Raw genomic sequence first — 72,089 nt, forward strand, 5'->3', positions numbered from 1 at the left:
AAAATGCCTTGGTATTCTCCTGATTTCATGATGCCATACACATGTTGGAGGAACCCAGAACATCACTAGACCTCCTCCATGTTTGACTGTAGGGAAGGTGTTCTTTTCTTTGAAAGCTTCATTTTGTTTTGTGTAAATATAGAGATGGTGTGCTTTACAATATAGCTCTAATTTGGTCTCATCTGTCCACATCAAGGTCTCTGGAGATGAACTTGTAGCCTTGAGATTGTCCATGCTTGTCTACAATCTTGTGTCTGACTTCCTCAGATAATTCTCTGGTTTTATTTATTTTCTCTGTGCTCATTGTGGTACATACAGTGACACAAAACAGGAGAATGAGTCCTTTTCTCTATTCAAAACGGGTTGAATTAGTCATTTTATATTGCAGGCACCTGCAACTCACCACAGCTGATAATAATATTGTCCTGGCCATTTTAGGATTTCTTTGTGGAATTAGCTAACATTTTAGTAAATTCAGATTTTGTTTTGTTAAACTGCAAACCAAAGATATACATACTGTATGTGGATACCACAATATTGTTTTATTTCAACAGTTTTCTGGAAGAAATGGTGCATTGTTTGAAAAAAGTGCAAGCGTACCAATACTTTTGGCCATGACTGTACATTATTTATTTTTTAACCTTTAATGAACTATATGTAACCATTGATTCTTGGATAATATAATTTATAAATAATGGCTTATTAGTTTAGTTCAACTGTATACACCATCAGAACCCAAAATATAATCTTGTTTTACCCCATTATTTGTAAACAATGAAATTGTAAACAAACACTGTATAGCTTCAAACATAGTTTAAACTATCATTTTGATCTCATGGATGGTCAGTCCTTGCATCCATAGCTTTATCTATGAATTTGGGGGGTTACATTGGATTTCTCCAGCTTCATCCCTAAGCTATTTACGCAAAAGGTGGCGCAGAATATGTTTTGTTTGAACTGCAGAATGCACCTTTAAGTCCTTGTCATGCAGGTTGTTGATAGCCTACGAATGGAGATGCAGCATTACTTCTTCCCATCGTTTCTACATTGCATGGAAGACTGGCCTGCGCTGTTTCTACTCCCTATGATACATTGGCCTGGCTGTTTCTAATCCCTATGGAACATTGGCCTGGCTGTTTCTACTCCCTATGGAACATTGGCCCGCGCTGTTTCTAATCCCTATGGAACATTGGCCTGGCTGTTTCTAATCCCTATGGAACATTGGCCTGGCTGTTTCTACTCCCAATGGAACATTGGCCTGGCTGTTTCTAATCCCTATGGAACATTGGCCTGGCTGTTTCTACTCCCTATGGAACATTGGCCCGCGCTGTTTCTAATCCCTATGGAACATTGGCCCGCGCTGTTTCTAATCCCTATGGAACATTGGCCTCTACTGTTTCCACTCCCCATTTAACATTGGCCTGCGCTGTTTCTAATCCCCATGGAACATTGGCCTGGCTGTTTCTACTCCCTATGGAACATTGGCCTACACTGTTTCTAATCCCTATGGAACATTGGCCTCTACTGTTTCCACTCCCCATTTAACATTGGCCTGCGCTGTTTCTAATCCCCATGGAACATTGGCCTGGCTGTTTCTACTCCCTATGGAACATTGGCCTGGCTGTTTCTACTCCCTATGGAACATTGGCCTGGCTGTTTCTACTCCCTATGGAACATTGGCCTACGCTGTTTCTAATCCCTATGGAACATTGGCCCGCGCTGTTTCTAATCCCTATGGAACATTGGCCTCTACTGTTTCTACTCCCCATTTAACATTGGCCTGCGCTGTTTCTAATCCCCATGGAACATTGGCCTGGCTGTTTCTACTCCCTATGGAACATTGGCCTGGCTGTTTCTACTCCCTATGGAACATTGGCCTGGCTGTTTCTACTCCCTATGGAACATTGGCCTACACTGTTTCTAATCCCCATGGAACATTGGCCTGGCTGTTTCTACTCCCTATGGAACATTGGCCTACACTGTTTCTAATCCCCATGGAACATTGGCCTGGCTGTTTCTAATCCCTATGGAACATTGGCCTGGCTGTTTCTACTCCCTATGGAACATTGGCCTACACTGTTTCTAATCCCCATGGAACATTGGCCTGGCTGTTTCTACTCCCTATGGAACATTGGCCTACACTGTTTCTAATCCCTATGGAACATTGGCCTCTACTGTTTCCACTCCCCATTTAACATTGGCCTGCGCTGTTTCTAATCCCCATGGAACATTGGCCTGGCTGTTTCTACTCCCTATGGAACATTGGCCTACACTGTTTCTAATCCCTATGGAACATTGGCCTCCACTGTTTCCACTCCCCATTTAACATTGGCCTGCGCTGTTTCTAATCCCCATGGAACATTGACCTGGCTGTTTCTACTCCCTATGGAACATTGGCCTACACTGTTTCTAATCCCTATGGAACATTGGCCTCTACTGTTTCCACTCACCATTTAACTTTGGCCTACACTGTTTCTAATCCCTATGGAACATTGGCCTCTACTGTTTCTACTCCCCATTTAACTTTGGCCTAGGCTGTTTCTAATCCCTAAGGAACATTGGCCTCTACTGTTTCCACTCCCCATTTAACTTTGGCCTACACTGTTTCTAATCCCTATGGAACATTGGCCTCTACTGTTTCCACTCCCCATTTAACTTTGGCCTACACTGTTTCTAATCCCTAAGGAACATTGGCCTCTACTGTTTCCACTCCCCATTTAACTTTGGCCTACACTGTTTCTAATCCCTATGGAACATTGGCCTCGACTGTTTCCACTCCCCATTTAACATTGGCCTACACTGTTTCTAATCCCCATGGAACATTGGCCTCGACTGTTTCCACTCCCCATTGAACATTGGCCTACACTGTTTCTAATCCCTATGGAACATTGGCCTCTACTGTTTCCACTCCCCATTTAACATTGGCCTACGCTGTTTCTAATCCCCATGGAACATTGGCCTCGACTGTTTCTACTCCCCATTTAACTTTGGCCTACACTGTTTCTAATCCCTATGGAACATTGGCCTCTACTGTTTCCACTCACCATTTAACTTTGGCCTACACTGTTTCTAATCCCTATGGAACATTGGCCTCTACTGTTTCCACTCCCCATTTAACTTTGGCCTACACTGTTTCTAATCCCTAAGGAACATTGGCCTTGCTGTTTCCACTCCCAGCTGTTTCCACTCCCCAGGTAGACAATTGTCAAGAATGAGAACGTAAAAACAACACAAATTTATGTGAAAATATACTTCTGGGTAACCAAGATTAGGCTACTGCGTGACTGTACCATAGATAGGTCAGTGTACGCCCTAAACGGGTGTCAGAACCATGGAGAGCCAGCCACTCACGATCGCCGTCGTAGGCCTACATCAGATAGGCTTGTTGTAGTTGCACCAGAGTTATCACTCATGTACAACAAGACTGAACATAAACTGTAGCCTATCGATTCCTGGATTTATCATTACTGATCTTGAGTACAACTCAGACAACAAATTGATCTTTCCGTCTGCCGGCGCCAACTGTTTACCTGTAACAGTTACTGTATCTAATGACAACCCTCCAACAATTGGCCATTGGGTGCTCGCTAATGATTTAATAGCAGGCAGATAATTGCTCATTTGGATTTAATGCCCTGAAAGTGGACACTGAAGTGCACTCCAAAGGCACTTAGTCTTTGGATGATGCAATGAGTTGACTATTTCAACAAAGCACATTTTTAAAAGGCCCGTAGCCTAGATATGTATTCCAGTCAATACTATCTACAATGGTCTGCCGATGGTTGTTTTGAACCTAAAGAGAAAATGTACCAAAATAAACGCTCTATATGCATAAAAGGCCTAATTTGATTAACCACAACCAATTTTGTACCCTAGTGATGGAGGTCATCCGTTTATAATCAGACACAGAAATTACATTACAAGCATTTGGCTCAATGAGCTTGCTATGTAAACACGTTCGGAGAGACAATATGGATGACAATTCCAGATTCATTTTTCAACACCGCATGTTCAGATGCTACGGCTCACCCAGCGCCATCGATCTATGGTTTTGGCTCATTGCACATTGTCTCTCGTAAACTATAGCGTACGTCGTTCCAACCAACGTGATATATTTACAATCAAAACAGAAGACTTCTAGCATTTTCTTTAAGAATAATGTGTCTTTATCTCAAAGGTCACACGCCGAGCTTTACATTTTTCTCCTTATTTGTTATAACTATTGGACATGCGCTCCGAAACTGTGGAGAGATCCTTTGCAGAGACGACCAAATATGCTGCGCGCACGGTAACGACAGTGTCGTCGTCGGCTGTTGCAGGCACACGGTTCACAGCACCTTCTACAACATCGCAATGGTTACGCGGAAACTCTCCGGGGTCCTCCTTTTGCTCCTTCTGTTTGCCCTGGGATACTTCATCCAGCGGATTGCCTGCTCGAGACCCAGGCGACAGCTTGACAGCCATGATCCGCACCCGCTCCTCAACGGACGGATAACGGTATCTCAGGACCCGCTCCTGGAGAGCTACACATCGCATAGCCTTGCTACTGACCTAGCTACCCCTGTCTCTCTACCCGCCTACGATGAGGTGAAGTACTTGCCAACATATGAGGAGACCGTGCGGGAGGGGGACAGAGATCGGTTGGAGACCACGGAGCAAGCGGGACAAGAACAGGAACCGGACACGTCCACCTGCGCCTCTCCAACAGTATGTCATCGCTGAGAGAACCAGGCTAACTGACCTTCACTGTCAGCATAATGACGTTTGATAACTCTCACAAGTGTTGTTTATAAAGAGCCTATTATGTTAAACTAACACAAATTAATCAAATCGGTCACTCCTGAGTTTTAGTACACAAGAAGTGGCATGAAAAAAATATAGCATGTAGGGAAGACATTTTATTAGATACAAGACGTGTATATATATTAGGTTATAGGTCTACATAAAATATGAAAAGTGAATTTGACCATTTGGGGTGCGTTTTTACGCATTGCTCCCCAAAGTCCACAATGACATGTTAATTATTAGGCCTATAGGCGATTTAACATTATTTATGACCATATTTATCAGAGGAAATAATCTGATACAAACGTATTAAACTTAGTTGGAAAAAATGTCATAGGCTGATTTAAAGTCAATTGAATAGCTTCGTGGATTGATTTCGTTTCCATGTAGTCTATTGTACTGTGACAACCTTTTAAAGAAACAAATTGATCATAGTGAAATGTGATCTTCATCCGTAAACAATAAAAACAAATTATCATTTGGCAATAACTTTTGACATATCCTATCATTGCAAACATTACAAACCCATTGACGTGACTGATTTTGATCGTAGATACTGCACTGTCTCTTTAATATTGTCTTGAACGTCCTCTGATGGTAGTTTGAGCAGGTTTGCCACCTTTTGGAAGCCCTCTATAAGCCCAGCACCGGTCACAGCAGAGCAGGGCTGAACGAACCAGTCCCGCTCAGCGCTCATCGTCCTCAGGTGAAAGCGCTCCGTTATCTCCGTGACGGACACGGCCTCGGGAAGGTCCTGCTTGTTGGCGAGGATGACCACAGGCAGACCCTGTAAGAATTCACTCCTCAGGGCGTGATCTAGTTCCCGCCGGGCCTCGTCCAACCGGCGCCTGTTGGAGCTGTCCACCACGAACACCAGTCCAGCAGTGTCCTGATAGAAGCTCTTCCAGTAGTGCCTCATTGTATTCTGGCCGCCCACGTCCCACACGGTCAGAGCAACTGTCTCCCTCTTCTTCTTGGCTTCTATCATCTCCACATTGAAACCGATGGTGGGAACGGTATTGACCGATTCGTTATATTTCAGTTTGTAAAGAAGGGTTGATTTCCCCGCTGAGTCGAGACCCAATAGGAGAACTCGGGCCTCGGGTTGGGGTCTCGATCCCCGCTGTCCCATGTGTGGTAAAGCGTAACCCGACTACTTGGCAAAGACGCAAATCAGGGAGAGGCAGTGATATCACCTTATGTCACTGTTCTCTGCCTCGAGCTGCGGTGTTTACCCAGTGCGTTGCCTTTCTGTTACCAGGTAAACGATTACATGCTACCTATAAACCTTTCGTTCACCGATAAGCAAGGGTCAAAGTAGGTCCTATATGAAGCAAGATATGACTGTTGTTTGGTTAACAACTTATCCACCAAATGAGCCAGTTTAGCGTGACTCAAATCAGTGCGCTGTTGACACAAACAATACAACAATGTAGCACATGCGCAGGTTTGATAGCCTCATGTTTTTATCACACTTCACATGTTAATTCAAATCCTCCATGTGCATGGTATTTAACCTGCTCTAAAGACACATTGAAGCCTCATCTCGAATGGTCTGACCTTTACGTAAAGTTGAACAAAGTGTACGCATGGAGATGAACGCACGCACCCTCTATATCATCAGATAACAGTATAGCATATATATCATTATGTCATTCAGATGTACTTAAGGCCAAGGCAACAATTAGTTATGTCATGTGTAGCCTAGCCTATAGCTAAAATAATATATGGGCCATTTGGACACAATATAGAATATATTGCATTTTCCACTTCAATCTGACAGATACAGATACCTTAAATCACATTAAAACCACCAGGCAGGCAATATAACTTACATTATAGTTACATATCAAAGAATGGAAAACAATTCCAAAGATGTTTAGATGAAAGAAAGAGAGAGAATTAAAGAAAGCACATCTTTTTGCTTGGTTCTCAGTTGCTGCCTGAAGCCTTCAGGCCTAGTATTACATTTAAACTAACTGGTCATATTCAGTTGCAACACAATCTCACACTCAATTAGTGCAAATATGTACAAAAAGTATTTCAGCAGATTTTGTGTGTTTTTGTGGCTTAATTAGTGTGAAAACACAAACTTTGTGTGACTTAATTCGTAGGAAAAGACACACCTTTTTTCGACTTCATTCATAGGAAAATTCATTTTTGGCGGGCAAACTTAGGAAAAATCTTTTGAAAGTTATTGAGCAGTGCATTTGGGGCAGTTGTGTTCGACACTGCTTTTTTTGTCCCATATATATATATATATTGACATAAATACCAGTGATGTTTTCTATGCTTGTTTTGGCTTAATACTTTGTGCTACTGGTGCTATGTCAGATTTTATGAGGGTTGCCAGATTGGAGTAAAAAGCTGTATTTGTCTGTTTTTTTGTGGTGTCGATAAAGGTATTTGATTGGAGAATGGGGATACATTTTCATGATGGGAAATTAATTCATCAATAAATGTGGGGAAACAGAATACCTGCAAAGAAAAATCTGTTTGGTTTAAATTTCCCTGGTGCAGCTGCATGGTATTTGCAACTATAACACGTCTGGACTATGATCTATGACTAAGCCATATCATTGCAGTTGAACAGGTTCATGTAAAATAATTAATTATTTTGGTTTACACTTATGGCACTTCCAAGGCCGTTTCATGATGATTATTACCATCGTGTCAATCATGTTATGGACTTAGGCTATTGTAACGAGGCATTATAGGCCTACTGCTTCCGCCCAGAGAATACTAGGCTTTCATGGTAATGGCCGTTAGAGTTCACTTTGCTACGTACGAGCCCTGTCTAGAGTCCCTGTTGAAACGTTCACTTTTTTCTGCTACATTGGTGGCAGCGGTGGGATCACGTCCAGCTCACGCCTATTTATTGGATCTAGTGTTGGGAAGCATTCTGTTTTTCAACATTGTGTTGGGTGTAATTACATTGATATACTTAGTGAACAATGTTAAGAAACAATGGGTATGACGGATAGAAGTAGTAATTACAGGTGTGATCAAGCCTTACATCAAAGTTGCCCAAAGCTGAATGGAAAGTGCTATGCCCTGAGGAGTTATTCAGAAGAAAGTCCTCTGTGACTGTCTCATTTAAATCAGTTAACTCACCAGTGTGGACCCAAAACAAACATATTCTACACATTTACAAACTACCTGTTTAAAGTCTTATTACAACCATGGTGTTCTGTTGTTACTGAAGCTTCTACAGCTAATAACCTGACAATGATCCACATCATATTTATTTTTTTATTTCACCTTTTATTTAACCAGGTAGGCAAGTTGAGATCAAGTTCTCATATGGGTAGACAAATAATGTAAGTTTGTTATGCAGCAAAACACAACTCTCCTTTTAATTGGATGCAAACCAGTAATATGAATCACTGTTGATCCATCCTGTTCTGATCTAATGAGATGGCTGTAGGATTTTCTACGGCCTAGAATGGAGGCCTTTCCCAGTCATAAAGGACGAAGCTAGGCCCCTCTTGGTTCTCATTGGCGAAGACTGAACTCAAGTTATGGGTTATATGTCAGACTCTCCTATACCACTTTTTCCAACATCTTATACCCCTGAGGTTGTAAATAAACAATTTTTTACGGTGATATAACTTGTATCATTATAGGGCTGTGAAACCCATAGCCGAATTGCTTCAGACTGAGAATTTGTCACTGGAAATTGCTGCTGACATTGAACATAGCTTTGGGTTAGGGTATTTAATTCATTTCATACTCTCCTATGCCACTATTCCCAACATCTTATAACCCATAGGTTGTAAATAAACCCTTTTTAAAGTGATAGAACTTGTATCATTATTATACTGTAGGGCTGTGAACCCCATAGCTGAATGGCTTCAGACTGAGCATTTATTTATGGAGAGCAATTTCCGTTTTATAACAGGCAGTGTCCATTTATTTACAGTAGTGTGTTGGTTAATTATTGCTTTCTTCAGTGGAAATACAGAATGTGTATAAAAATGCCAAATATACCAAAAAGCTAAATCAAGCAGAGATTTACGACTATTTAACCACGTTAATCATTACTGAAAAATGCAAACTACAAACATTTAAAACCAGTAAAAGATAATGAATACATGACAACTAGATACAGATATTTGATAAATTATTCATACAAAATTCTAGAGTTGGCTATAACATGAGTACAAACAATGTGAGTGTGTGTATATGTGTAAATGTTCGTGTGTGTGTTTTATCATTTCCCATCATAAAAAATGTATCCCCATTCCCCAATCAAGTAGCTTCATCGATACCACAAAAAAACAATGAGAAAGTGGAGCCTTGTAACATAGAAAACAGTATTGGCATTAAAAAAGAACATAAGGTTACTGTTATATTACAATTATTTTGGTGACAACCTGGTTGATTAGCAATATTGGGTTGTTACTTTTTTAACGTTACTTTTTAAAATATAAATAAATGTGGGACACAAAAAAAGGCAGTGTAGAACACCATTGTCCATCATCTCTCTAACAACTTTCAAAAGATTGTTCCGAAGTTTGCCCTCCGAAAATGTATTTTCCTATAAATGAAGTCGTACAAAAATGTATTTTCCTAATAATTAATTTGCACAAAAAATGTGTTTTCACACGAATTAATACACACAAAACCCCACAAAATCTGCTGAAATAGTTTTTGTACATATTTGCAAGAATTGAGAGTGAGATTGTGTTGCCAGACTACTTGGGCTTGGTTTAAATATACACGTGATCTTTCCATACCCACTGGGCGCAGTTGTCAACTAATGTGAAATGTCAATGTGAAATAAACAAGAAATGTTCCCATGTCATTGGATTTAGGTTAAAAGCTGGGTGAAAAAATAGGAAATTCCCTTAAATCCAATCCGTTCTCCACGTTGATTCAATGTCATCACATTTCATTATTTGGTTGAAATGTCATGGAAACAGCGTTAATTCAACCAGTTTTTGCACGGTGGAATTTCTATCTTCAAATGACTGTAAATGCCAAAGGGTCCCATCAAGTTGCTGACTACAAATACAGCCCACCACAAAACAGAAGCAGATGAGTGTATTTCCAAACTCAGGCGGGAAAGAGAAAAAGACTACATGACAATCAAACCCTGGTTGTGTTGATTGATTTCGATGCAGTAGTAGGCTGGTAGCCAGACATGTCAACAACATCTAATGAAAAGGTCAAGTCGAAGTTCATGGGTGTGGCTCCTGCCCTTGGCATATCTCTTCAGTTTAACTGATACCATTGTTTCCCTTACAAAAAAAATATTGTAGTCAGAGTGCAGTATAACTGCAGTATGCTGAAAATACTGCATCCAAATAATAGTTTTTTTTACTGCGTCCAAAATACCACAGTCGACCGCAGTTACTGCACTTTTACAGTTTCAAAACGGCAATCTTTTTTTGTAAGGGTTGCCATGAGAACACTAGTAACATAAATAGATAAATAAATAAATAAATAAATAATATGTATCTTTGCTGTAGTCAATGTAGACATAAATGTTCTCATCCACATGACGGCGGCATTGTATCTTTTCTGCCAGCAGGTGGCCTAGGACTGCACGTGTGCCAAGATAATCCACTTTATCGAGCCTATTATGAAGTCCATTCCACAGGTTTTTTTAAATAGTTGACACCTGAATTGTGCTTAAATATGTTTTCACTGAATAGGCAGGCCTATGAACATACTGGTTCAAATGAAACTTGCTCATGCTGGATAACACGTCAAAGAAAATGTAGGATAAATGTGCGCAAAGAACAATGGCACAATGAATGGACTAAAGCGACTCCAGAGTGGAGGTACCTGATTAGGCTGTGCTTCCAAGCATGCATTTTCATCCACAAATATTAGATTAATTCATGATAATACAACGTTTGCTGTATTAACCTTAGGACAGTGGATGATAACAATCTGCTGGATAACATGCACCCAGAGAGTAATCAATCCAATGTAATCCCTTTTCTCACTGGTCAGTGCAAGGTGGTGCGGTCAAGCACATCCCCCTGAAACGTATCTCAATCACTGATCTTCTGTCCCCTTGAGAGACACACCGCACAAATACGCCGCGGCGATTACGCACGATTGCGCAGAAGCCCGAGATGCACCCTACTTGAGAATGCTAAACTTTCTCATGAATAGAGACCATTTTAAAACCATAGATGTCCCTATTTTTCAGGATCTTGTCCATTTCTCTCTCGGCTTCATCCAAACTCCACCCGTCGGGTCATCCATTACATACACTAGTCCCGTGTCCAGGCGGCTGTGGTGCCATGAGTGGGGTCGCGTGCTGCTCTCATGAACCCCGGCGTCATGCGAGAGGTCCGGCCTCTTCACCGTCTCTTGGAACCGGATAGTAAGGGCACGCGTGGAGCTTTCGTTCATTTTCTGATACACTGAATTGCGTTTCACGGGCGCCGGAGCACCAAAGCACTGGAACAGCTCCCACACCTCTACTACAGTGGGCTTGGAACCGCGTTGACCCATTCTTCCAAACTATGACCAAATTCACCTCAAAAGCAGATATGAGTCAGCTCCGGAAGAACCAAAGCTCAGATAGAGACCCTAATTGCAAACACCCTCAAAGGTCCTGTCTTTCCTCACTTGTGCTGCTGTTTGCTACACACTTGTCTCGCTTGGCCCAATGACCGAATACTTCTTATAGAGGCTCAGTATCCCAAATAATGAGCTTAGCTTTCCTGTAAGGCGGCGTTAAGTACAGTGACTTTGGTTTACGGAAAACCTGTTGAATGTTACCACACGGCTCTGGCATTTTGCACATTCGATAAGACTATTTAACAAATGTAGACCTACATGCTATTCTAAGGCCGGTTCCACCTGGCACCGGCCGTCAGTTTTGACTTGGACCCTAGCTTGCGCGCTGTCTATGCGACGCACGCCAGCAACTGCCAAGCCTCTGTAGCTAGTGGTAGGGTGTTTGGTTACTAGAGTTATAGCGCAGACAGAACTATTTGTGCCTGCGTCTAGCGGTCCCAGAAGTGTATCAACGACGTCATATGTTTTCTTTCTGGCTGTGATCTCACCAGCCCAAACATTCTTATGCTTGTTGTCATCATTGAGGATTTTCAAATAAAACCCAATCAATTGTTTAGTGTCATGACGTGACTGATGGGAGACATATCATCAGAGTGACAATCCAGCACACTGGTGAAGCAAGATACATGAAAACAGAGATATGATTGTTCGGCTTGGTATGTGAGTGCGTCATTGTGGTTTCTCACGGCCCCAGAGAATACTGCACTGTTTCTTGGCGGCCATACGTGGTTTGTAGTCTACAGAAAGGCCACATGCACATTGCCATACATGAATAAGCAACAGAGGTCAGACAAATCTGTGACCCGTTTATTAATCCCTTTGCTGTATTACACTGCTCAAAAAAATAAAGGGAACACAAAAATAACACATCCTAGATCTGAATGAATGAAATAATCTTATGAAATACTTTTTTCTTTACATAGTTGAATGTGCTGACAACAAAATCACACAAAAATAATCAATGGAAATCCAATTTATCAACCCATGGAGGTCTGGATTTGGAGTCACACTCAAAATTAAAGTGGAAAACCACACTACAGGCTGATCCAACTTTGATGTAATGTCCTTAAAACAAGTCAAAATGAGGCTCAGTAGTGTGTGTGGCCTCCAACGTGCCTGTATGACCTCCCTACAATGCCTGGGCATGCTCCTGATGAGGTGGCGGATGGTCTCCTGAGGGATCTCCTCCCAGACCTGGACTAAAGCATCCGCCAACTCCTGGACAGTCTGTGGTGCAACGTGGCGTTGGTGGATGGAGCGAGACATGATGTCCCAGATGTGCTCAATTGGATTCAGGTCTGGGGAACGAGCGGGCCAGTCCATAGCATCAATGCCTTCCTCTTGCAGGAACTGCTGACACACTCCAGCCACATGAGGTCTAGCATTGTCTTGCATTAGGAGGAACCCAGGGCCAACCGCACCAGCATATGGTCTCACAAGGGGTCTGAGGATCTCATCTCGGTACCTAATGGCAGTCAGGCTACCTCTGGCGAGCACATGGAGGGCTGTGCGGCCCCCCAAAGAAATGCCTCCCCACACCATGACTGACCCACCGCCAAACCGGTCATGCTGGAGGATGTTGCAGGCAGCAGGAACGTTCTCCACGTCGTCTCCAGACTCTGTCACGTCTGTCACATGTGCTCAGTGCGAACCTGCTTTCATCTGTGAAGAGCACAGGGCGCCAGTGGCGAATTTGCCAATCTTGGTGTTCTCTGGCAAATGCCAAACGTCCTGCACGGTGTTGGGCTGTAAGCACAACCCCCACCTGTGGACGTCGGGCCCTCATACCACCCTCATGGAGTCGGTTTCTGACCGTTTGAGCAGACACATGCACATTTGTGGCCTGCTGGAGGTCATTTTGCAGGGCTCTGGCAGTGCTCCTCCTGCTCCTCCTTGCACAAAGGTGGAGGTAGCGGTCCTGCTGCTGGGTTGTTGCCCTCCTACGGCCTCCTCCACGTCTCCTGATGTACTGGCCTGTCTCCTGGTAGCGCCTCCATGCTCTGGACACTACGCTGACAGACACAGCAAACCTTCTTGCCACAGCTCGCATTGATGTGCCATCCTGGATGAGCTGCACTACCTGAGCCACTTGTGTGGGTTGTAGACTCCGTCTCATGCTACCACTAGAGTGAAAGCACCGCCAGCATTCAAAAGTGACCAAAACATCAGCCAGGAAGTATAGGTACTGAGAAGTGGTCTGTGGTCACCACCTGCAGAACCACTCCTTTATTGTGGGTGTCTTGCTAATTGCCTATAATTTCCACCTGTTGTCTATTCCATTTGCACAACAGCATGTGAAATGTATTGTCAATCAGTGTTGCTTCCTAAGTGGACAGTTTGATTTCACAGAAGTGTGATTGACTTGGAGTTAAATTGTGTTGTTTAAGTGTTCCCTTAATTTTTTTGAGCAGTGTATATATATTTTCAATAAATTATTGGACCTATAATGTTAAAAAGTAATTTACTGTGTTAAATCACAGGGTGCAGTAGCAGCTAAACAGACTGTCTGCACAGTCTTTCAAATTGTCAGGAATAACAAACAAAAACAGCAAGATTTGACATGGTAGCATTGGATTTTAATACTGACAGACTGCATTCAGCAAATTCATACATTTTGTGTTTGGCAGATTAAATGACTGACTTGTTGGTGAACTGTCTACAAGTGATGCTTGTTGCATTATCAACTTATGCATACTGTATGCACAGGTGAACAATAAACATCTGTGTATGTTTTGTTTTGACAATAAGATTAAAACTGAAAAAATAAATAAGGCAATTAAGGTACATTGTTAAATGATACATTTGCCACCTCATAGGGCAGCAGGTAACCTACCTGTTAAGAGCGTTGTGCTAGTAACTGAAAGGTTGCTGGTTTGAATACCCGACCAGACAAAATAAAAAAAATCTGGCGATATACCCTTGCGCAAGGCACTTAACCTTAATTTGCTCCAGGGGCACCGTACTATGGTTAACCCTGTACACAACACCTATCTGGTGTATATGATAATATAACATATATATTAAAAAAAAATCGAATTATGTATCTATGAAATAAATACCAAGCAGGTCACCCCTTATAGAAGTCAGTATTCAATGTCCATCCATGTCTGAGGACTCCGGGAGATAAAGAGGAAACCGGCCACTAGGGACAACAGTCTGTTCTCTTCCAGTAGGTTTGGGTTTTGCTAGGACATTGTGGATGGGGATGGCGGGTGGGCGTAAACATCTGCATTTTGTTCCAAAAGTTGCATATTCGAATCCAGCGATAGAAAGCTGTTTTTATATTTTGGTTTTAAGCCTATCCCAAACCTTAACTCTGAAAGGTTAATGTATAACCGTAATAATTCTGAGTTAATGCCTAAACATTACCCTAGCCTTAAAAATGTGGAGTTAATGCCTAAACCTTAAACATTTTGAAATTTGATGTTTGGAACAACTTTGAAATTTGACGTTTGAGAAACATGAATGAACGTCAAATTCTGAGGTGAGCCTGTGAGAGATTGTTGGAAATACAGTCGTAATAGTAGTATTCAATACAGTAGTACACTGGTAAAACTAACACACGGGTGGCCAACTATGGTCCTGAATAACCATCTATTACGGGCTGGAACAAAACCCTGCACACCCTGCTACTCTCAGAGAAAAGTTGGCCATCCTTGGTCTCTAACATGATCCTGACCTTATTAACACATCAGTAGTCTCTCCAATCATATTGCGTCATACGCATATTACTGGAAATTAGCCTTCCTGTTTCAGCTGTGTGGCCTTTAACTCAGTCGCCATGGGTAACGGTGCTTTAATAAGCAGTCTGAGATGCACCTCCCAGTCCGTACGATTCCCATGGACGAAGGCATCAACACCTGCGTGCTAAAATTCACAGATCTTTCCTAAACAAGGATAGGCTAAACAAATGTCCTATACAGGTCCAGTACCATAATTCAGTAACTTAACATCAGCTCTGTTAAGACTATGTTGACAAAAAAGGCAATGGCTGGAGCTAGATCAGGGTATAACTGATCCCGTATATGACCAAGGACATTTTTATGGACTGATACGTAAGGGCTTATCATTCCACCAAAATGAAGCCTCAACAGGTGCTTTTTCTTTTACAATTTTCTTCAGGACAGTATCAGTCCTGTGACAGTACAATACACTGCAGCAGGGTGTGCAGAGAACACTAGATCAGTGTACTGTTTGAGTCAGAGAGTCATCTTCTCAATGATGAAGAGGTGATCCCCAGTTGTGTGTTCGTGCTGAATGCCAATGTGTGAGACGGCAGATGGACGTGTGTATGTGTGAGCGTATGTGTGTGTGTGTCAAGATGATCAAGCACTCCAGCTTCTGAGTTAAGGCCATAATTCAAGCAAAAATAATCTCTCTCCAAAAGTCATAGTCAGAAATGAAAAACAAACTACATAGTGTAGGATGTTGGTGTGGGTGTACATGCGTTTCAAAGATAATGCCAGGTATGCATGTTGCAACAGTTTCCAATCCTCCCCATTGATTGCTTGCTGCACTATCCATAAGGGAGGAGAGTCTATCTATAACATAACAATAACAATGACCTCATCACCGCCTCTACTCCTCAGCCTTGCTCCCCACGGGGCCGCTCTTGAACTTGACCACCATGACGGTGATGTTGTCGGGGCAGCCGCGGTAGAAAGACTGCAGCACGATGCTCTTCGCACCGTAGTGTGGCTCGTCCAGGCGCTCGCGCACGAAACGCACCGCCTCCTCGTTGCTGAAGGCGTCCCACAGCCCGTCCGACGCCAGGATCATGAACTCGGGCTGCAGCTTGTCCAGGTCAAAGGTCAACACGTCGGGGTCGGGGATGACCACGTTGAGGTTCTTCAGGGGGTAGTCGCCCAGCGAGCGAGACATGGCCAGGATGCCCTGGACGCGCCACGAGCCATTGAAGCTGATGAAGCCCCCTGGTGGTGAAGGAATGGAAGTGCAATGCCCTTTGATTAAACTCTTAGTAATTTTATTATCTCACACTGGGACATTGGTCCTTGATTGTGTACACGGAAAAAACGTGCAGACGGAGCAAGGGAATTTCTGTATCACAGTCAAATTACATTATATCTATATTTCTATAGATATTCTATTTACCAAATCCACCTCAGCATATCAGTGCTTCCTATCATTTGTCAGAGCAAGTAACGTATTCATCTTCTCTTGCACTTCCAAAGAGGGCCAATAGGTGGTGAGTCAAGGCTGCAATTGTACAGTCTCTCCATTTGACACTAATTCATTCTAGTGATTCATCCTAGCGTGCCATTGTGATCTGCTCAAGTATGGGAAACATTTTATGTCGTCATGACATTATGCACTACCTTCCACAGCCAAGAAAATGGTATGTGTGTTTTGTTTCTGTGCTGAACACTAAGGGCCGGTTTCCTGGACACAGATTAAACCTGGTTCTGGACTAAGAAACAGTTCTCCAATTAAAGTGGTCCTTAGTTCAGGACTAGGGTTAATCTGATCCAGGAAACCCACCCCAATGTGTGAATTGACTGTGTTGAGTTTAGCTAGGTTTGACACAAACACATCTTTTTAATGTCCCCATAGTGTTGTGGTGCTGTTCACCCATGCTGGTGGTCCGCTCACCTGCCCTCTTGATCCTCTTGCGCTCCTTCAGCTGGTATGGCTTGTGGTCATGTGACAATGCCACAGCGTTTCCGTCCTTGTCACACAACACGCCTCGTGAGTCCCCAACGTTGGCCACCGTCAGCTCCCTGTCCGATAGCAGGGCCACCAGACATGTAGTACCTGAGAGAGGGAGACAGAGGTGATATTTCAATTTAAAGGGACATTACATTCCAAAACCATACATGATCTAGACAAACGATGGCCTGGGACGTGGCTCATCTTGACATAAGACTACTGTTAAGGTCTGAAAATATCTGAGTGTAATGAACCTTTAAGTTCATGTTTCTCACCTGTGATTCTCATTCTCAGAATACCACAAGCGTACCAAAGTCCGCTAACCAACCACAATACTGAGAGCCATACTGTATTTCCATCACAGCTATGAAAGTCCAGGTAACAGGAGTGAAGGCCCTAATAACGTATCTGACAAAGGTCTACCTTTTCATGTCTTCCTCCTCCATTGAAAAATCCAGTGATTTATAAGGTACTGTTTCCAGTACAGTCATCTAATCCATTTCTCAGGGCTGACAAATCTCTCAGGGCAACAAAGCAGCTTCGTGTACTCCGTGACACTGACTTTGTGTCTTGACCTTCCAAAGGTTGTCTCCATGGAGACATTTCACCCCCGCCATAATAAATAATACTACATTTGATGTATACGGCTTTACTTTTTACAGACCAAACTATAAATTACTTTACATTTGCAAAAATATTTCTCTCTCTCCCTTTAGGCATAAAGTGATTAGGATTTTTTAAAGAGAGGGTCAACTCTGACCTGCTTTAACCCTTGTGTTGTCTTAAGGGTAAAAAATGACCCGCCACTATGTTTAACAGCAATTTGATGACTTTTCCTAGTGACCCCAACATTAGAAAAAGTGAAACATCGCCTTTGTTCATATTTCCATGAAAGCTATAGACCACCAGGGTACAAAGATTGTCTTAGGGTCATTTACACACCACCAAAACCACAAAGACACACACACACATACAATGAGAAATTGAGATTGTGTGTGCTACTGATTGAATTCAGACAAAACGAAACTTTATTGTGCATGTGCAGCATCTCCCCTCCACGACCCCACACATGACTCAACTTCACAGACAAAATAAAAACAATTTCAGACAAAATAAACATTTCTTGAAAGCATTGTTTACTAATGGGGAATGCGGTCAGAGGCTATAAAGGTGCTGCAGATGACAGTCCCCCCAGTTCTCTCTTTGCTGAAGCCATGAGGGCACGTTTCAGTGCCCAACAGGTCGTAGATCAGATTTTTTCAGATGTCCAGGAGGAACAAGAGAACAATGATTTAGAAGAGGAGGAGGTATCTGAAGAAGATGGGGAAGAATACAATTCAGAGCACGATGCATCATCTTCAGATGAAGAAGAAATCCCCCAAGCTGAAAGAGAAACATTTTTGTCAAAGAACAGCAAAATAACATGGTCCTTGTCACCATATGACAACCAGGGCAGGATGGCAGCACAGCATGTCATAAGGATGAACCCAGGGCCTACAAGACATGCAGTTGCCCATGCCCAGGACATCGCCTCAACATTCTACATGTTCATCACACCAGCCATCGAAAAAATCATCCTGGAGATGACAAATTCATGGCATCAAGATATGGATGGCCTGTGACGCACAATCCAGCTAAGCTTGGAAGATGCAAGTCTACACAGGGAAGCTGACCAGTAGAGGACCGGAGAAGAACCAGGGGACGCGGGTTGTGCTTGATGTGACAGATGGACAGAAGGGGGCACAATGTCACGTGTGACAATTTCTTCACCTCTTGTGAACTCAGCCAGCAGCTCCTGAAGAGGAAGATCACCATAGTTGGCACAGTTAGAAAGAACAAGCCTGAGCTCCCCCCTGCACTCCTCGCAACAAGGGGGAGAAAGGCCTTCTCATCAAAGTTTGCCTTCACCCCACCACCACTCTAGTTTCTTACCTCCCAAAGAGGAACAAGAATGTGGTCCTCCTGAGCAGACTGCACAAAACGGCTGAGGTCAGTGATCGTGAGGACAGGAAGACAGCCATCATCCTGGACTACAACCACAACAAAGGATGCGTGGACAACCTGGACAAGGTGATTGGAACTTACAGATGCAGGAGGATGACTGTCCGCTGGCCCCTAGTCATCTTCCATAACATCATTGATGTGTCCTCATACAATGCCTTGGTGATATGGAACAAGATCAACCCTACCTGGATGCCTGATAAGCGGAACAAGAGGAGAGTGCTCCTGGAACAGCTGGGAAAGGCACTTGTAACTCTACGCATTCAAAGAAGGGAGCACCTCCCCCTCACAGCAGCCTCTGCAGCGCTTGTGGAAGCTGTTCAGGGGGCTGAATCTTGTCCTGATCCACCTGAGGCTGCAGCTGGGGCAGGCAAGAGGAGGAGATGCCAGTTCTGCCCCCCAAAGAAGGACTGTAAAACAAATACTATGTGCTGCACATGTGAGAAATACATCTGCCAAGTCCATGCACACACACTTGCATACTGTCCTACATGTGCTAATTAGAGTTGATTGATTTATGTTCTTCATGTTTTTGTATCTATTATCTTACTTTATTCATATTTATTGTTGTTGTTTGAACACCTTGTGGGTGGGGGCAATGTTTAAACAAATGGGAGAAGACTAGTATTTTGTAGTTTAATTCCTCATTGTACAGTATATAAGAATATATCACTATGTTGCCAAAACATTTCAAGACTGTTATTGTTTCCCTTCAGTAAAATGCATTCAAAACTACTTTCTGCAAATTTCTGCTACTTTTTTAGGCTATACAAGTGCAATCTCTTGCTAAGAAATGTATGTTTACACCTATGCAGTACCCTTAGCAATAATAATAATAATAATAATAATAAACCTCTACTTTAGTAAAGAAAACAATTATGACAGGTGTGTTGTAATAAAAACGAGTGGTGTCCACTGATTAAATGCAGTCTTTCTGCATTGTAAAGAGGCAAAACCCAGATATTCACAAAGTTTGTGATGAATGACAGGTTGTTTCTTCATGCAAAATAGATTTGTGGTTTAAAATTCGCCTCTCCCCCTCTGACCCATCTCTGTCCGAGTGTATCGGACTTAATGTCTTAACCAATCCGCAGTATTGCCACATTTTTAACCCGTCAGACCTCATACTCATAAATATCTCAGAGAAGGAGTGCTGATCCAGGACCTAAAAGGATAAACTGATCTTAGATCAGCACTCCTACAGTCCCTCACCTGCTTCGTCGTGATTGGCGGAGAGCTTGTCCACCATGTCTCGGTCCACAGCCAGGATGCGCTGCTCCAGGATGCTGGGGTAGGAGGGAACGCTCTCCCTCTTCTCCCTCTCATAGGACAGCAGCTGCTGCCTCAGAGACTCCGGAAGGTGGGCCTTTACATAGTCCGCTGCAGCCTGTGACAGATGGAGAGAGAGCGATGGGAAAAGGGGGGGGGAGAGAGAGAGAGAGAGCAATATAAGTATTTAGAAAGTTGTTCATCACGGTTTTGGTTGAATTTCAGTTATTTCACCGGTCAACTTTCTGATGATTGGTTGATACAATTCTGTGTTTTTACCTGTACAGCGGTACAGAATAAATCCAGATTAAATGTTTGAACGAGGCACATTTATTTTTTCTGTATTCAGCAGTGTTGTGAGCCTCCGATGCTGTAAATGACTGACAACCTGTGTCCTTGAGAAATAGTCTGTCTTAGTGCCCATATTTTACAAGAACACAGCCAGGAGATAGCTGCCAATGTAAACAGAGATTATCAGATGATTAGTTTAAAAATGTCTGTTTATATAAAGGAAATTGTTCAATCTGAATTCAAAGTCCAAACAAGTTCTTCATCTTATAATACATTGACCACAAACTACAAGTTTAAAACACAAAAAAGTATTATTGAAATACTCACCAAAAGGCATGACACCAATGTTTTCTAGGACCTACCAGAGACCTCCAAACAAAAGCTATACATAGTGCAAGACCAGAGAAATGATATTTGACGAGCACATTTTATACCGTATGAAGAAAGGGTTTCAATGTGGTAGGCTGTCTACAGATAATTCATGTGTCTATATACAGCACTGGGTGAATGGAGGCAATATGTAAGAGATTTTAATATGCATGCTCAAATGCACACTTGGTGGCTTTGCTAATTTCCAAGAAAAATGAATGAATTAATAATGACTAATCAATTACCATGGGCCAAACCCGGTGGGCATGAAGGTTAACACTGGTTTCCAGTGATGTTAAAGACACTGTCTGTTTCTCTTTGTATATTCAGATTACTGTTATCTGAGTAAGAACTGTAAATATCCTTGGTTTTACTACACGTAGAAATGTGATTTCAGTTGGATTTAAAGAGGTGTATTTTCAGTATTTGACTGATTATTTCTAGGTCTTCGCCAGGTGTTCTGTGCTGAATTATTCAACAACCTCTCTTCCTCTCCATTCCTCCCTCTTTCCTGCTCTCTTTTTTAGCCTCTTTCATTATGTTCACTGCCTCCTTTCTCCTCAGATCATGTTCATCACATTGAATATTAATTCAGCTGCTGGAAGTTTATATATTTCATTATAGAAGCGTTCAAAACTCTTAAAGACTTGAGACTCGACACACTCATGTCGTCGTTTGCATATTATTACACTTTGCAATCAACAGTTCTTGTGTTTTAATCAGTCCTGTAATCAAGCCATCCAATTAACCGAGGCAGATGAGATATTAACGAACAAACTAATTTCCCTCATGGTGTCATTGTATGCCGATGGTTCATGTTTTCTTTTAAAACCACAATTGGAGTCTCTCCACGGCCTCATAGAGGATCTAGATACTTTCGCTGTCCTCTATGAATTAAAACCAAATGACGTATTGGATCACAAAAAAAATGCACATTTTACATTACCATGTAGTTTACCAATAAAATGGTCTGACAGATGTGGACATACTCGGTATACAAATCCCAAAAGAAAGAAATGATCTCACTCCAATACAATTTTATAGAAAGTTAGCAAAAATAGATAAGATCTTGCTACCATGGAAAGGAAAATACCTGTCTATTTGTGGAAAAATCACCCTGATTAACTCTTTAGTCATATCATAGTTTACCTATTTGCTTATGGTTTTGCCTACACCTAGTGACCTGCTTTTTAAATTATATGAACTAAAAATATTACATTTTATTTGGAACGGCAAGCCAGATAAAATTAAAAGGGCCTATTTATATAACGAATATGAATTCGGAGGGCAGAAATGATTAAATATTAAAGCATTAGACCTCTCACTAAAGGCATCAGTCATACAAAAGTTATACTTAAATCCAAACGGGTTTTCTAGTAAATTGGTACTAATGTCTCATCCTATGTTCAAGAATGGCCTTTTTCCCTTTATTCAGATTACACCTGCCCACTTTCAGTTGTTTGAAAAGGAAATAATCTCGAAAATATCTTTATTTTTTTAAACAAGCCTTAGAAAGTTGGTTGCAATTTCAGTTTAATCCACCTGAAAAGACAGGACAAATAATACAACAAATATTGTGGTTAAATTCAAATATACTAATTGATAAAAAAAAAAATGTTTTTCGAAGAAATGTTTAAAAAAGGTATAATTTTAGTGAATGACATTAGTGGTGGAGTTATGCCACACATGCAGCTAACACAGACATATAGAAATGTCTGCTCTACCCAAAATTATAACCAACTAATTGCAGCATTATCACAAAAATGGAAGAGGCAAGTAGAAGGGGAAAAAAGTAAGGAACTTGTATGGCAGCCCTGTATTAAAGAACAGAAATGGTTAAAGAAAAAAGTGTGATAAATAAAAACATACGCTAATTTCATTTAAGGACCAAAAAACTGACAGCTGTGCCATATAAATTACAAAATAGTTGGGAAGAGATTTTCGATGTACCCATTCCATGGCACATGGTTTATGAATTGATACGCAAAACAACGGCAGATACAAAACTTCAAAATTTTCAATTTAAATTACTATACAAAATTCTTGCAACCAATAGAATGTTTATATATATATATATATTTATAACATTGGGGATATATATGGGGATACAATCTTCCCAGCTCTGCAGATTCTGCTGTGGGGAGGCAGAGTCATTAGATCATTTATTTTGGTATTGTCCATATGTAGATCGTTTTTGGTCACAGGTCCAGGAATGGCTGAAGAATTGCAACATTTGCCTAGAACTAACGCTGCAGATAGCAATACTGGGTGATTTGAAAAGCCATAATCAATCAATAATATATTATTTTAGCAAAAATGTTTATTTTTAATTTACAGTCTGTAGAAGCTATGAGAATAGAAAGCTTCAATTGTTTTGTGAAGCATCACAGCACAGTTGAAAAATATATGGCAAATAGAAATCTGAAATGGATGATGTTGAGAGATAGATGGGAAGGGTTGAATGGAGCTGAAGGGTGGGACTAATAACAAGATAAACAATGTAAAACATACGGGGTCTGTAAAATGAATATAGGTCCAGAAATGTTGTGAAATAGTACAGTTAAAAATAGAAATCAAACTGGATGGACATCAGAAATAGAGGAAGGACTAAAAACAAACAAAAAATAACTATTGTAAAATAGACTGTCTGTAAAATGTGTATAAGATGAATAAATTGAAGGTAAAAGCCTAAGTGTTTATTAGTTTACTCCAATTGGGGGGATCGGTGGTAGGGTTTGCGGGGAATAATAATAAAGGTATATTCTTTAAAAAAAATATATATATAGGTATGTGTATGTATATATGTATGCATGCGTGTATGGATATATATATATATACAGTGGGGGAAAAAAGTATTTGATCCCCTGCCGATTTTGTACGTTTGCCCACTGACAAAGAAAGGATCAGTCTATGATTTTAATGGTAGGTTTATTTGAACAGTGAGAGACAGAATAACAACAAAAATATCCAGAAAAACGCATGTCAGAAATGTTATAAATTGATTTGCATTTTAATGAGGGAAATAAGTATTTGACCCCCTCTCAATCAGAAAGATTTCTGGCTCCCAGGTGTCTTTTATACAGGTAACGAGCTGAGATTAGGAGCACACTCTTAAAGGGAGTGCTCCTAACCGCAGCTTGTTACCTGTAAAAAAGACACCTGTCCACAGAAGCAATCAATCAATCAGATTCCAAACTCTCCACCATGGACAAGACCAAAGAGCTCTCCAAGGATGTCAGGGACACGATTGTAGACCTACACAAGGCTGGAATGCGCTACAAGACCATCGCCAAGCAGCTTGGTGAGAAGGTGACAACATTTGGTGCGATTATTCGCAAATGGAAGAAACACAAAATAACTGTCAATATCCCTCGGCCTGGGGCTCCATGCAAGATCTCACCTCGTGGAGTTGCAATGATCATGAGAACGGTGAGGAATCAGCCCAGAACTACACGGGAGGATCTTGTCAATGATCTCAAAGCAGCTGGAACCATAGTCACCAAGAAAACAATTGGTAACACACTACGCAGTGAAGGACTGAAATCCTGCAGCGCCCGCAAGGTCCCCCTGCTCAAGAATACATATACATGCCCATCTGAAGTTTGCCAATGAACATCTGAATGACTCAGAGGACAACTGGTGAAAGTCTTGTGGTCAGATGAGACCAAAATGGAGCTCTTTGACATCAACTCAACTCGCCGTGTTTGGAGGAGGAGGAATGCTGCCTATGACCCCAAGAACACCATCTCCACCGTCAAACATGGAGGTGGAAACATTATGCTTTGGGGGTGTTTTTCTGCTAAGGGGACAGGACAACTTCACCGCATCAAAGGATGGGGCCATGTACCGTCAAATCTTGGGTGAGAACCTCCTTCCCTCAGCCAGGGCATTGAAAATGGGTTGTGGATGGGTATTCCAGCATGACAATGACCCAAAACACACGGCCTTGGCAACAAAGGAGTGGCTCAAGAAGAAGCACATTAAGGTCCTGGAGTGGCCTAGCCAGTCTCCAGACCTTAATCCCATAGAAAATCTGTGGAGGGAGCTGAAGGTTCGAGTTGCCAAACGACAGCCTCGAAACCTTAATGACTTGGAGAATATCTGCAAAGAGGAGTGGGACAAAATCCCTCCTGAGATGTGTGCAAACCTGGTGGCCAACTACAAGAAATGTCTGACCTCTGTGATTGCCAACAAGGGTTTTGCCACCAAGTACTAAGTCATGTTTTGCAGAGGGGTCAAATACTTATTTCCCTCATTAAAGTGCAAATCATATTATAACATTTTTGACATGCGTTTTTCTGGATTTCTTTGTTGTTATTCTGTCTCTCACTGTTCAAATAAACCTACCATTAAAATTATAGACTGATCATTTCTTTGTAAGTGGGCAAACGTACAACATCAGCAGGGGATCAAATACTCCCGCCCCCCCACTGTATATTTACCCCAAAAATATATGGTGGATTGGAAATGATGCAGACAATTACATTGATGGAAGCAATATTCTTTCCACAATATTAACCTGATCCACCCCTAAAAATGTTTTTTTTTTTTTATTCACTCATGGTGATAATTGTGGGAGCAGATTGATTTGAGAGAAGAGGAGCATGTAATGAGGAAGTGAAATGGAATAAAATAAATGATTAAAACAGTCTTCATTAGTCACCAGTGTGAGTAATCTCTCTCTCTCTTCATTCGTTCCATTTGTTTGGGAGGAACACAGGGAGTCGTGAATAGTGAACAGTAAATGTAAAGTTACCCATCCAAGAGCCCAAATGACTAAGCCATGTAAAAGTCAATTCAGCATTCAACCTTATTTCATTCAATTCAATGTATATTTTGCATCTTGAAAATGTCTGACTTTGGTGATGAAGGCCATTAAACTGCGAAAAGATTGAAAAAAAGGATAGAGTTGAGAATTTGCTACATATTTGCAGTTTAAGGACACACTGCTCAGACAGAGACAAGCTGTTCTGTACACAGATATTTGTTTAGGAGACATTTTGCTCCTTTTGATACCAGGGGACAAAGCAAACATTTATTTTAACTCGCAGAAAATAATTTGGAAAAAAGCAATTGAGCATGTGTCCTCACATTTACCACAAACCCCTCTTGCGACTTGAAGGCAGACTTCTACAGACTTGGGTAACTGAAAGGTTCATACTGAAAAGGTGAACATTTAGTCCACTGAGTGTGTTGGGTTTGTTGCTCTCTCCAACTAACACATCTCTGTTACTCCCACCACGTTTGCCAAAAGAGCTCAGCTCAGGATAGGTTAATTCAACAGCCCCGGCCCCTTCTGACAAAAAGTTCCACAACACATACCCATATGCATGCGCTTATAACTCATTCACTCAGCAACATAGTCTACTGTGCATGTTTCTCTTGACGTGCCTCTGGCAGTACTCACAATGTTATGGAACCTTCACCCTCGTCATTTCTCAGGAGGACAAGGCCTTCCTTGTGAACCAGCTCTACAATCAAGGGGGACTGCCCGATGTAGGCATCGACGACTCCCTCCTGCGGTACTCTGGGCTCAACTCATCGGTCGTGCTGCAGGACCACTCTGCCCAGCTGCTGGCCTTTGTGGGCAGCCAGGCCCCATCCTACGTGGCCAGCCTGGGTGCGGCTCTTGCCGGCCTGAGCAGTGTGCCCAACGCAGTGGGCATTGGTGCTCTGGTGGTCTCCATGATCTTAGAGATCAGCGCAGCAGGTCTCGGGGAGCCCCAGCCAGACGCGTCCCACCTACTCCACCGTGTCTTTGCCGAAGAGAAAGCTTCAGAAGTGCGTGACCTGATGGAGGAGTACCTGAAGCGCTACCGGATGCACGTGGGGGCTAGTGAGTGCCTGCTAAAGGACACGCGCCGTCTGGAGGCTGAGCTCAGTGTCCAGCTGACTCGTCTGAAGAACTCAATGCTGCACGACGGCCACATGAGCACGCGGGCACTCAAGCACTGGGTCAACGGAGCCGCCTTCCACTCCCAGATGCTGGTGCACCAAGCCCGTCTGGAGCAGGACAATGGGACAGCTGCCCATGCAGCTCTGGGCTCCTACCTGCAGGAACTACACCCCCTGCTGGCTGAGTACAGGAGGTACAGAAGCTCCAGCCTGGAAATGATGAAAGATTGGTATGGTTCTTGTCACAAGAGGGAGCGAAGGAGGAGGCAGATGTGTTCCGGGGATTGTTGGCCATCATGTTCAGTTTGTGACAAAGAGACTGGCGAGACACGAAGCGTTCCACTCCTAAACAAAGATTCATGGTATCTACCAAGAAGCTATTGCCAACAGATCAAAGAGGCCTACATGAATCACAGATTCTCAAACTACGACCAGATCACAGGTATGAAGGGTTATTTCACAGCCATCCAGGTGAACCTGACCAACCTTATAGCTCAGCGTGGCGTCTTCCATGTTCCCACACAACTGTCTCTAGCAAACCAAACCCAACCCAGGCAACAGGGTTGGAGTCGATACACTGGTGTACAGATATATAAGTATTAATAAAGATGATCAAGTTACCCAGAAACCCTTACTCTGTGACTGGATTTCAGATAAGAAGTTCTGACTTGAGCGTGTGTGTGTTTGTGTGTTCAGTGTGTTTGGGGGGGGAGGGGCTCTGATTTGTGTGTTCCTGGCAAAACTTTTTAATGAAATGTATTCACTACTGTAAGTCGCTCTGGATAAGAGCGTCTGCTAAATGACTAAAATGTTAAAAAAAATGTCACTGTCACCATGACCACAGGAAAGGTAACAGGATCACACACACACACACACACACACACACACACAAGGGTTGGTAAGGGGACCAGACGGGAAGGTTAAATATTTAATCATAGGATAGGAATAGTCTGAAAGTTCCAGATAGATATGTAAACAGCCTGCCCTTTCAGACTCCCTCCTACCTCCACTACACAAGGCCAAGGACGTCCCTTATCTTAAAGGGTAGGTAGCATAAACGTAACCACATGTAACATATGAATTAAAAGTCCCAATGCAAAGTTACACCTCACTTTTCTATTTGTTTTAGTTATTACATAAAACTGATCAGAATTCTGAAGAATGCTGGAAAAAACAGGCAAGCCAGCCTATTCCCTATAATGTAAACTGCAACAGAAATGACTTATGTATAACTTCAAATTAAACCAAATCGATTACACTCATGACTACTGGTTTAATTTTCAGCAAACTGACAAGCATATACTGTATGTATTGTTACAAATCCACTTGCAAGGTTGCTAGCCAACTAGCCTGCTAACATTACGTTGCTATCAACACCTAGCTTACAGCTACATTAAAGTAAACCAAAGTTTTCTAAATATATAATGGCACCTAACCAGTTATCAAATCATGTTACTGGTATATGCAGTTATCTTAGCCAGCAAGCCAGCCAGCTAAAGTTAGTCATTTTAGCCTACTAGCTAGCCAGCTAACTAGCCAACCACCACGGTCTATGTAAGTAGTAAGCCAGAGAACAACTAGTCTAGCACAGACAGGAACTCGCATTCCAAATTCTGCCTTCCACTGGTTATACTAAGCCATCAAAGTCCTCCTGTGTGAAATGAGCACTGCATACAGAAGACGCGCGCAGGGTTCCCATGCTCGAAACTGCTCTCTTCAACCTGACAAATCGTTCTGACTTCAAAAGCTTGCTTCTCAGTTTTGTGCCACAAATGAGTGGGCCACAAATGAGTCATAACCCCGTCATTGTGGGCATTACTGCACTATGTGGGTATTACTGCACTAGCTACAAACAACGGAAAACTACTACAATACTCACTCGCTCGACTACCAATACCAAACGCACAGGAGAAAAAGAGTTGCAGTTCTTCCGCATTATGTTTTTTTTCTTTGTAATGTACATAGTAGCTCACCAGCGCCAACACTTGGTTTGGAATATAATTACATGCTAGCAAGGCTACTAGCAGCCAGCTGGAACTAGCTAGGTAGCACCGGTTCTCCATATGACGTTGAGAAATAGTGCATTGTGCGTAGTTTCAAAGATATCCGGAAGTAAGTTCTTAAATATGTAAAAACGCTAAAACATAACTGTTTGTAGTTATAGGGAACCAGATTGTGACTACAACTAAGTTACTGAGTCTTTGACCACACTGTGTTGTTACTAGAAATTCATGCTTCCTACCCTTTAACAGGATCTTGCCAATCTATTTAGGTAGAGTGAATTTAAAATAAATTTAAAAAAATGTAAACCTTTAATCAACTAGGCAAGTCAGTTAAGAACAAATTCTTATTTACAATCACAGTCTAGGAACAGTGAGTTAACTGCCTGTTCAGGGGCAGAACGACAAATCTTTACCTTGTTAGCTTGGGGATTCGATCTAGCAACCTTTTGGTTACTGGCCCAACACTCTAACCACTCGGCTGCCTGCCTCTAACCGCTAGGCTGCCTGCCACCCCGTATTTGAATGTCATAGAGTGGAACTTTCAATGGTTGAAAGCAGGGATTGGACCCGGTTCAGGTTACACAACCGATTTTTTTTTTTTTAAGGAACAGAAATGGTTAATAACATTGTTACGGTCATGACATTTTTTTCTATTCCCACAAAAAAATGCCTATCCAAAGCCCTCACTCTGTCACTCAGAAAGTTATTCCAGTGTCTGACTGCCAGCTGAAAATCTTTGCCTGTGTGTGTGCGTGTTTAGGCTACCTGCCCCTCCCCCCAAGGAAGTATAGGCTACTGTACTGACGTTACCATAGTCTACTGTACTGATGGCTGCTGTACTGACGTTACCATAGTCTACTGTACTGATGGCTACTGTACTGACGTTACCATAGTCTACTGTACTGACATTACCATAGTCTACTGTACTGACATTAACATAGTCTACTGTAATGATGGCTACTGTACTGACGTTACCATAGTCTACTGTACTGACATTACCATAGTCTACTGTACTGATGGCTACTGTACTGACGTTACCACAGGCTACTGTACTGATGGCTACTGTACTGACGTTACCATAGTCTACTGTACTGATGGCTACTGTACTGACGTTACCATAGTCTACTGTACTGACGTTACCATAGTCTACTGTACTGATGGCTACTGTACTGACGTTACCATAGTCTACTGTACTGATGGCTACTGTACTGATGTTACCATAGTCTACTGTACTGATGGCTACTGTACTGATGTTACCATAGTCTACTGTACTGATGGCTACTGTACTGATGTTACCATAGTCTACTGTACTGATGTTACCATAGTCTACTGTACTGATGGCTACTGTACTGACGTTACCATAGTCTACTGTACTGACGTTACCATAGTCTACTGTACTGACGTTACCATAGTCTACTGTACTGATGACTACTGTACTGACGTTACCATAGTCTACTGTACTGATGGCTACTGTACTGACGTTACCATAGTCTACTGTACTGATGTTACCATAGTCTACTGTACTGATGGCTACTGTACTGACATTACCATAGTCTACTGTACTGACATTACCATAGTCTACTGTACTGATGGCTACTGTACTGACGTTACCACAGTCTACTGTACTGATGGCTACTGTACTGACGTTACCATAGTCTACTGTACTGACATTACCATAGTCTACTGTACTGACGTTAACATAGTCTACTGTACTGATGGCTACTGTACTGACGTTACCATAGTCTACTGTACTGATGGCTACTGTACTGACGTTACCATAGTCTACTGTACTGATGGCTACTGTACTGACGTTACCACAGTCTACTGTACTGATGGCTACTGTACTGACGTTACCATAGTCTACTGTACTGACGTTACCATAGTCTACTGTACTGACGTTACCATAGTCTACTGTACTGATGGCTACTGTACTGACGTTACCACAGTCTACTGTACTGATGGCAACTGTACTGACGTTACCACAGTCTACTGCACTGATGGCTACTGTACTGATGTTACCATAGTCTACTGTACTGATGGCTACTGTACTGACGTTACCATAGTCTACTGTACTGACGTTACCATAGTCTACTGTACTGATGGCTACTGTACTGACGTTACCATAGTCTACTGTACTGATGGCTACTGTACTGATGTTACCATAGTCTACTGTACTGATGGCTACTGTACTGATGTTACCATAGTCTACTGTACTGATGGCTACTGTACTGACGTTACCATAGTCTACTGTACTGATGGCTACTGTACTGGCGTTATAGTCTACTGTACTGATGGCTACTGTACTGGCGTTATAGTCTACTGTACTGATGGCTACTGTACTGGCGTTATAGTCTACTGTACTGATGGCTACTGTACTGGCGTTATAGTCTACTGTACTGGCGTTATAGTCTACTGTACTGATGGCTACTGTACTGGCGTTACCATAGTCTACTGTACTGATGGCTACTGTACTGGCGTTACCATAGTCTACTGTACTGATGGCTACTGTACTGGCGTTACCATAGTCTACTGTACTGATGGCTACTGTACTGGCATTACCATAGTCTACTGTACTGATGGCTACTGTACTGACGTTACCATAGTCTACTGTACTGGCGTTACCATAGTCTACTCTACTGATGGCTACTGTACTGACGTTACCATAGTCTACTGTACTGATGGCTACTGTACTGGCGTTACCATAGTCTACTGTACTGATGGCTACTGTACTGACGTTACCATAGTCTACTGTACTGACGTTACCATAGTCTACTGTACTGATGGCTACTGTACTGACGTTACCACAGGCTACTGTACTGACGTTACCATAGTCTACTGTACTGATGGCTACTGTACTGGCGTTACCACAGTCTACTGTACTGACATTACCATAGTCTACTGTACTGATGGCTACTGTACTGACGTTACCAGGGGCTACTGTACTGACGTTACCATAGTCTACTGTACTGACGTTACCATAGTCTACTGTACTGATGGCTACTGTACTGATGGCTACTGTACTGACGTTACCAGGGGCTACTGTACTGACGTTACCATAGTCTACTGTACTGACGTTACCACAGTCTACTGTACTGATGGCTACTGTACTGACGTTACCATAGTCTACTGTACTGATGGCTACTGTACTTGCGTTACCACAGTCTACTGTACTGACGTTACCATAGTCTACTGTACTGACGTTACCACAGTCTACTGTACTGACGTTACCACAGTCTACTGTACTGATGGCTACTGTACTGACGTTACCATAGTCTACTGTACTGATGGCTACTGTACTGGCGTTATAGTCTACTGTACTGATGGCTACTGTACTGGCGTTATAGTCTACTGTACTGATGGCTACTGTACTGGCGTTACCATAGTCTACTGTACTGATGGCTACTGTACTGGCGTTACCATAGTCTACTGTACTGATGGCTACTGTACTGGCGTTACCATAGTCTACTGTACTGATGGCTACTGTACTGGCGTTATAGTCTACTGTACTGATGGCTACTGTACTGGCGTTATAGTCTACTGTACTGATGGCTACTGTACTGGCGTTATAGTCTACTGTACTGATGGCTACTGTACTGGCGTTACCATAGTCTACTGTACTGATGGCTACTGTACTGGCGTTACCATAGTCTACTGTACTGATGGCTACTGTACTGGCGTTACCATAGTCTACTGTACTGATGGCTACTGTACTGGCGTTACCATAGTCTACTGTACTGATGGCTACTGTACTGGCGTTACCATAGTCTACTGTACTGATGGCTACTGTACTGACGTTACCATAGTCTACTCTACTGATGGCTACTGTACTGACGTTACCATAGTCTACTGTACTGATGGCTACTGTACTGGCGTTACCATAGTCTACTGTACTGATGGCTACTGTACTGACGTTACCATAGTCTACTGTACTGACGTTACCATAGTCTACTGTACTGATGGCTACTGTACTGACGTTACCACAGGCTACTGTACTGACGTTACCATAGTCTACTGTACTGATGGCTACTGTACTGGCGTTACCACAGTCTACTGTACTGACATTACCATAGTCTACTGTACTGATGGCTACTGTACTGACGTTACCAGGGGCTACTGTACTGACGTTACCATAGTCTACTGTACTGACGTTACCATAGTCTACTGTACTGATGGCTACTGTACTGACGTTACCAGGGGCTACTGTACTGATGGCTACTGTACTGACGTTACCAGGGGCTACTGTACTGACGTTACCATAGTCTACTGTACTGACGTTACCACAGTCTACTGTACTGATGGCTACTGTACTTGCGTTACCACAGTCTACTGTACTGACGTTACCATAGTCTACTGTACTGACGTTACCACAGTCTACTGTACTGACGTTACCACAGTCTACTGTACTGATGGCTACTGTACTGACGTTACCATAGTCTACTGTACTGATGGCTACTGTACTGGCGTTATAGTCTACTGTACTGATGGCTACTGTACTGGCGTTATAGTCTACTGTACTGATGGCTACTGTACTGGCGTTACCATAGTCTACTGTACTGATGGCTACTGTACTGGCGTTACCATAGTCTACTGTACTGATGGCTACTGTACTGGCGTTACCATAGTCTACTGTACTGATGGCTACTGTACTGGCGTTACCATAGTCTACTGTACTGATGGCTACTGTACTGGCGTTATAGTCTACTGTACTGATGGCTACTGTACTGGCGTTATAGTCTACTGTACTGATGGCTACTGTACTGGCGTTACCATAGTCTACTGTACTGATGGCTACTGTACTGGCGTTACCATAGTCTACTGTACTGATGGCTACTGTACTGGCGTTACCATAGTCTACTGTACTGATGGCTACTGTACTGGCGTTACCATAGTCTACTGTACTGATGGCTACTGTACTGGCATTACCATAGTCTACTGTACTGATGGCTACTGTACTGACGTTACCATAGTCTACTCTACTGATGGCTACTGTAATGACGTTACCATAGTCTACTGTACTGATGGCTACTGTACTGGCGTTACCATAGTCTACTGTACTGATGGCTACTGTACTGACGTTACCATAGTCTACTGTACTGACGTTACCATAGTCTACTGTACTGATGGCTACTGTACTGACGTTACCACAGGCTACTGTACTGACGTTACCATAGTCTACTGTACTGATGGCTACTGTACTGGCGTTACCACAGTCTACTGTACTGACATTACCATAGTCTACTGTACTGATGGCTACTGTACTGACGTTACCAGGGGCTACTGTACTGACGTTACCATAGTCTACTGTACTGACGTTACCATAGTCTACTGTACTGATGGCTACTGTACTGACGTTACCACGGGCTACTGTACTGATGGCTACTGTACTGACGTTACCAGGGGCTACTGTACTGACGTTACCATAGTCTACTGTACTGACGTTACCACAGTCTACTGTACTGATGGCTACTGTACTGACGTTACCATAGTCTACTGTACTGATGGCTACTGTACTTGCGTTACCACAGTCTACTGTACTTACGTTACCATAGTCTACTGTACTGGCGTTACCATAGTCTACTGTACTGGCGTTACCATAGTCTACTGTACTGATGGCTACTGTACCGGCGTTACCATAGTCTACTGTACTGATGGCTACTGTACCGGCGTTACATAGTCTACTGTACTGATGGCTACTGTACTGGCGTTACCATAGTCTACTGTACTGATGGCTACTGTACCGGCGTTACCATAGTCTACTGTACTGATGGCTACTGTACCGGCGTTACCATAGTCTACTGTACTGATGGCTACTGTACCGGCGTTACCATAGTCTACTGTACTGATGGCTACTGTACTGGCGTTACCATAGTCTACTGTACTGATGGCTACTGTACTTGCGTTACCATAGTCTACTGTACTGATGGCTACTGTACTGACGTTACCATAGTCTACTGTACTGATGGCTACTGTACTGACGTTACCATAGTCTACTGTACTGATGGCTACTGTACTGACGTTACCATAGTCTACTGTACTGATGGCTACTGTACTGGCGTTACCATAGTCTACTGTACTGATGGCTACTGTACTGACGTTACCATAGTCTACTGTACTGATGGCTACTGTACTGACGTTACCACAGTCTACTGTACTGATGGCTACTGTACTGACGTTACCATAGTCTACTGTACTGATGGCTACTGTACTTGCGTTACCACAGTCTACTGTACTTACGTTACCATAGTCTACTGTACTGGCGTTACCATAGTCTACTGTACTGGCGTTACCATAGTCTACTGTACTGATGGCTACTGTACCGGCGTTACCATAGTCTACTGTACTGATGGCTACTGTACCGGCGTTACCATAGTCTACTGTACTGATGGCTACTGTACCGGCGTTACCATAGTCTACTGTACTGATGGCTACTGTACCAGCGTTACCATAGTCTACTGTACTGATGGCTACTGTACCGGCGTTACCATAGTCTACTGTACTGATGGCTACTGTACCGGCGTTACCATAGTCTACTGTACTGATGGCTACTGTACCGGCGTTACCATAGTCTACTGTACTGATGGCTACTGTACTTGCGTTACCATAGTCTACTGTACTGATGGCTACTGTACTGACGTTACCATAGTCTACTGTACTGATGGCTACTGTACTGACGTTACCATAGTCTACTGTACTGATGGCTACTGTACTGACGTTACCATAGTCTACTGTACTGATGGCTACTGTACTGGCGTTACCATAGTCTACTGTACTGATGGCTACTGTACTGACGTTACCATAGTCTACTGTACTGATGGCTACTGTACTGACGTTACCACAGTCTACTGTACTGATGGCTACTGTACTGACGTTACCATAGTCTACTGTACTGACGTTACCATAGTCTACTGTACTGACGTTACCATAGTCTACTGTACTGATGGCTACTGTACTGACGTTACCATAGTCTACTGTACTGACGTTACCACAGTCTACTGTACTGATGGCTACTGTACTGACGTTACCATAGTCTACTGTACTGACGTTACCACAGGCTACAGTACTGACGTTACCATAGTCTACTGTACTGATGGCTACTGTACTGACATTACCATAGTCTACTGTACTGATGGCTACTGTACTGACATTACCATAGGCTACTGTACTGACGTTACCACAGTCTACTGTACTGACGTTACCACAGGCTACTGTACTGACGTTACCATAGTCTACTGTACTGATGGCTACTGTACTGACATTACCATAGTCTACTGTACTGATGGCTACTGTACTGACATTACCATAGTCTACTGTACTGATGGCTACTGTACTGACATTACCATAGTCTACTGTACTGACGTTACCATAGACTACTGTACTGATGGCTACTGTACTGACATTACCATAGACTACTGTACTGATGGCTACTGTACTGACATTACCATAGTCTACTGTACTGACGTTACCACAGGCTACTGTACTGATGGCTACTGTACTGACGTTACCATAGTCTACTGTACTGACGTTACCACAGGCTACTGTACTGACATTACCATAGTCTACTGTACTGATGACTACTGTACTGACATTACCATAGTCTACTGTACTGACATTACCATAGTCTACTGTACTGATGGCTACTGTACTGACATTACCATAGGCTACTGTACTGACATTACCACAGGCTACTGTACTGACATTACCACAGGCTACTGTACTGACATTACCATAGGCTACTTTAGGGGTTCCCAAACTTTTTCACTCTGGGTCCCCCTTCCAGTATTGGGGAACATCCCGCGCCCCCTGTGCGTGCATGAGCCCCGTCTATTTTTATGGGCACAAGCACTGTTCATGACAAACTGTTCACACCCCTCTTGTTGGTGGAGAGAATTGTGCAGCTTTAAAGATTATTTCCTGCAATTCTACACATTTTGTCATGGGGTGCAAAGAAAATTCTGCAGTTTTAAAGCAAATTTTCTTGCAATTCTATACATTTCGCCATGTCTAATGTGTATTCATGAGATATTTAAGGCGACAAAAAAAAATCAACAATATCTATGAGAAACCTAAATAAAAAAATGTTCGCTGACATGGGCTAGTGGATCTGGACATTTCTGACAAGTTATAAATGGCTCTCTAAGGAATGCAGTGACTAACAATGACAAGAGGAACTGATGATGCACTACCCAATTTTGAAATTGCAGCTTGTGCATTCTACCATTACAACTTTCACACTGACTGCTGAAGTAATTTAATTAGCTAACTACTGTTGATTTCACAAGTTAAAAAAGGAACAGAAAGGAACACTATAAACCGGTATCTTTTTTTGTCTCAAACGGGTTCAGAACATTATTTTGCTGGTCAAAACAGTGGAATGGAAAAAAACTGTGGTTCTGTTAATAACAAAAATATTGGAAAATCATTTTGGTTCCAACCCCTGGTTAAAAGTCAAAGTTGGTTTGTTTAAAAACCATGACTAGAGAGAGACTCAACGAATACAACACAAAGCTGCTGTTTTCATTAGTAAGTTCATGTTTAAGTTGTTATTCAGCACTGTCAACACTTTGTCAACAGTTTTATAAGACATAAAATGCAAGTTCTCCGTAATTCCACTCACGCTACAACCAGCACTGCAGCTGCAATGAATGAGTATAGTAAAGTGTTTTGATAAGCTAACGCTGTTAAAACCGGTTGGGGATAGGGGGCAGTATTTTCACGGCCGGATAAAAAAACGTACCCGATTTAAACTGGTTACTACTCTTACCCAGAAACGAGAATATGCATATAATTAGTAGATTTGGATAGAAAACACTCTGAAGTTTCTAAAACTGTTTGAATGGTGTCTGTGAGTATAACAGAACTCATATGGCAGTCAAAACCCTAAGACAAATCCTAACAGGAAGTGGAAATCTGATGTGTGGAATCACTATCAAGCCTTTGCCATTGAAACACACAGGGACTTATTAATCATTTAGCACTTCCTAAGGCTTCCACTAGATGTCAACAGTCTTTACAAAGTGGTTTGAGTCTTCTCCGGTAAAAACTGACCGAACGAGTGGCCTGGAAAGTTTGTCATAGAGGGAGGGCCATTACTACTGATGCGCGTGCCCGTGGGTACTCTCTCGTTCCGAAACGTTTAGTAAGACAATGCAATCGCCCACCTTGAATATTATTGAAGTTCTGATTGAAAAAGGCCCTAAAGATCTATGTTATACAACGTTTGACATGTTTGAACGAACGTAAATACATTTTTTTTGCACATTTGTGACGACATTTGTTGTGGACCTGGGAATCCTGGAAGTGCCTTCTGATGAAGATAATCAAAGGCAAGTGAATATTTACAATAGTATATTTGATTTTAGATGAGTCCAAGATGGCGCTAACCTGTATCGCCTAGCCTATTTTTCTGAGCATAGCACCTCGTTTATTGCAAAGTGTGATTTCCCAGTAAAGTTATTTTTAACCTCTCTAGGGTATGTAGGACGAAATCGTCCCACCTACTCAACAGCCAGTGGAATCCTGTGGCGCGATATTCAAATACCTTAGAAATGCTATGACTTCAATTTCTCAAACATATGACTATTTTACACCATTTTAAAGACAAGACTCTCGTTAATCTAACCACACTGTCCGATTTCAAAAAGGCTTTACAACGAAAGCAAAACATTAGATTATGTCAGGAGAGTACCCAGCCAGAAATAATCACATACCCATTTTTCAAGCTAGCATATAATGTCACAAAAACCAAAACCACAGCTAAATGCAGCACTAACCTTTGATGATCTTCATCAGATGACACTCCTTGTCAGGGATTTCTTCGTCGGAGGACGATATAACGAAATCATCGTCGGAAAAAGATGACCAATACGCAGCAGAGTTGATATAGTTCATTTTGAACATTTAATAAACTCAAAATGGATATACAAAATAACAAAAACAAACTCACGATAAACTGACAGTTCTGTTAGGCTTACTTACGCTAAACACGAAACAATCACCCACAAATAACAAACACAAACACACCCTCATATATGGGACTCTCAATCAAAGGCAGATAGACAACACCTGCCTTCAACTGAGAGTCCCAACCCCAATTAACCAAACATAGAAACAGACATACTAGACAAAATCATAGAATACCTGAAAACCAAACAGTGCCCAAAAACCCTGGAATACTTAAACCAAATGCCCCTTCAACAAAACACACCACCCCGAACCACATAAAACGAATACCCTCTGCCACGTCCTGACCAAACTACAATACCAATTAACCTTATACTGGCCAGGACGTGACAGTACCCCCTTAAAGGTGCTAACCCCGGAAGCACCTTAACAAAAATAACCCCAAGCAACACCAAAAGAAAAATTCCCCCCTTACTAAAGGGGAGGGAAGGGAGGGTGGCTGCCGTCAACGACGGCACTGTGCTACACCCCCCCTCCCCAACCCACCTATCTCTGGAGGTGGCTCCGGCTCTGGCCGTTCCAGGCTGTCGGGGCAGTCTGGCAGCTCGGGGCAGTCTGGCAACTCGGGACAGTCGGGGCAGTCTGGCAACTCGGGACAGTCGGGGCAGTCTGGCAACTCGGGACAGTCGGGGCAGTCTGGCAACTCGGGACAGTCGGGGCAGTCTGGCCACTCCGGCAGTTCAGCGCAGTCTGGCCACTCCGGCAGTTCAGCGCAGTCTGGCCACTCCGGCAGTTCAGCGCAGTCTGGCCACTCCGGCAGTTCAGCGCAGTCTGGCCACTCCGGCAGTTCAGCGCAGTCTGGCCACTCCGGCAGTTCAGCGCAGTCTGGCCACTCCGACGACTGTTGACTGGCGGGCAGCTCCGACGACTGTTGACTGGCGGGCAGCTCTGATGACGACTGTTGACTGGCGGGCAGCTCTGATGACGACTGTTGACTGGCAGGCAGCTCTGATGACGACTGTTGACTGGCGGGCAGCTCTGATGACGACTGTTGACTGGCGGGCAGCTCTGATGATGACTGTTGACTGGCGGGCAGCTCTGATGAAGACTGTTGACTGGCGGGCAGCTCTGTTGACGACTGTTGACTGGCGGGTGCGCTGGTGCTGGTGACTGGGTTTGCCGGGTTGTGCACGCACCTGAAGGCTAGTGCGGGAGCGGGAACAGGACGAGTCGGACTGGGTTGACGCACTTCCGGGTCCGCACGAGAGACAGGAGCTGGAAACCCAGGGCTATGGAGGCGCACAATCGGTCTTGATCTTACCTCCTGCACAACCCGTCTTGGCTGGATGGAACTAGTAGCCCTGTACGAGCGGGGTGCTGGTACAGGGCAGACTGGGCTGTGCAGGGGCCTGATGGTAGCCGTGCGTAGAGCGGGAGTTGGGTAGCCTGGTCCTCGGAGGCGTACCGGCGACCAGATGCGCTGCGCAGGCATCCTCCTACCAGGCTGGATGCCCGCTCTAGCACGGCACCTGCGAGGGGCTGGAACAACGCGCACCGGACTGTGCGTGCGTATGGGTGAGATAGTGCGCTCCTCAGCGAAACATGGCGCTCTCCACCCCATACGCTCCTCCATATAACCACGGGTAGCTGGCTTCCGGCTCTTCCTATGCCTAGCCAAACTACCCGTGTGCCCCCCCCCAAAAAATTATTGGGGGTGCCTCTCGTGCTTCAACGCCAGTCTTGATCCTCGGAAACGTTCCCGGTCCTTACCAGCCATACTCCATGGGCCTTCTCCGGCCATAACCTGCTCCCATGTCCATCTCTCCACATAGTCCGTATCCTGAGCGTGCTGCTCCTTTCGCCGCTGCTTGGTCTTGGTTTGGTGGGTGATTCTGTCAGGGATTTCTTCGTCGGAGGACGATATAACGAAATCATCGTCGGAAAAAGATGACCAATACGCAGCAGAGTTGATATAGTTCATTTTGAACATTTAATAAACTCAAAATGGATATACAAAATAACAAAAACAAACTCACGATAAACTGACAGTTCTGTTAGGCTTACTTACGCTAAACACGAAACAATCACCCACAAATAACAAACACAAACACACCCTCATATATGGGACTCTCAATCAAAGGCAGATAGACAACACCTGCCTTCAACTGAGAGTCCCAATCCCAATTAACCAAACATAGAAACAGACATACTAGACAAAATCATAGAATACCTGAAAACCAAACAGTGCCCAAAAACCCCGGAATACTTAAACCAAATGCCCCTTCAACAAAACACACCACCCCGAACCACATAAAACAAATACCCTCTGCCACGTCCTGACCAAACTACAATACCAATTAACCTTATAATGGCCAGGACGTGACACTCCTAGGACATTATGTTATACAATACATGCATGTTTTGTTCAATCAAGTTCATATTTATATCAAAAACCAGCTTTTTACATTAGCATGTGACGTTCAGAACTAGCAAACATACCGAAAACTTCCGGTGAATTTACTAAATTACTCACGATAAACGTTCACAAAAAACATAACAATTATTTTAAGAATTATAGATACAGAACTCCTTTATGCAATCGCGGTGTCCGATTTTAAAATAGCTTTTCGGCAAAAGCACATTTTGCAATATTCTGAGTAGATAGCTCGCCATCACGGGCTAGCTATTTTGACACCCACCAAGTTTGGCACTCACCAAACTCAGATTTACTATAAGAAAAATTGGATTACCTTTGCTGTTCTTCGTCAGAATGCACTCCCAGGACTTCTACTTCATCCACAAATGTTGTTTTGGTTCAAAATAATCCATAGTTATGTTCAAATATCCTCTGTTTTGTTCTTGCGTTCAAGACACTATCCAAAAGGTGACGCGCGGACGCGTATCGTGACGAAAAATATTCTATTACCATACTTCGAAGCATGTCAAACGCTGTTTAAAATCAATTTTTATGCGATTTTTCTCGTAAAATAACGATAATATTCCGACCGGGAAACCCTGTTTTCGTTCAAAGACTCAAAGTTGAAAATGGAGTCGTCTCGTGCACGCGCACCCCCGTCTCATTGTTCTCAGATCGACCACTATCCAAATGCGCTACTGTTTTTCAGCATGGGACAGCAGAGTCATCATTCAACGTTCTGGCGCCTTCTGAGAGCCTATGGGAGCCTCAGAAAGTGTCACGTTACAGCAGAGATCCTCTATTTTTAATAAAGAGAGTGTAGAAGGCCAAGAAATGGTCAGAGAGGGCACTTCCTGTACAGAATCTTCTCAGGTTTTGGCCTGCCAGATGAGTTCTGTTATACTCACAGACACCATTCAAACAGTTTTAGAAACTTTAGGGTTTCTTTTTCTATCCAAATCAAACAATTATATGCATATTCTAGTTTCTGGGCAGTAGTAATAACCAGATTAAATTGGGTATGTTTTTTATCCGGATGTGAAAATACTGCCCCCTACCCTAGAGAGGTTAAATCTGGCAATGCGGTTGCATTCACGAGATGTTAATCTATAATTCTTTGAATGACAATATTATATTTTACCAATGTTTTCGAATAGTAATTTTGTAAATTGTAGCGCTGATTCACCGGAAGCATTTGAGGGAAAATATTTTCTGAACGTCACGCGCCGATGTAAAATGCTGTTTTTATATATAAATATGAACTTTATCGAACAAAAAATGCATGTATTGTGTAACATGATGTCCTAGGAGTGTCATCTGATGAAGATTGTCAAAGGTTAGTGCTGCATTTAGCTGTGTTTTGGGTATTTGTGATGCATGCTAGTTGCTTTGAAAATGGCAGTGTGATTATTTTTGGCAGGGTACTCTCCTAACATAATCTAATGTTTTGCTTTTGCTGTAAAGCCTTTTTAAAATCGGACAACGTGGTTCGATTCAGGAGAGGTGTATCTATAAAATGGTGTAAAATAGTCATATGTTTGAGAAATTGAAGTTATAGCATTTATGAGGTATTTGTATTTCGAGCGACGCGATTCCACTGGCTGTTGACTAGGGTGGGACGCAAACGTCCCAGCTTGCCCAGACAGGTTAATATCAAGGAATATTTCACTTTCTCTGGTCATAGGAGTAACAACATGAATTGGTGCATGAGGCAGAAGTAATGCAATGTGACTGAAGTTTCACCATCAGCTGGAAGACTGTGGATAATTGGATAATGTTGAATAGGCTTACTTTTTTAAAGTCATGCAACAGCAAAAAATCTGAGTGGTAGATCTTGGCTTGTATTTTGACTCAGAAAGTGATCTTGACTCCAATGCTTCCCACAGTTGTGTCAAGTTGGTTGGATGTCCTTTGACCATTCTTGATACACACAGGAAACTGTTGAGCGTGAAAAACCCAGCAGCGTTGCAGTTCTTGACACAAACCGGTGCGCCTGGCACCTACTACCATACCCTGTTCAAAGGTACTTAAATCTTTTGTCTTACCCATTCACCCTCTGATTGGCACACATACACAATCTATGTCTCAAGGCTTAAAAATCCTTTAACCGGTCTTCCCCCTTCATCTACTCTGATTGAAATGGATTTAATAAGTGACATCAATAAGGGATCGTAGCTATCACCTGTATTCACCTGGTCGGTCTATGTCATGGAAAGAGCAGGTGTTCTTTATGTTTTGTCCACTCAGTGTAAATCTTTTAGTATTTTGATTTGGTTTGGTGGAGATGGACACAGTCGCCATACTAAAGTGGCATTTGTGACTTCTAAAACACAGATGTGTAACAGTGTGTAATAGAGTAATAGCTTTTGTAATAATGTGTAATAGTGTTTGTGTAATAGCTTTGTTAGTGTGTAATAGCTTTGTAATCGTGTTTGTGTAATAGCTTTGTTATAGTGTGTAATCGTGTTTGTGTAATAGCTTTGTTATAGTGTGTAATAGTGTTTGTGTAATAGCTTTGTTATAGTGTGTAATAGTGTTTGTGTAATAGCTTTGTTATAGTGTGTAATCGTGTTTGTGTAATAGCTTTGTTATAGTGTGTAATAGTGTTTGTGTAATAGCTTTGTTATAGTGTGTAATCGTGTTTGTGTAATAGCTTTGTTATAGTGTGTAATAGTGTTTGTGTAATAGTGTGTAATAGGGTGTAATGGTGTAATGTGTGTAATAGTGTGTAATAGCTTTGTGATAATGTGTAATAGCTTTGTTATAGTGTGTAATAGTGTTTGTGTAATAGCTTTGTTATAGTGTGTAATAGTGTTTGTGTAATAGCTTATAGTGTGTAATAGTGTTTGTGTAATAGTGTGTAATAGGGTGTAATGGTGTAATGTGTGTAATAGTGTGTAATAGCTTTGTGATAATGTGTAATAGCTTTGTTATAGTGTGTAAGTGTTTGTGTAATAGTGAGTAATAAGGTGTAAGTGTGTAAGTGTTTGTGTAATAGTGAGTAATAAGGTGTAAGTGTGTAAGTGTTTGTGTAATAGTGAGTAATAAGGTGTAAGTGTGTAATGGGTGTAATAGCTTTGTAAAAATGTGTAATAGCTTTGTTATAGTGTGTAATAGTGTTTGTGTAATGGTGTGTAATGGTGTGTAATGGTGTGTAATGGTGTGTAATAGGGTGTAATAGGGTGTAATAACTTTGTAAGTGTCTGTGAGAAAGAGAATCCTGGCTCCAAGCTCTCTGTGGACAGTGAAGTGGCAGATGGCTCTCTAGAAATGTGGTCTGGAGGCTACTTTGGGCATTCACTGACCCTTGACAGTCAAAGAGAGAAAAATATTGTTCACACCATGTGTGACACACAAAGCCTCAAGACTGGTTCTTTGTGTGGGTTCGCAATTCAATTCCTATGTCTCTGAGCTGAGGACAACACACAAAAACACATAGAGAGTGATTCTAGTTTCATCAAAGGGGAGACAGGTAGCCTAGTGGTTAGAGCGTTTGGCCAGTAACCGAAAGGTTGCAAGATCGAATCCCCGAGCTGACAAGGTAAAAACTAAATAACTTTGTTAATAAAGCTGCATACAAACATGGTCTCTTTTTTGCTTTCTTGAGTAAGGCAGCTCCAAAATGCAGGTGTTTTAGCGTAGCTCAGTGATTTCTGTGGTGGTGGGGCAGCCAGCGGAAAATACGGAGTATCGGGGTTAGTAATGTTCTCTAGTTGCGCCGTGATTGGCTCAGTGTTCTGTCACTCATGGGGACACTACATCATCGAAAAATCTACGGGGAGAGCTCATAAATTCAAGCCCCTTGGGTGCTGCCGTAGATTTACATTAGAATTGCCCATCCAAGAAGGCTCAAGGTCATTGGCCACAGATACATTTACGTCAAATCACGTTATATCTACCGTAGCTTTGGTTGGACTGATCATGTCAACATCATACTTTCAAAATCTTAGCTAGCAAGCTAGACAAGCAGTCATCATCATGAATCAAGTTGACAATATATTGGAAAATCCTTTTCAATCCTTGTCATATGAAGAGAAATTATAGATCAAACGTATTGGTGCTCATCGGCCATTGGACATAAACATTACACAACAAGTTGGAAATCGCAAATTCAACAATGAGTGGTTTGGAAGGAATCTGTGCCTAACCGCAAGTGTTGCAATCACTAGCCTGCTATTCAGTGGAGTGGGTGTGTGGTCCAAGTCTGAGTTTAAGAGTCAACCTTAAAAGGATAAACATTAATATGCCATGGGCCAGAAAAGATTGAATACATTGGCCATGCTGTCAATCCAGCATTACTTCTGCCGCGCTCATAACAACTGGAAACTGGGAAATCTCAGACTTCAGTGAGTTCAAGACAACTGGGAACTCTGGAAAAAAATGAGCTCTGACTGGGAAAATACATTTTGAACGGTCATCCAACTCGGAATTCCAAGTCGGGAACTCAGGCCTCTTTCTACAGCTCCGACTTGAAGTTCACCGACGTCATGATTCAAACTTGTTTTTTTTCAGTTCCCAGTTGTTTTGAAAGCACCATAGATCCAGAGAATGTCTTTGATTACAAAATTTGGCAACAAGAAGTACCGCCTTGCCAAATTCCTGTTCAAGCTAGCACAGCAGGTGTGTCCAAAAATGTATTTTATGCTGCTGCATAAATGGTGTAATATGTTGTAGCTAAGAAAGTAATACTAAGTGCATGTTGTGTAGTAAGCTGTTAGTAGCCCATGTGCCTCATCCTAATAATTTGGTACCTTTCCCCCTCATAACTTAGCCTACTGTTCTGACTTGGTTGTGCACATCTAACCTATAGCCAGTTTTAGAGAAATGTCATCATCAAATATTGTAAGAGCTTTCATTGTCTGCTTTATATGCCCCCTTTATTTATCCTACGGTTCTGACTTGGTGTACTGGGAGAATACTGTAAGAACGGCCCATGTTCTGAATTCTTTTGCTGTACATTTCAAAAGTACTGAACAAATAGTTATTGACTATGACAGTCCTAGCTCGGATTGCCTCTTATCCGCTCGTTGTTCCCTTATGCCATAGTTTGTACATCTCAATTGTCAGTAGAAACCACATTTGTTTTAGCAAGTCAGCCATATCAGTTCCATATCATTTCCTCCCAGTTGACCACTGCTGTGAGGCTAGGAAACACTGTTAGCACTGATAAATCCACTATAATTGATAATTTCAATAAGCATTTCTCTACGGCTGGCCATGCTTTCCACCTGGCTACCCCTACCCCGGTCAACTGCCCGGCACCCTCCTCAGCAACCCACCCAAGCCCCCACCATTTCTCCTTCACCCAAATCCAGATAGCTGATGTTCTGAAAGAGCTAAAAATCTGGACCCATACAAATCAGCCGGGCTAGACAATCTGGACCCTCTCTTTCTAAAATTATCTGCCGAAATTGTTGCAACCCCTATTACTGGCCTGTTCAACCTCTTTCGTATCGTCTGAGATTCCCAAAGATTGGAAAGCTGCCACGGTCATCCCCCTCTTCAAAGGGGGTGACACTCTAGACCCAAACTGCTACAGACCTATATCTATCCTACCCTGTCTTTCTAAGGTCTCCGAAAGCCAAGTTAACAAGCAGATTACCAACCATTTCGAATCCCACCGTAAATTCTCCGCTATGCAATCTGGTTTCAGAGCTGCTCATGGGTGCACCTCAGCCACGCTCAAGGTCCTAACCGACATCATAACTGCCATCGATAAGAGACATTACTGTACAGTCGTATTCATCGACCTGGCCAAGGCTTTCGACTCTGTCAATCACCACATTCTTATTGGCAGACTCGACAGCCTTGGTTTCTCAAATGATTGCCTCGCCTGGTTTACCAACTACTTCTCTGATAGAGTTCAGTGTGTCAAATCGGAGGGCCTGTTGTCCGGACCTCTGGCAGTCTCTATGGGGGTGCCACAGGCTTAAATTCTCAGGCTGACTCTCTTCTCTGTATACATCAATGATGTTCGCTCTTGCTGCTGGTGATTCTCTGATCCACCTCTACACCATTCTGTATACTTCTGGCCCTTCTTTGGACACTGTGTTAACTAACCTCCAGACGAGCTTCAATGCCATACAACTCTCCTTCCGTGGCCTCCAACTGCTCTTAAATGCAAGTAAAACTAAATGCATGCTATTCAACCGATCACTGCCTGCACCTGCCCGCCCGTCCAGCATCACTACTCTGAACGGCTCTGTCTTAGAATACGTGGACAACTACAAATACCTAGGTGTCTGGTTAGACTGTAAACTCTCCTTCCAGACTCACATTAAGCATCTCCAATCCAAAATTAAATCTAGAATCGGCTTCCTATATCGCAACAAAGCATCCTTCACTCATGCTGCCAAACATACCCTCATAAAACTGACCATCCTACCGATCCTCGACTTCCGAGGATGTCATCTATAAAATAGCCTCCAACACTCTACTCAACAAATTGGATGCAGTCTATCACAGTGCCATCCGTTTTGTCACCAAAGCCCCATACACTACCCACCACTGCGACCTGTACGCTCTCGTTGGTTGGCCCTCGCTTCATACTCGTCGCCAAACCCACTGGCTACAGGTTATTTACAAGTCTCTGCTAGGTAAAACCCCGCCTTATCTCAGCTCACTGGTCACCATAGCAGCACCCACTCGTAGCACGCGCTCCAGCAGGTATACCTCACTGGTCACCCCCAAAGCCAATTCCTCCTTTGGTCGCCTTTCCTTCCAGTTCTCTGCTGCCAATGACTGGAACGAACTGCAAAAATCACTGAAGCTGGAGACTCATATCTCCCTCACTAGCTTTAAGCACCATCTGTCAGAGCAGCTCACAGATCACTGCATCTGTACATAGCCCATCTGTAAACAGCCCATCTATCTACCTCATCCCCATACTGTATTTATTTATTTATTTATCTTGCTCCTTTGCACCCCAGTATCTCTACTTGCACATTCATCTTCTGCACATCTACCATTCCAGTGTTTAATTGCTATATTGTAATTACTTCGCTACCATGGCCTATTTATTGCCTTAATTCCCTTATCTTACCTCATTTGCACACACTGTATATAGACTTTTTGTTTTATTTTTTTCTACTGTATTATTGACTGTATGTTTTGTTTATTCCATGTGTAACTCTGTGTTGTTGTTGTATGTGTCGAATTGCTATGCTTTATCTTGGCCAGGTCGCAGTTGCAAATGAGAACTTGTTCTCAACTAGCCTACCTGGTTAAATAAAGGTGAAATATATATATTTTTATGTTATGTTTTTTTTTTAAAGGCAGTAAATGAGGCTGAATGAACTGTTTCGCTGCCAGACAAGACTCCGCTGATAGCCAGGTGTAGCGGTGGTAAGGATTCACTCCATGGTGCTGAAAAGAAAGCTCTGCTGTTGGGACAGCTTTATGTAGACCCTAACAGTTTTAGTGCAATTAATGTATTGTTTAGTGTTGTGAAGTGGCTTCATCTAAAAACATTTGGCGAGTTTGCCCCATCAAGATTTACATGCTAACATCGTCACTGCACCTACCTCACCACCGTGACCGTCAAATATCCCGAATATAGAAGGGTGACTCTTGTTTGTGATGTCGGTGAGTACCTCGAATCGGTCCTCCATGTGATCGCGCCGCCCCTGAATGGAGTATACTGCTACATTGTTGTTTTTGAAGTCCCAAGTTTTGGAGAACTCCGCATCTAAGACATTCAGGCCCCCCAACCTGTCGTTTTGCATCATCTCCGCCACTTTCCCCTTCACCATGTTCACGGCATCCCGACTGGACTTGACGATGGTCTTCACCTCGTCCGTGTGGAAGAAGTAACTCCATAAGGCCAAGCTAATGCATAGCAGAAACAATGTCTCTGGCCTGAGGAGGAAATAACGCATGATCCGACCCAAAAGAGACAACAGCGTCATTGTGTCTTCTATCATCACACGCAAGAAAACTGTTGACGGTTGCCCCTCTCGTGCAGGTCATTACATTCGTTCAAGAGAAAACTTAAAAACGTCCACCATCAATGTTTGATGTCAGAACTGCTATAAATATATCCAACTGACTTTAAATTGTCAATGCAGGCTATTCCCAGCCTTAACGCTCAGCGGAATGTAACACTGAAGAGCGAATGACGAAAGCGGGCAGACTCATTGGCTTGAAAGACACAAGTGAGACTGTCTTGGCTCGCGAAATAACAGCTGGAGCGCGAGGATTCGCCGACAAAACTCGTTATGAAGTCGCTGTCGTCTGTAGCCCATTGTAGGCTTCGCGAATAACGGGAGACGACCCACCGGAATGTGAGGAGTTGTCGTCACCCGGGGCGTAGTAGTGGTTTCAGTTTCGGTGGCCTGTTTTTGCGGTGACCCCGTTTCTTGTGTGGGAAACGCTCCCATTCAGCCTCTACTCACCCGCATCAACAACACCCCCCGCGCACCCCCCCCCGTCTTCAACTCTAGTCAGTGATGACAGTGTGCGCAGCTGCTGCAGAACGTCCTGTGATGGATCATGATCACAGCAGCTGCAGCAAGCGAGGGTGTTTACAATAGTCTTAATATTCAGCATTTGTAATGTAGGTCTGTCTATAGCGTTCCTCTTTGCACATTTTATTATCAAATGTATTTTTTTATTATTAGGCCTATTGAGCATATTACACTTGTATCAGTTAGTATTAGGATGGAACAAAAGCCTGCACGCCCACCAAAGGCTGTCCGGGAAACGGTTGGTGACCATTGAATAGCCCCTAGCCTATAAACAGCACCCAAAGCACAACACGAGGAATGTTGTAGCCCTCTGGCGGCTGACTCCAGTCCTATTTTATATTTTATTTATTTAACCTGGCAAGTCAGTTAAGAACAAATTCTTATTCACAATGACGGCCTAAGAACAGTGGCTTAACAGCCTTGTTCAGGGGCAGAACGACAGATTTTTACCTTGTCAGCTCGGCGATTCGATCTAGCAACCTCGCCCAACGCTCTAACCACCAGGCTACCTGCCGCCCCACAATTGAGATGAAACAGAACTGGTCCCACTTTAAAACCTATGTATTTGCATTAACACCTATGTATTTACATCGCAATTACATAGACACATACATTGCATATTGTTACATAACTCTTATAACTTATATACCAGTTTGTGGTTTGCACAATTTCAAAGATTTGCAAATAAGCTCACAGTGGAAATAACTGTAACCTAACCAATCATTCTCAAGTAAAGGGAGGTCTTACCACAGCTAATTTAACTATTCTAATAAACATAAAACAATAGTTCTGTACTTCCACAAACTGCAAACAAATTGTCACAGGCTAATGTACTATGCAACAATGTGACTGTGAACCAACACATTGTAATACTGGTCTATATACCATGTGAATATAGTCTCTGAAACATAGACCTGGGAGCAACAGGAACATTGGTACATTGTTTTGGGAGGCAACCCCGTCTGTCTAGAGAGACTAATGTGAAAACACACTTTTTAGCACCACCATGTAATGTTATATGGAATCACATTATTAGGAAACTGTCATTGACATATTGGGGTGTCAAACTCAATTCCTAGAGGGCAATTTTACACCACACAGTGGTCACACAGGCATATTCATCAGACATTTTTACTTGCACGAATAACATCTTTAGGCAAGAGGCGCTACATATCAAATGTGAGCCTATATTTTTTTTGATAAAGGTCCCTCAATGTTAACTTCCTTCCTTTGGTCTCTCTTATTCTCTCCCTCTCTGTTGCTTGAAGAACATAATTCCGGAAAGCCAAAATTACATTATTTTGTTAAATATGTTTGGGCCTACCCCCACCCTGTAGTACATGGCTAGTAGACATTCAGAGACTGTAGTAAAAAAGCACATTGGGAATGTGATTAAAAAGCCATGTAGGCCGACCCAAGGCTGGTCCAAAAAATTCCTTACCCCAGGACACTTCACCAGGTGACTATCCCATGAAATATAGAGAAAAAGGAGCACTCTGTGTCTGCATTGATCATGAGTTTATTCACGGGACAAACAAGTCATATAGGAGGCTTTCATCTGAGTCTTAAATAGGACCATAGATATAGAAAATAGTAACATAAACAGTGCATTCAGAAAGTATTCAGACCCCATGACTTTTTACACATTTTGTTACGTTGCAGCCTTATTCTAAAATTGATAAAAAAATATTCAGCAATCTACACACAATACCCTATAATGACAAAGTGAAAACAGGCTTTTAAAAATCTTATCCAATTTATATAAAATTCCCCAGAAATACCTTATTTACATAAGTATTCAGACCCTTTGCTATGAGACTCAAAATTGAGTTAATGTGCATCCTGTTTCCATTGATCATCCTTGAGATGTTTCTACAACTTCATTGGAGTCCAATGTGGTAAATCCAATTGATTGGACATTGTTTAGAAAGGCACACACCTGTCTATGTAAGGTCCCACAGTTGACAATGCATGTCACAGCAAAAACCAAGCTATGAGATCGAAGGAATTGTTCATAGAGCTCCGAGACAGGATTGTGTCAAGGCACAGATCTGGGGAAGGGTACAAAAACATTTCTGCAGCATTGAAGGTCCCCAAGAACACAGTGGCCTCAATCATTCTTAAATGGAAGAAGTTTGGAACCACCAAGACTCTTCCTAGAGCAATTTGGGGAGAAGGGCCTTGGTCAGGGAGGTGACCAAGAACCCGATGGTCCCTCTGACAGAGCTCCAGAGTTCCTCTGTGGAGATGGGAGAACCTTCCAGAAGGACAACCATCTCTGCAGCACTCCACCAATCAGGCCTTTATGGTAGAGTGGCCAGATGGAAGCCACTCCTCAGTAAAAGGGACATGACAGCCTGCTTTGAGTTTGCCAAAAGGCACCTAAAGGACACTCAGACCATGAAAAACAAGATTCTCTGGTCTGATGAAACCAAGATTGAAAAACTTTGGCCTAAATGCCAAGCGTCACGTCTGGAGGAAACCTGTCACAATCCCTATGGAGAAGCATGGTGGTGGCAGCATCATGCTGTGGGGATGTTTCTCAGCAGCAGGGACTGGGAGACTAGGCAGGATCAAGGGAAAAATGAACTGAGCAAAGTACAGAGAGATCCTTGATGAAAACCTGCTCCAGAGCACTCAGGAACTCAGACTGGGATGAAGGTTCACCTTCCAACAGGACAACGACCCTAAACACACAGCCAAGACAATGCAGGAGTGGCTTCGGGACAAGTCTCTGAATGTCCTTGAGTGGCTCAGCCAGAGTCCGGATCTGCAGAGAAGAATGGGAGAAACTCCCCAAATACAGGTGTGCCAAACTTGTAGTGTCCTACCCATGAGGCTGTAATCGCTGCCAAAGGTGCATTAACAAAGTAAAGGGTCAGAAAAGCTAATGGTAATGTTTGTAAAACATATATATTTTTTATACATTTGCAAATAATTCTATAAACCTGATTTTGCTTTGTGATTATGGGGTAGTGTGTAGATTGATGAGGAATAAAAACAATTGAATCCATTTTAGAATAAGGCTGTAATGTAACAAAATGTGGAAAAGGTCAAGGGGTCTGAATACTTTATATATATGTTGTATCTCTATGAGTAGGACCCTAGATATAGAACCTATATATATGGTGTATCTCTATGAGTAGGACCCTAGATATAGAACCTATATATGTGGTGTATCTCTATGAGTAGGACCCTAGATATAGAACCTATATATATGTTGTATCTCTATGAGTAGGACCCTAGATATAGAACCTATATATATGGTGTATCTCTATGAGTAGGACCCTAGATATAGAACCTATATATATGGTGTATCTCTATGAGTAGGACCCTAGATATAGAACCTATATATATGGTGTATCTCTATGAGTAGGACCCTAGATATAGAATCTATATATATGTTGTATCTCTATGAGTGGGACCCTAGATATAGAATCTATATATATGGTGTATCTCTATGAGTAGGACCCTAGATATAGAACCTATATATGTGGTGTATCTCTATGAGTAGGACCTTAGATATAGAACCTATATATGTGGTGTATCTCTATGAGTAGGACCCTGTCATGAGGCACCTATACAGCCTCAGAGGTGTGTGTAGTGTACCTATAGAGGAGGTGGTGTTGGTTTCACTGACCAGGCCACAGTGCAACAGCCCAAGGGGGTTCAAATATCCAACTTCAAGCCACACCCAACCAGTGTCAAGGTAGAAGGTGGACATCCTACCCATAATGCCCTCTGAGAGGAGTTGTAAAAGTCAGCAGTACTGGAGCTAGACAGCCTGTCGTGCCGCTTTGTGGAGAACGACTCCCACTGGTAGGGCGGAGAGACATGTATCTTGACAGTATATCCATAATCGTTGGTTTCCTAAAGGTTGGTAGGATGTTGCATCAAGGTGGTCACTGGTCATAGACGCTCGTTTGAGACATTCATCCCTCTCTCTGCGGTTGTGTTTTGGACCCTTCCACTTTGAGGTGGTGCCAGCGTGGTGTGGTCGTCCTGACGCCTGAGCGTACAGGTCCTGCCTCCATCTCATATAGGGTATGATGTATGATGATATAGGGTGATGCCCAGATAAATAAAGGTTAAATAAATACATAAAATGTATTACTAACTCTGTGGTGTGTCTGTGTTTGTGGCAGCCATATAGAAAAAAACAGCCAACTGTATATTATCCGTGTCGTCGTTCAGCCACGACTCGGTGAAACAGTTTTTAATGTCCCGTTGGTAGGATACTCTCAAACAGAGCTCGTCCAGTTTATTCTCCAATGATTGCAAGTTGGCCAATAGAACGGATGGTAGAGACGGGTTACCCACTCGCCGACGAACTCTCACAAGGCACCTGTATCTCCGTCTTTTCTTCACGCGAAAGATAGGGATTTGGGCCTGGTCTCGGAGAAGCAGTATATGCTTCACGTCAGACTCATTAAATATAAAATCTTTGTCCAGTTCGAGGTGAGTAATTGCTGTTGTGATATCCAGAAGCATCATATCACAGAGACACAAGGCAAAAGGAAAGAACGTCCTGTGCTGTATGTTATCATAGAGCTTTATTACCATGTCCCTCAGGTTTTCACCTTGTGTCCATCCCGACCTACCCTTCCTCATAATCCCCAGTGTATCTGTCCCTTTGTCTCCTCTCATTGGTCAAGCTAAGGCAAGAGGCTAGCAGACACAATAAAAGGGGAGGGGTTTGTTGTTGGAACCACCAAATGCAGGGAATGGAGTGATCAGCAAACCATTTCATTTAAAGCTAAGCACTGAACGCTTCATGTGAGGTAACTTTTTAATTGAGGTAACTTTTTTTGTTTTGGTCAGTGCTCAGAATTGTTCATGAATTAATAGCTATTTGTTACTAAATGTGATTTACTACCTCCATCTATGCTCTCTCTCTTCCTCTCTTAGATCATCGCACACCAAAATCTGCTGACATGCACTCTCTTTGCTTGCTTGCCATTCTAATGACCCTGCTGGTGGTGGTCTTGACGGAAACCTAGTTGTCTGCAGCCAGACACACCTGCTGGCCCAAGCCTCAGAATACCAAGAAGTCCCGTCGCAGAGGTGGCACTGGAGGAGGAGGTGGTGGAGTGGGAGGAGGTGGTTCACTGCCAGCCCGTCTGGGCTTCAGACAGACCACCACGACAGAGTTCCAACCAGACGCCATGGTGCCCCCCGGGAAGGGCCACAGGGGAGAGGGGACCCCAGGGCCGGGAGGAGAGAGGAGACTTCCAGGTAGACTAAAGAATATACATTGTGTTGATTTCAGTATAGATTGACTAAAAGTATACATAGTACTGTAGTGGCTTGTGACCATGACTGTAGGTTGTGTGTGGTGTTCTTGCAGTTATATTGTCTCCATGGTGTGTACTCCTAAATATCTCCTCATATCCACATCCCTCATACCTTTGCTCTTCCCCTCCTTCCCCTCCTTTCCCGTCTTCTTTCAGGTGTACCTGGAGTGATGGGGGATGTTGGACTCATGAGACCTCCTGGACTGGATGGAATGTCTGGAGCTACTGGACTGGAAGGAGATAATGGTAAACTTGCCAATTCCCATATACAACTGTTAAAGGCTGTAATCTGATCTCTCTACATTTACAGTCCAAAGTGTGAGCTACTATGACATCTGTTATCTCATTCCTGAATACGTCGTTATCTGGTGCTGTTTTTAATCAAATCGCTAATTTTGATCTAAAATAGAATATTCATGCTTGAGACTGATATCTATCTTCATATGTTGACATGTTTCAGATACCAATCCTTCTCTCTTTCTTATGATAGGTGAGAAAGGAAATCAAGGAAACATGGGGATGCCTGGTGCTCCGGGGTTACTTGGGAGACAAGGAGAGAAAGGTCTACTCCAGAAGCGAGAACGACAGCATCTTCACCGGCTTCCTGCTCTAAGCCGACCCCAAGGCCTGACCTACGACTTCGTCTGTGAACCCGGCTTGACCACTGCATGAGCTTTATCTGACAACTTATGCTGACTGGATCACCTCCAAACTCTTTTCACTACTCTGATAAATGATTACTTTCAATATAGCTACTGCTACTAACTCTGTTCCTGCTTATTGCTATCAAAATAATCTGACTAAATGCTTGCTGTATTTTGATGGTAAAGGCTGTAACACTTTATCCAGTGGTTCCCAAACTGTGGGAAGACATTTTTAGTGGTTCCCGAACAGTGGAAAAACTTTTCAGTGTAAACTTAAATGACTGACACCAAATAGAATGTATGTAGAAAAGATAATGGACCTATATATTTTTCAATAATCGCCTATAATCTTTGAGAATTTGCAATCAGCAAAATAGAGCTAGACAATCAGGCCCCCATTGATTTAGTTAAAATGCTTGAGCATAAGAACACCAGCCATGTCAACATTTGGAAATTAACTTAAAAACAGAAAACAAATTCTCAGCTCCGTGGCAAAATGCATAGAATTGCAGGGAATTGACTTTAAAATGGCAAAATGTTATTTCAGCTCCATGGCAGGATGTGTGCAATTGCAGTAGATTAGCTTTGAAACTGCTACATTTTCTTATCTAGATGCCAAGATAATATTTGTTAATTATTCTTTGATCTGTGTATGTTTTTTTTTTTAAACAGCTCAACCTTTATGTTGGGTCACGACTCAAAAGACACCTCAATCGGTGGGTCAGTTTGGGAACCCCTGCTTTATACAATGCTTACAGTTTCTATCAATGCTCTAACTGCTAATGATTGAAGTGAAAATTGCTTGAATTTTGTGAGTTTAGGTCTGAACCTATCTAGACTTTACTACGACTGATTTTAGTTTTGTCAACTTCCCAAACCCAGCTCTGCTTAGGGACAATCTCAGCCATTCACTACTTGAATGTGCTCCTAACAGTAAAAAGTCTTCATCATTGTTGTGCCAGAGAAATATAGCTCCAAGGTCTGTGGGTGATGGTGAGTGATGTATGAATACATTATGTTCTATAGCCTACTGATGTACTAGTCTACGTCACCACCAAAATTAACCTAGCCAACTATTACCGACGAGCAGCATTGTTGAAACTAAATACACTACAAGGAACGTCTTGATTAGTGTTATGTTAGCTAGCTAGCTACAAAGTTGCTTTGTATCATGACAAGGTGTAGTACTGAAATTACCGAGGTTACCTAGCCAGCTACACGTTCAAAGTCAACAACGCAGCCACTGCTAGCTAGCCTACTCCACCAGCCAGCAGTACTGTATCATTCTAGTCAATAACATTTTTGCAACGTAAGCTTAACTTCCTGAACATTCGAGACGTGTAGTCCACTTGTCACTCCAATCTCATTTGCATTAGCCTAGCCTCTTCTGTAGCTTGTCTACTATGTGTCTGCCTATCCCTGTTCTCTCTCCTCTGCACAGGCCATACAAACGCTCCACACCGCGTGGCCGCTGCCACTCTAACCTGGTGGTCCCAGCGCGCACGACCCATGTGGAGTTCCAGGTCTCCGGCAGCCTCTGGAACTGCCGGTCTGCGGTCAACAAGGCTGAGTTCATCTCAGCCTATGCTACCCTCCAGTCCCTAGACTTCCTGGCGCTGACGGAAACATGGATCACCACAGATAACACTGCTACTCCTACTGCTCTCTCCTCGTCTGACTACGTGTTCTCGCATACCCCTAGAGCATCGAGCCAGCGGGGTGGTGGCACTGGAATCCTCATCTCTCCCAAGTGGACATTCTCTCTTTCTCCCCTGACCCATCTGTCTATCTCCTCATTTGAATTCCATGCTGTCACAGTTACCAGCCCTTTCAAGCTTAACATCCTTATCATTTATCGCCCTCCAGGTTCCCTTGGAGAGTTCATCAATGAGCTTGACGCCTTGATAAGTTCCTTTCCTGAGGATGGCTCACCTCTCACAGTTCTGGGTGACTTTAACCTCCCCACGTCTACCTTCGACTCATTCCTCTCTGCCTCCTTCTTTCCACTCCTCTCCTCTTTCGACCTCACCCTCTCACCTTCCCCCCTACTCACAAGGCAGGCAATACGCTTGACCTCATCTTTACTAGATGCTGTTCTTCCACTAATCTCATTGCAACTCCCCTCCAAGTCTCCGACCACTACCTTGTATCCTTTTCCCTCTCGCTCTCATCCAACACTTCTCACTCTCCCCCTACTCGGATGGTATTGCGCCGTCCCAACCTTCGCTCTCTCTCTCCCGCTACTCTCTCCTCTTCCATCCTATCATCTCTTCCCTCTGCTCAAACCTTCTCCAACCTTTCTCCTGATTCTGCCTCCTCAACCCTCCTCTCCTCCCTCTCTGCATCCTTTGATTTCCTCTGTCCCCTATCCTCCAGGCCGGCTCGGTCCTCCCCTCCTGCTCCGTGGCTCGACGACTCACTGCGAGCTCACAGAACAGGGCTCCGGGCAGCCGAGCGGAGATGGAGGAAAACTCGCCTCCCCTGCGGACCTGGCATCCTTTCACTCCCTCCTCTCTACATTTTCCTCTTCTGTCTCTGCTGCTAAAGCCACTTTCTACCACTCTAAACTCCAAGCATCTGCCTCTAACCCTAGGAAGCTCTTTGCTACCTTCTCCTCCCTCCTGAATCCTCCTCCCCCTCCCCCCCTCCTCCCTCTCTGCGGATGACTTCGTCAACCACTTTGAAAAGAAGGTTGACGACATCCGATCCTCGTTGCTAAGTCAAACGACACTGCTGGTCCTGCTCACACTGCCCTACCCTGTGCTTTGACCTCTTTCTCCCCTCTCTCTCCAGATGAAATCTCGCGTCTTGTGACGGCCGGCCGCCCAACAACCTGCCCACTTGACCCTATCCCCTCCTCTCTTCTCCAGACCATTTCCGGAGACCTTCTCCCCTACCTCACCTCGCTCATCAACGCATCCTTGACCGCTGGCTACGTCCCTTCTGTCTTCAAGAGAGCGAGAGTTGCACCCCTTCTGAAAAAACCTACACTCGATCCCTCCGATGTCAACAACTACAGACCAGTATCCCTTCTTTCCTTTCTCTCCAAAACTCTTGAACGCGCCGTCCTTGGCCAGCTCTCTTGCTATCTCTCTCAGAATGACCTTCTTGATCCTAATCAGTCAGGTTTCAAGACTGGGCATTCAACTGAGACTGCTCTTCTCTGTGTCACGGAGGCTCTCCGCACTGCTAAAGCTAACTCTCTCTCCTCTGCTCTCATCCTTCTAGACCTATCTGCTGCCTTTGATACCGTGAACCATCAGATCCTCCTCTCCACCCTCTCCGAGCTGGGCATCTCCGGCACCGCGCACGCTTGGATTGCGTCCTACCTGACAGGTCGCTCCTACCAGGTGGCGTGGCGAGAATCTGTCTCCGCACCACGTGCTCTCACCACTGGTGTCCCCCAGGGCTCTGTTCTTGGCCCACTCCTATTCTCGCTATACACCAAGTCACTTGGCTCTGTCATATCCTCACATGGTCTCTCATATCATTGCTATGCAGATGACACACAATTAATCTTCTCCTTTCCCCTTCTGACAACCAGGTGGCGAATCGCATCTCTGCATGTCTGGCAACATATCAGTGTGGATGACGGATCACCACCTCAAGCTGAACCTCGGCAAGACGGAGCTGCTCTTCCTCCCGGGGAAGGACTGCCCGTTCCATGATCTCGCCATCACGGTTGACAACTCCCTTGTGTCCTCCTCCCAGAGTGCTAAGAGCCTTGGCGTGACCCTGGACAACACCCTGTAGTTCTCCACCAACATCAAGGCGGTGACCCGATCCTGTAGGTTCATGCTCTACAACATTCGCAGAGTACGACCCTGCCTCACACAGGAAGCGGCGCAGGTCCTAATCCAGGCACTTGTCATCTCCCGTCTGGATTATTGCAACTCGCTGTTGGCTGGGCTCCCTGCCTGTGCCATTAAACCCCTACAACTCATCCAGAACGCTGCAGCCCGTCTGGTGTTCAACCTTCCCAAGTTCTCTCACGTCACCCCGCTCCTCCGCTCTCTCCACTGGCTTCCAGTCGAAGCTCGCATCCGCAACAAGACCATGGTGCTTGCCTACGGAGCTGTGAGGGGAACGGCACCTCCGTACCTTCAGGCTCTGATCAGGCCCTACACCCAAACAAGGGCACTCCGTTCATCCACCTCTGGCCTGCTGGCCTCCCTACCTCTGAGGAAGCACAGTTCCCGCTCAGCCCAGTAAAAACTGTTCGCTGCTCTGGCACCCCAATGGTGGAACAAGCTCCCTCACGACGCCAGGACAGCGGAGTCAATCACCACCTTCCGGAGACACCTGAAACCCCACCTCTTCAAGGAATACCTGGGATAGGATAAAGTAATCCTTCTAACCCCCCCCCTTAAAAGATTTAGATGCACTATTGTAAAGTGGTTGTTCCACTGGATATTATAGGTGAATGCACCAATTTGTAAGTCGCTCTGGATAAGAGCGTCTGCTAAATGACTAAAATGTAAAAATGTAAAATGTAAATATCTAACTGAAACCTACATGTTATTTCCCCCACTAGAGGGCACTGGGACATCACAGTTTGAAGAGGAGGGCTGAATTAGGATTGTATTAATTCTACAGTATCATGTAAAATTCATTTTTAAATACACTAAAATAATGTTGATATTCATGCAAATGTAAAGGAGGAAAACACACACATGCTATAATTATTTATGTTACACCACCCAATCACAGATAGACACATAAATAGAAATCAAAATAAAGCAGGTTTGTACTAGAACAATTCCCCTCTGGCTGTGACTGTGCTTCATCCCTGTGACCTGTGATGTTGCCTCCCACCACTTAAGCCATTGTTTGATGCTACCAAGACAAACGGCTTCAGCTCCATCCCTGACTTCCTGATTTAGTGTTTTTGTTTCATTGTTTAATGACTTGTATGTGTTGTATACGTCATTCAGGTTTTAGCTGCCATGTACCACGGCCTACATGTAAATGTATCAAAACTACTACTACAAAGTATGTGATATTCATTAAAAACTAAGAGGAGGCCTTCTACAGTTAGAAAATGTGAAATCACAAAGCACCACTGTGATGTCACTGGCCCTCTTTTAGAAGAGTGAATCTCCATGGAAACTACAAGTTCTACAACATTCTAGAATACCGTAGCAATCACAGTGGCAGACAGAAACATTTGATTTCTATCAGTTTTCTCTACTGTGAGACCTTTGAGAAGTAACATAATATTTATATAAAGATTGTCTAATCTTCATGTCATAGAGATGGTAAAGACAGACAGATGGGGGAATCCTGCCCCTGAAGAGTCCCAAGAGGGGAGCAGGATCATGACAAGCATCCTATAAGAGACCACCTTGAAGATGTCAGTGAATCACCATCTCCTCCAATAACATCTTGCCAAGACGATCAGCTGGACAACCAATATGATACCCAGTCAGTCAGCCTGCAAGATGTCCAACTAGACCTCCAAAAAGGTGGCAGGTCTAATCACCAGCAAGACATGCACGTTATGAATGATCCAAAGCCAGTTGAAATGCAGAATGATCATCAAGACATGCACCAGGATGTCCAACCAAGATGCAATGCCAAATTACCAGCAAGACATGCAACAAGACCAACAGCAAGATTTAAGACCTTCCCCTCCAATAATGATTGCTTTGTCACAGCATGGCTTAGAAGTCTGTAGATATCTCTCACGACGCCAGGACAGCGGAGTCAATCACCACCTTCCGGAGACACCTGAAACCCCACCTCTTTAAGGAATACCTAGCATAGGATAAAGTAATCCTTCTAACCCCCCCCCCCCCTTAAAAGATTTAGATGCACTATTGTAAAGTGGTTGTTCCACTGGATATCATAAGGTGAATGCACCAATTTGTAAGTCGCTCTGGATAAGAGCGTCTGCTAAATGACTTAAATGTAATGTAATGTAAATGTAATATCCTTCACATCCCTTACAGACACCATCATCCCGGGATGAACTAGAAGACTCAAGTGATTCCTCACCTCCTACTCTGGTTCCCATCTTCAGGGATCACTATGTAGAAGTAAGTGATTCATCAAGTGTCAACAACTCATCTTGGTCAGCGAGTCAGGGGGAATATAGCGACTCAGACTCTTCCACATCAGAAAGTGGGGAGCATATCAGCTATTCTGCCCCACTGACGCCAAAGAGTGAGGATGGTACAAGTGATTTGGCCCCACTTCTACAAAAGAGCGAGGGTGGTATTAGCGAAGACTACACAGCAAATTCTTCGTCCGTATCACCTAAGAGCGAAAGAGATCTCAGCAATTTGGATTTCTCGTCATGGGAGAGTGAGGTGGACATGATCAAAGCTGCCACCCAAACTGACAGCAGAGATGCTTTTCCACTGGCTTCTGATGGCTTAACCAGGGACCAAGATCCCTCCTGGAAGTAGTGTTGTCCACCCTCTCTTCTGGAGACCCTAGCCCCAGCCTGGAGGAGTCCCAGTCCCAACTCTGGAGGACGGGGGCAATGTCTATCGCCTCTGTGGGAGCACCGAGACCCTCAATCTGGATCCCAGTCTGTCTGTGGATGATGCCCCACCAGTGGCCCCAAGCACTGCTGCTGACTCACCCCAGGATGGGACTGCTCTACCTGGGCAAGCAGGAAGCAGTAGTAGCCCCCGGCGTGGAGTAGGTGCAGGTAAATGCACCATCAGATGCTGTCGAAGCATCTTGAATTGCTTCAAGAGGAAGGCCAACATCCAGCAAGAGACAAAGCCAGAAGAGACCCTCTCAGAACTCTGAGCCGAGCACAGAGCAGGGAGGAGAAGCGAGCTCCGAGCAGGGGAATGGACAGAGCTCTGAAGAGGCTGACACTCCTCCCCAAAACAAGAGGAGGTATAAGAAAAGGGAAAAAAGAAAAGGAGACGGTTATCAGGTGTGGCCTATGACCTTCCAAGACCTCCATGATGTCATCTCCTTGGAGTTGGATGGAGGGAGAGCAGGCTATTATTAGATTAACTATTTAAAAAGGCATGGAAAAAAGCCAAACATCGATGTGTGGAATAAAAACTCAGCACCATGATAATAAAAAATAAAAAAATAAATGTTAAGAGGTGGATCAGCATAATATTGCGGAAAGAATGTTGCTTCCATCAATGTAATTGTCTGCTTCATTTCCAATCCCCCATATATTTTTTGGGTAAATAGATATATCCATATACGCATGCATACATATACACATATATACATACACATACCTATATAGACATACTTTTTTTTAGAATATACCTTTATTATTCCCCGCAAACCCTACCACCCTTGCCCCAATTGGAGTAAACCAATAAACACTTTGGCTTCTACCTTTAGTTTATATATCTTATCAGACACAATCTATTTTACAATAGTTATATTTTGTTTGTTTTTACTCCTTCCTCTATTGCTGATGTCCGTCCAGTTTGTAACTGTGCTATTTCACAAAAGTTCTGAACCTATGATAATGTTGATAATAGTGTTGTGCTATCTCATTCAGAATAACTTAATGTCAGTTAAGTATTTTTGTTCTGAATATTTAAGGTGATGTATGATATTATTTTTTGTTACACTCTTTTACAATGGTGGACTCACATGCATGTATATAAATGATACATTGGGAAGATGTAGTATGGAGAGCGTTAACACATTGGCAAGACGTCTTGCAGATGTATATAGAATGTCTACATTCTACATTCTACAGTTCTACATCGTTGATACGCCGGCCAGACATCAACATTCTATTCTGATGTTTCTGTGACATCTTACCAATGTGCAAACTTCATATTCCCTACACATTTTGATTTGTCAGTCAAAGGTGTGTATTCTGACTGGGTAAGAGTTATCAGTGACTGTACTGCTCACCATTAACTTCATCAACTTGTCTAGACTGTCAGATTTGGATTTGACAGAAAAGTCAAATTATGACATGGAGTCACTTGTCTCGTCAAAATCATGGCATTATTAGCTCGTCAGAATGGCTTCAATAAGGGATAACATTGAGTGTGTCTGCTGGAGGTCTAGGTGCATATTCATAAAGTGTCTCAGAGTAGGAGTGCTGATCTGGGATCAGTGTTGCCTTTTAGATCATAATGAATACAACTCCAGTCACTCAGGGGTTGATGTGCCAGCCCAGCCCAGCTGGCACTCACCTTGGCACACACAGTACCAACCACCGCCCTGGACTATGGACCACTATATTCCAGTCAACCAGTCTGGTTCGGATCAAAGTGCCTTTATTTTCTTTATTTCCCTTCATAGGAAATTATCTTTGATAGCAGTGGCCAATCATGAAACAAACATAAAGTCAGAACCTGTCAGGGACCAATCACAAACACACACATGTACAGTCTTCACAACTGGTGAACAGAGAGGTTTCAGTCACTTCACCACTTTTTTCAGCAAAATCAGGACGCATTTCCAATATCCAGGTAATTTGTTATTTATTTTACTATATAAAGATTGAATGCATGTTAGCAGTCTGGCGGCAGGTAGCCTGTAACCGTAAGGTTGCATTATCAAATCCCAGAGCCGACAAGGTAACAACACAGCATTACATATATATTTGAAATTAGACACCACAACATGGAATTAAAATGCATATAAATTCAAAGCAAGGATTTATACTATATTGCAGGGGAGGAAATCCCAGGGGGGACGGGGGACACACGACCCCCCCAACCTGGGAAAAATATGATTTGTCCCCCCCAATATATCACTGAAACATAACTATGTAATTTAAATAATATTAATAATACGCAATGAAAGCAATTGTGCTGATTATAGACACTTAATAGCGTGTTTTTAAGTTTCAAAAGATTGCGACCACCCCACCCTTTGCCTTACAATGGTTTGATCCACTGCCAGTTCCTTAGTTGGCAAGGTAACAGAGGGGTCGTATCGACTGTCTGAAAGGCACTCAATGAACGTAACTGACGTGAGGTTAATCTAGTCAATCGCGCACACACACTAGCTGAATATGCAGAGCTAGCGCGCAAATATTAACTATTAAGCTAGCTAGTACCTATTCCATTTATGTGGCGTCGTCAAAGATGGAATCTTTGCTATCGTCAATTTATTCCAAGATCAGCATGCAGATGATGTAAGTTAGTGCTTCAAAGTCCCTGTGATAAGGTTAGCGATAAACTGAAGTCCAAACTGAACAGAACTACACTCTCTTCTACCATTGTCTTAAATATATTTAATGGTCTCGTTGCAAAAGCTAAATTGTTGCAAGGGAACTTTTATTTATTTATTTTATTTCACCTTTATTTAACCCGGGTAGCAAAGATTATAGCAAACACCACTGAAACGGAATTGGTGCTCGCTAGCTTTGCAAATTCAGCTATTGTTGGAAGCCAGCCAATATGAAACAAACTATTAAAATTACAAAAGGTTGCAGCATATGTTGTGTAAATGGTGAACTCATACAGCTGTCAACTCTTGTCATTTTAATCCGTTTCACATTTGCTAGCTACCTTTTAGATCGAAGCCCAAATATAATGATAGAAGATGATAGAAGCCCATCTCCTATTGTAAATAACCTACACACTGTGTGTGTGTGTAGCCAGCCAGCCAGCCAGGTAGAAAAATGGTAGAAAAATAAAAGACGGACATCAGAGTATTTTTCAGTACACCAAAACGCAAAGTAAGAACCCTAGTAGCCTAATATCTCAAAGACTAGTTGATAAAATGTTCATAAGAAAGAAATGAAATTCTAATGGAAATGTTTCACAATGATGTCATTAGGCAGAGCAGGCAACAGATGGCACACAGACAGCAGAGTTGGGGACAGATATGCAGGGACAGACTGGCAGAGACAGGGAGTCTCAGGTAAGTTTGTTGAGTCTTTGTTTGGCAACATTATGAAAGGTTCTCCATTTTTTTGACTTGTAAAATAGGAACATAATTGGAAAATGCCATGGATACCCCCACTCTCAACTTAAACTGGTGACTGAACTAAGATTTGTTAAAGGCAATGGTATTGCTGTTGTGATTAGTTCTGTAGTTTTGGGTACCGGTAGTTAGGAGTACGGCAAACACCTTATTTCTTTGGTTCCTCAATATACATTTACCATATTACAATGTAGGCTATGTGTTACAGCACTACTTTTGGTGTCCCCCTCAGGAATTGCTCTTGAGAAATTGTTATGTAATTGTCCCCTCCAAAGTTGATATCAGATTTTCGCCCCTGCTATATTGTTGTCGATGCACACGTACATGTTGATGATTGAGCAGCAACTTCAGTGCTTCATGTTGATCTGTGAAAACGGGAACAAATCAAATATCGTAAGTGTTTACTAATGTTTCATAAGTTATTCATTTGATAAAAAATCATTAGAAAACAACAGTTTTTGTTGTCGTGGTTGTTGTTATAATTATCATAAGGAGCTGTAACAATAGAACCAGGTGTCTGCAAGCAGAGCAGGGTAGAGGTAGCTAATGCAGACAAGTTATAAACACATACGAGACAATTATACAACATCACTGGTAAAAAAAAAACACGTTGAATCAATGTTTCCACATAATTTCAACCCCCCCAAAATCTATGTGATGACGTTGAATTTACGTGGAAAACTGTTGGATATACAAAAAGTCATTAACCTAAGAGCATTTCGTATTTTTTTCACCCAAATTTAACCTATATTTAATGACATGGTGACATTTGTTGTTGATCTCAGGTTGACTTCACAAACAGGTTGACAACTCAAACAAATGTAAATCAAAACTAGACATTGAACTGAAGTCTGTGTCCAGTGGATTATCTCCTATCAACGACATGTAGTCTACTGAAACACAATGACTACATTACTCCTTTAGATAACTGGTCCTCAGCCACGCCATGGGTAAATAATTATACACATATTCAATGAATGTAACGGTCACTGAATGCTGTTGTAACGCCCTGGCCATAGAGAGGGGTTTTTTGTTCTTTATTTTGGTTAGGCCAGGGTGTTACATTGGGTGGGCGTTCTATGTTCCTTTTTCTATGTTTTGGTATTTCTTTGTTTTGGGCCATGTGTGTGGCTCCCAATCAGGCACAGCTGTAGCTCGTTGCTGCTGATTGGGAGTCACACATAAGGAGCATGTTTTTCCTTTGGGTTTTGTGGGTAATTGTTTCTGTTTAGAGTATTTTCCTAACAGGACTGTTTGCTGTCGTTTTTGTTCATTTTGTAGTGTTCTCTTGTTTATTTGAATTAAAATTCTAATGATGAACACATCCTCTGCTGCACCTTGGTTCCCTCTTACAGACAGCCGTTACAGCTGTCTTATCGCATTTAGCAGCACACAGTGATTAGCAGGATATAATTCCTATGAGAAATATATATTTTTTCAGGACAACTACCAATTATATATACTGAACAAAAATATAAATGCAACAATTTCAACAATTTTAATGAGTTACCGTTCATATAAGGAAATCAGTCAATTAAAATAAATTCATTAGGCCCTAATCTATGGATTTCACATGAGTATGCAGAAGCGTAGCCATTGGTCGGCCTGTGAGGGCATAGGCCCACTCACTTGGGTGCCAGGCCCACCCAATCAGAATGACTTTTCCCCCACAAAAGGGCTTTATTACAGACAGAAATACTCCTCAGTTTCATCAACTATCCAGGTGACTGGTCTCAGACGGTCCTGCAGGTGAAGAAGCCAGATGTGGAGGTACTGGTCTGGCGTGGTTATATGTGGTCTGCGGTTATGAGGCCGGTTGGACGTACTGCCAAATTCTCTAAAACAATGTTGGAGGCGGCTTATGGAATTAACATTAAATTCTCTGGCAACAGCTCTGGTGGACATTCCTGCAGTCAGCATGCCAATTGCACCCTCCATCAAAACTAGAGACGTCTGTAGCATTGTGTTGTGTGACAAAACTGCACATTTTAGAGTGGCCTTTTATTGCACCTGCGTAATGATTGTCGTGGAAATTACCACCAGGGACACCTGAAGTCAATTTTAAATGAATCATTGTTTGTCAGCTAGCTGGATAGGTTCCAACCAACTCAATGCAACATAGTACACATGTCGATCAGGAGCTCCACCGGGGCAGTCTCATTAGTTCTCTTGTATACTGCTTACATAGACAAGTTATATTTGCATTTCTGGGATCTTTTATTTCAGCTCATGAAACATGGGACCAACAATTGACATGTTGCATTTTTGTTCAGTATAGAATGCTATTTATTTTCCACGGCTCCATTCTGTTGCACGGATGAAATATTGTCTAAATTGTTATGTCAATCCTCCTCAGTATCACAACCTTTATTTTCATTATTGTTATCATCAGCAAATGTTGTTCTTTGCACTGCAGGACCGGGGCAGGGTCAGGGGCCAGTGTGGCGAATGAACAGCACACAATCTAGGATGTGAAATCTGGAACCACCACAAACTGGGCTGTCCCTTCTACCATTTAATTCGCCCTTCCAACTGTTCTTCAACTCCTGGCTGAACCCTATCAGTATGTCACAGCCACTGACAAAGGAAATGCCTGCAATCGTTACATCGTAGCGCAGCAGGACAGTGGTTTCATCATGGTAGCACATTCGGATATCGACTTTTAGATATTCATATAAAATAATTCACAGATTTTAAACAAACACTATTTGTCATAGACGGACAAAAAAAAAACATTATTTTGAAAGGAGAGTGTATTCATGGGTGCCAAAGGAAAGCCAGTCTTCCCCAAAATAGTTGACCAATACAAAATAAGAATTATAACATGTCTTGTCTCTATCATTTTGCAAGTGGCTGAATCTCATGGGAGAATCATCAGAGCGAGGGAAACGATGACCCTCTGTGTCAGTATGTGTAGCCCATGTATCTTATACTGTCTGGAACAAGAGTATGACGTGTTTTCGCATCAGCATTCGATTGGTCGATGCCAGCAAGCATTTGGCCTCCCTTGATCATTTTTTAATAAAATAATTTGCCAATCAGTGTTGAGCTGAGCTCAACTGTGGGTTGTCCTTACACAGCAAAACTGTTGACAACATTAACTTGTTAGACCATGCTGCAGGCGATATAACTGTTTGTTACATGCAATATTTGCTTTGGGAACATCACTGGACAGATGTTGCTCTCAGGTTTGGTGATGAAACAATGGTATGTGTAGGAGCCAATTAGGTCATATTGTATATTTGCATGTTTCCAATTCATGATGTATTTCTGATGTGTTTAATGATCAGAATTCGTTTTGGTAGCATTCTGTAAAAAAATGTATCCAGAAGAACGACAAATAAGTGTATTTTTCCAACTTGAATCAAACTCTGGACATTGGATTTATACGCATCAAGACTAACATTTCAGCACCCTCCGTTGTGGCAAAAGGATTAGAATGGAAATTGTATTGGGACAATTATATTTGACAATTTAGTCACTGCAGTACGTGTAGTTGATTTTTTTTCTGCCACTGTGTGACTGTCTTTTTTTTGTCACTGCCTTATTGTATATCACGGGTGTTTGAAAAAAATTGTTAGAGCAAACAATGCAGTTATCACAACATAGATTGTAATATTGTCACAGTATCTAACGAAGGTGGCGCCCCTCCTCGGTCGGGCGGCGCTCGGCGGTCGTCGTCGCCGGCCTATTAGCTGCCACCGATCGTTGTTTCTGTGTCTTTTGGTTTTGTCTGTCTGTCTATCTCGCACCTGTTTTGTGTTTGTCATTAGTGGGGGGGGTTATTTAGTGTGTATTTTCAGTTGGGGTTCTCGTGCGGGATTGTTTATTGTCCACTCAGGACAGTTGTGATTGTAAATTGTCGATTATTATTGCCGGGCTGCGCCCCGTGCGCTTTTTGTTTCCAGTGCGCTTATTTTGGGAAGGTGTTTTTCCCCTGGCAGACTTCGCCACGCTCCCTGGTGCCCTACGGCTATTGCGTGTTACTAATATTATTAAAACACAGTTGCTCCGGCCCTCTGTCTCCTGCTCCTGATTCCACATCTCCACTGGTCCTAGACAGCCGTGACAAATATGGCCTTTTACCGGCTTGGCTTCCTCAAGGATATTACCCACGCACTGCAACTGCTTCCAAACAAGTCCAGGAAGCCAAGCTAGAGCTCAGAGACGGTAACAGTGATGGGGGAAGACGTTTAGAAAATATGTACATTTTCTCTAACACTAATCATACAAATATGTCTTTTACAGTTGTAAGGAAGGGGAAATCTTAGTTAGTAGTTTTTAGAATTTGATTATATTATATATAGAAAGCATATATAATTTAGGAAATACATCATCAAATATTTCATACTTGTACTGTTTACTTAAGCTTGTGTCCTCAAAAATGACTACACCTCAGCAATTTATAACTATTTTTACCAGAAAGATGAGATTTTAACCTTTACGTATGCAGCATTACCAGTTATTGTTTTTGGCCCTCATGATAATTACGAACTGCGCCAATTCAAACCCCTTGACTTGGTCCACATTTTGTTACGTTACAGCCTTATTCGAAACCGGAACAATTGTTTTTCCCCCCCTCAAACTACACACACTACCCCATAATGACAAAATAAAAACAGGTTTAGAAATTTGTGCTAATTTATACAAAATTAAAAACTGAAATATCACATTTACGTAAGTATTCAGACCATTTATTCAGTACTTTGTTGAAGTATGACACTACAAGCTTTGCACACCTATGTTTTGGGAGTTCCCCCATTCCTCTCTGTAGATTCTCTTAAGCTCTGTCAGGTTGGATGGGGACCGTCGCTGCACAGCTATTTTCAGGTCTCTCCAGAGATGTTCGATCGGGTTCAAGTCCAGGTTCTGGCTGGGCCACTTTCTCTTGGTTTCATTTCAAAGAACACAGAAAATAAGGTACGACCAATGTTATGCCTTATTTCATCGAATAGACTTTGTTTGCATTTTTTTTTTTGTCTTCATAGGAAATTGGGGCGTTTATTAAATGATTACCAAACTCATGGAAAGTCCCAGTCACAGGCCAATCATGAACACACGTACAGTCATGACAACAGGTTTCTATAAATGCTTCTTCTTGTTTGAGTCCAGCATTGTGTCTACTGAACAGAGCATTAGCAGAGCAAAATCCCATGATTTGACCAATTTCAGGTAAATAATTTCTTTCATTATATGGAGACTCTATGTTATTACACTGCACAATATACAGTGCCTTCGAAAGGTATTCAGACCCCTTGACTTTTTATACATTTTGTTAGGTTAGAGTCTTATACTAAAATTGATTAAATTGTTTTCTCCCCACATCAATCTACACACAATACCCAATAATGACAGAGCAAAAACAGTTTTTGAGAAATGTTTGCTAATTTATATAAATAAAAAAAATGAAATATCACATTTATGTACGTATTCAGACCCTTTACTCAATGCTTTGGGGAGTATCGCCGACCGAAGGAGGAACTAGAGGCAGTGAAGGCGGAGCGACAATACTATGAGGAACAGGAACGGCGACATTACGAGGAGCTAGCCCAACGAAGGAAGCACGAGAGGCCCCCCCAAAAAAAAATGGGGGGGGGGGGGCACACGGGGAGTTTGGCAGAGTCAGGGTGGAGACCTGAGCCAACTCTCCGTGCTTACCGTGGGGAGCGGGTGACGAGGCAAGCACCGAGCTATGCGGTGATGCGCACTGTATCGCCAGTGAGCATTCACAGGCCGGTGCGATCTGTGCCCGCGCCTCGCTTTTGTCACGCTAGGTCGAGCATCCAGCCAGAACGGGTTATGCCAGCTGTACGCTCGTGATCTTCAGTGCGCCTCGACGGCCCAGTATATCCTGTGCCTGCCCCACGTACCCGGCCTCCAGTGAGTCTAAACAGCCCGGTACGTCCTGTGCCTGCTCCTCGCACTCTTCCTCCAGTGTGCTTGCACAGCCCAGTACATCCTGTTCCTGCTCCCTGCACTCGCCCTGAGGTGCGTGTTACTAGTCTGGCCACCTATGCCAGCCCCACGCATCAGGCCTCCAGTGCGCATTCCGAGTCCAGAGCTTCCGGCGACAGTTCCCAGTCCAGAGCTTCCGGCGATGATCTACAGTCCGGAACCTACTGAGACGGCCTGCAGTCCGGAACCTACTGAGACGGCCTGCAGTCCGGAACCTACTGAGACGCCCTGCAGTCCGGAACCTACTGAGATGGCCTGCAGTTTTTTTTGGGGGGGGGGTGGGTGTTTGGGGTTGTTTGTTGTTGTGTTTGCATTCGGAGTCTGCACCTTTGGGGGGGGGTACTGTCACGTCCTGACCCTAGTAAAATTTCATTTTCTATAGTAGAGCAGGTCAGGGCGTGACAGGGGGTGTTTTGTTCTATGTTTTCTATTTCTATGTTTAGTTCTAGTTTTCTATTTCTATGTTGGAGTTTATTGGGTTGATCTCGCAGCTGGTCCTCGTTGCCTCTAATTGGAGACCATATTTAAGTAGGGGTGTGTCTTCATGTTTGTGGGTTATTATATTTTGAGTAGTGTGTTTTCCTCTCTGCGTCACGGTTTGTTGTTTTTGTGTATTTAGTGTATTGCATTTAGTTTCACGGTAAATAAAATATGTGGAACTACGAACACGCTGCACCTTGGTCCGATCCTTCAGACAGCCATGACAC

General features: G+C 43.0%; 2 protein-coding genes across 4 annotated transcripts; both read right to left on the minus strand.

Moving 5' to 3' along the window:
- Positions 1–4,878: 4,878 nt before the first annotated feature.
- Positions 4,879–6,110, minus strand: arl14 (ADP-ribosylation factor-like 14). The gene has a single exon (XM_014190136.2). It carries the CDS (start codon positions 5,915–5,917, stop codon positions 5,303–5,305), a length of 615 nt encoding a protein of 204 aa, XP_014045611.1. The 5' UTR covers positions 5,918–6,110; the 3' UTR covers positions 4,879–5,302.
- A 7,772-nt stretch (positions 6,111–13,882) lies between these two features.
- Positions 13,883–49,565, minus strand: LOC100306820 (phosphatase 1L). Of its 3 annotated transcripts, none has more exons than XM_014189729.2 (4): positions 48,663–49,565; positions 20,209–20,383; positions 16,939–17,100; positions 13,883–16,259 (listed from the first exon to the last, which is right to left on the minus strand). In XM_014189729.2, exons 1-4 carry the CDS (start codon positions 49,059–49,061, stop codon positions 15,907–15,909), a joined length of 1,089 nt encoding a protein of 362 aa, XP_014045204.1. In that variant the 5' UTR covers positions 49,062–49,565; the 3' UTR covers positions 13,883–15,906.
- Between the last annotated feature and the right edge of the window lie 22,524 nt (positions 49,566–72,089).

Source organism: Salmo salar, chromosome ssa03 (assembly GCF_905237065.1).
Source record: "Salmo salar chromosome ssa03, Ssal_v3.1, whole genome shotgun sequence".
NCBI classification, from domain to species: domain Eukaryota; kingdom Metazoa; phylum Chordata; class Actinopteri; order Salmoniformes; family Salmonidae; genus Salmo; species Salmo salar.

What these genes read in the sequence shown, in the direction of transcription:
- arl14 (XM_014190136.2), bottom strand. Translation starts at nt 5,917, where the DNA reads ATGGGACAGCGGGGATCGAGACCCCAACCCGAGGCCCGAGTTCTCCTA.
- LOC100306820 (XM_014189729.2), bottom strand. Translation starts at nt 49,061, where the DNA reads ATGATAGAAGACACAATGACGCTGTTGTCTCTTTTGGGTCGGATCATG. An exon ending in CGCCAATCACGACGAAGCAG is followed by an intron (nt 17,101 to 20,208) that starts GTGAGGGACTGT and finishes TCCCTCTCTCAG; the next exon opens with GTACTACATGTCTGGTGGCC. An exon ending in CAAGAGGATCAAGAGGGCAG is followed by an intron (nt 16,260 to 16,938) that starts GTGAGCGGACCA and finishes CTTCACCACCAG; the next exon opens with GGGGCTTCATCAGCTTCAAT.